Source organism: Dromiciops gliroides, chromosome 3 (genome assembly GCF_019393635.1).
Source record: "Dromiciops gliroides isolate mDroGli1 chromosome 3, mDroGli1.pri, whole genome shotgun sequence".
Lineage (NCBI taxonomy): Eukaryota > Metazoa > Chordata > Mammalia > Microbiotheria > Microbiotheriidae > Dromiciops > Dromiciops gliroides.
In genome coordinates this window covers 581,293,598-581,365,686 of record NC_057863.1, presented here as the reverse complement: position 1 = coordinate 581,365,686, position 72,089 = coordinate 581,293,598, and the positions used below count along the sequence as shown (strand labels likewise).

General features: G+C 40.6%; 3 protein-coding genes and 2 pseudogenes across 3 annotated transcripts; 3 read left to right on the top strand and 2 right to left on the bottom strand.

Moving 5' to 3' along the window:
- The first annotated feature begins 13,960 nt into the window (after nucleotides 1-13,960).
- On the top strand, nucleotides 13,961-14,740 carry LOC122748000 (F-box only protein 44-like). Its single transcript, XM_043993746.1, has one exon. It carries the CDS (start codon nucleotides 13,961-13,963, stop codon nucleotides 14,738-14,740), a length of 780 nt encoding a protein of 259 aa, XP_043849681.1.
- An 11,433-nt stretch (nucleotides 14,741-26,173) lies between these two features.
- On the bottom strand, nucleotides 26,174-26,953 carry LOC122747999 (F-box only protein 44-like). Its single transcript, XM_043993745.1, has one exon. It carries the CDS (start codon nucleotides 26,951-26,953, stop codon nucleotides 26,174-26,176), a length of 780 nt encoding a protein of 259 aa, XP_043849680.1.
- Nucleotides 26,954-37,568: 10,615 nt separating this feature from the next.
- Nucleotides 37,569-41,230, top strand: LOC122747998 (annotated as a pseudogene).
- A 5,336-nt stretch (nucleotides 41,231-46,566) lies between these two features.
- Nucleotides 46,567-67,308, top strand: LOC122747997 (ribose-phosphate pyrophosphokinase 2-like). Its single transcript, XM_043993744.1, is given in 6 exon segments — nucleotides 46,567-46,795; nucleotides 50,521-50,619; nucleotides 65,347-65,822; nucleotides 65,824-65,888; nucleotides 65,890-65,936; nucleotides 67,214-67,308. Coding segments are annotated over 6 exon segments (1,011 nt in total).
- Nucleotides 67,309-69,265: 1,957 nt separating this feature from the next.
- Nucleotides 69,266-70,078, bottom strand: LOC122750012 (annotated as a pseudogene).
- Nucleotides 70,079-72,089: the final 2,011 nt, after the last annotated feature.

Here is a 72,089-nt window from a genome sequence, read left to right as displayed (position 1 = left end):
AATAATTCTAGAGAATAAGAGTAATTTTTCAACCTTTCAGCCTTGACCTGTCAGAACTTGTTCTAGGCCTAGACAGAGCAAAATTTGTATAGCTGAGTCTCTCGACCCCCGGGAATCCAGGCCTTGACCACAAAGTCTCCTAGGAGACTTGCTGCTTTGGTGACTTCAGCCCAAGCCTGGGGAGGGGGAACTCAGTCAGAGGAGTGACAGAGAGCCCCCTGGGTTCTCCAACATGAGGGTTCTTTTGAGGATTATATGAGATAATATATGTGCAGTTCCTGTCTCAGAACCAAGCATGTAATAGGTTTTAATAAATGCATGTTTCTTTCCTACTTTTATTCCATCTTTCCTTCCTTCTTTTCTTCTTTCTTTCCCTCTTTTCTTCCTTCCTCCCTTTCTTCCTTTTTCTCTTGAGACATCAGGATATAAGAAGCCCTGGCTTACTTTAATTTTCAAACAGTTGGCAGTAGCCAATTTATGAGTAGAGAAGTTCGTAGAAAGCTCTTCCCTTGAGTGAAGAATGAGTTAAAAGAAGCCAAGTTTCCACTAAGGGAGAAGGAAGGCACTTCTGCCCTTGAGATATAGAAAGTTTTTATCATGAGCACAACTTCCTGCTTATAAGTCCTTTCTTTTTTTCTTTTCTTTTTCCTTCTGTGCTTTTATATGTTATAGATGATACAATCACTACTACCAAGCACAAATCCCTGGGGCACTCCACTAGAGATATTCTTCCAATTGCACAGCCCATTAATGACTCCTACTGGAATCTGACCATTCAACCCATTCCAAGCACCAATTGGCAGATATATATATATATATATATATATATATATATATATATATATATATATATATATAGTCTTCCTTTCATCTTTATTCAGAAAAATATCACATGAAACTTTATAAAGTTCTTTGTACAATATAGATAAAATAGGTCTACTGCATTTTCTTGCTCTCTACCAGTCTAGTAATCCTATTAAAAAAGAAATTGAGATAACTAGTGTGGTTTGCTCTGGATTAAGGCATATTTCTCATGGAAGGTTTATCAATGAAATGTAGGATAGGAAGTGGCCTAAAAAGTGGCAAAATTTTTCTAGGAATTACAATCAAGGTAACTGGCTTATAGCTTTTATATTCCTGCTATCTCATTTAAAAATTAGGACATTTGTTCTAGAGCACTTCTTTTCTCTATGACCATTGTCATGAAAATAATTATTTCTTTTGTTTTTTACATCACCATTCCTTTCCTCTCTTCAAGACTGGAGGTCAGATGAGAGGTTAGGTCTAAATAAATATATATATCTATGGATTCTCAGCATCCAGATGGTAATTTAATCCATGGCAACTAATGGGATCACCAATTAAAATAATATAGAGGGACAAGAGAAGAGGGCCCAGTGATGGAGGTAGACAGAAGGGTTAACAGATCAACTAAAGCTTGAGTTCTTATCAACAGTAGCTAAAAGGGTTAACAGAGAAACTAAAGACCTGAGTCCTTATCAACCAGAGGGTTCCAGTCCCTATCAACAAAAACTATCAACAGAAGTTTAAACAGTAGCCAGAGATTAATAATCCCATAAACTGTACCTAGAAACCAGATCTTAAAGAAAAGAGATATCCTAAATATAGAGACCCTTGGGGTCTGACAAGTTTAAACATATTTTAAGAACATAGACAGAAGGACCAAATGTGTCAAGTTTCCCTTATGACCTTTAAACCCCAAAAACACACCCCAGAGGACATCTTAGGACCCCAGGAATTCCAAAATAAGATGTGAACCTCCCACAAGGAGGAAATTAAGATAATGAGGAAGTAACCTGCATTTTTCACCATAAATATAAGTTTTTTCATCTCCCTATTCGATACAGCTTTCTCCTTTTTGGTGTTCTCCCTGTGGTCATCACAGTCTTTTAATAAAATTGGAAACTAAGTCACTGAGTCTTGTAATTCTTTGGGATGCCTCATGATCAATTTGATCAATTAAATCTATCACCAAATCACCAGGACAGAGCCTCAGTGGACACCCATAGCTAAAGAGCTAGAAAATGAATCTGAGGGATTATCAGTCAGGTAAGAGAATAACCAGGAGAGAGCAATATCAGGAAATCCTAGAGAGGATACAGCATCAAAAAGAGAGTGATTGACATTGTTAATGTGAATGTATGGATCACCTGGATTTGATGGAAGTGCCTTATTATCCAAAAGTAATTTTTATGAAACCCTAGGTTAATAGGAGCAAAATGCTCTTCAACTGAACTCCAAACTGAACCCAGGTAGGTAGCAGATTAGTCCCTACCTGGTGACTTCTTTTCCCTCAGGATAGTACATCCCTATCTTATGGGGAAATCCGGGCATCCTCATCCTTGCCAAAACCCTTTTTTGGAATCCTGTAATCTTATCATGATGCTTCTGTATTTCCTCCGTACTTGTTATAACTGAAAGTGTTAAAACTTCTTTGCATTACATCCATTCTTGTTACAGTATTTGCTTTTGGATCTGTAACTGACAATGCCCTGTAACCAGTAAGCAAAAACACCTTATATACCCTCAGAAAGAGGGAGTCTCTGAGCTCCTTTCTTAGGAGGGTGTCTCTACATGATCATGGTTTCTTTCTTCTTGGGACAAAAGAAATTGGCATTATGTTTTTCCTGTCTATCTCTGATCTGTTTTATCCTGTAGGAGACATTATGTTCTCTGATCTGGTTTTGTTCTGTGGGAGACATGTCTCTTTATTATTATTAATTTTTGTAGGAGATATTATAAAACTAATTTCTCTGATCCGTTTATAGGAGACAGGCAGATAAAACTATATTTAACTAGTTAAGAGTGACCTTCTGGTGAATAGAGGTTTTTTTTCAGTGTGGTATTGTCAAGGTTCTCAGTTGAAAGGATTAAAGAAGAAATGGGAAGTGTGATAACAGAGGAAAAGGTTGAGAAATGCCACTGTATTCACTGGGATTGTGAATCAATAGAAATAGAAAAATAATGCCCTTGGAGGGTTTGCTGGAGATTGTGTAACTGTTCTGTAGCCCACCCAGTCTACATGGTTTCAGGATTTTCTCCATCTTTATTCAGCAGCTTGGTAAGGGTGAAAAAAGATTATTAATAACCAATATCTTGGGAGGTTCAAAGGCTCTCCCCTTTTTCTAAATTCCTCATTTTAAAAAGTCCCTTTTTCCTGGAGAAATGAAATGCAATAACTCTTCTCATCTTGGTCTGCCCCATGTAACCTTTTTTTTTTTTCTTTTTTTTTTGTGAGGCAATTGGGGTTAAGTGACTTGCCTAGGGTCACACAGCTAGTAAGGGCAAAGTGTCTGAGGTCGGATTTGAACTCAGGTCCTCCTGAATCCAGGGCCGGTGCTCTATCCACTGTGCCACCTAGCTGCCCCAAGCCCTACCTAACCTTGAAAGGAATTTAATCTAAGGTGGGCAAGCCCATTGTGTTCTAATAAAGCTTGGGTGGAGGACAGATGCTTTTGTCTAGATAGCCCAAGGCTGGAAGTGGTCTGATAAAGCTGGGGGTGTTCTGTGTAGAGATAACTTCTCTGTGGGTCACTCTCAGTGCATATACCACCTCCTGTTTAGAAGGGTATTTAAACTGTGAGCACCTTCCATGATTGCTTTTGGTTTAATTGAGATGACCAAATGACTATCCTTTTATTAATAATCTGCTGGCCTTATTAATAAAATGATTACATTACCCAGAAATTATGTCTCTTGAACTTTTTAAATCTTTTTTTTTTGTTTGGTTGGTTTTTTAGTGAGGCAATTGGGGTTAAGTGACTTGCCCAGGGTCACACAGCTAGTAAGTGTTAAGTGTCTGAGGCCAGATTTGAACTCAGGTACTCCTGACTCCAGGGCCAGTGCTTTTTAAAATCTTAACATGAGAAGGAGATGGTGGGAGTAATCTAAAGCCGAGGGTTGGCAGGCCAAGTCTGCGACAGGACAGAGCACTTTGCAGAGCTGAACTGATTCCCTTTGAGGTCTGGATGAGGAAGGAGAGTGTTGGCAGTGGAAGGGATAATAGCCTGATAAAGAGTTAAGCACTGGAGGGATTGGACAACATTGTTAAGACAAAGAATAGATTAGGGGTTGAAAGTCAAAGAGAGGGTGAAGGGGAATGACAATAGATCATGTGCAGTGTGAGAACCAGGGTGCCACCCCCTGCTGAGAAAGACATTGTGAGAACCAGGGTGCCAGCCCCTGACAAGAAAGCATGTGACCTTCCTTAGGTTTCTAAAGGTCAGAATTGCCTGTAAGTTAATCAATGGACCAGGCAATTAAATTGGAGCTGTGTGTGGGGACTGCCCTGCTTCCAGTTCCACAAGGGGCTTTTGTGAGAATTGACTGGGACTGTTTCTTTTTGGAAGCATAAGCTGCTAGGTAAAGGCACGTTTTTCCTCTCTATCTATTCTGCATAGATCTCAGCTAGGTTTTTCCATTCTTTCCGAGATCTGTGCTCACTCTCTCTCTTCGCTAACTTCTTTTTTTTTTTTTTTTGGTGAGGCAATTGGGGTTAAGTGACTTGCCCAGGGTCACACAGCTAGTAAGTGTCAAGTGTCTGAGGCTGGATTCAAACTCAGGTCCTCCTGAATCCAGGGCCGGCGCTCTATCCACTGTGCCACCTAGCTGCCCCTCTTCACTAACTTGTAATATACTTTGATAAATACTTAAAAGCCTAAACTGTTGCCGAGTTTATCAGTAAATCTTAGCTAGTCCCCCCATGCACACACATTGGAGGTGGGAAGGAGCAGATAAGGTGAACAAACATTAGATTTTTAAATATCACAGCAGATAAAGGAAATTCAGAGTACCTGAAGAGGCAAGTAGAACACTTTTGTTGTTGTTCAGTCATTCAGTCACATCCAACTCTTCCTGACCCCATAAACCAATGTCCATGGGGTTTTCTTGGCAAAGATATTGAAGTGGTTGCCATTTCCTTCTCCACTTTTTGTCAGAGCTTTCCACTATGACCTGTCCATCTTGGGTAACCCTGCCCAGCATATCTCATAGTTTCATTGAGCTATGTATACCTCTCTGCCACAAGACAGTGATCCAGAAGAGGTGAATACACTTTTAGGTGTCGGCAAAAATCAAGGATATTACCATTGCTTTATGTGGCTGAGTAGCTCTGGAGGAGTAGGTGTTGGGAAATGAGTAAATTCAGGAACTAGGAAGCTGATATTTCTGGAGCATCAAAATGAATTTTTTTGAGAAGACAAACCATGACCCCAGGAAGCAAATTTGTTGAGGAAAGGAGAGTGCCTGGAGGTCAGTAAATACTTCCACACCAATAAATACTAGAATCTTGGTTGGGTGATAAATGTGGATGAAATGAAACCTCGAAGGAGAAGTTATCCAGTAGTGCTATTAGAAGAAAAGGGAAACCAGTGTCATCAGGAGGGAGCCAGACCTCACTCAATGAGTGCAAGAAGATAGAAGGAAGGAGTATGGAAAAAGTTTAAGAAAAAAAGCTAGTTTATAAAGCAGACATTCCAGAGAGTAGATTGGAAGAGTGGTTAGCTTCAGTCAGAATGGGACATTAGCCAGTAAGGTTGAAAGGATGTTAATAAGGGAGCACTTCCTAGTCAGTGCGGGGATGGAAAATGAGATTCACAGGAGCAAGGCTGAGGGGGTTGGGGGAAGGGTTCCACTTTGGGGCATTGTGAGACTGGCCTTGGGGGAGGACTAGAACCATAATGGATTCAATGGGGCACTGGATCTGGAGAAGGAGCAGATGATTGCCCCAGCGTGGGTGACTTTTCCCATGACTTCCCCAGGACTCTGTCAAGTGCTGTCATTTGGGCTCAGCCCTTTAGAGGCTGGGGCACTCAGAGGACCCCAGAGGCTGCTTGTTGTCCCTGATTTGATGCTGTAGTTGGATGTTTATAGAGCATTATCATGGATGTAGAGTTTGTGAAAAAGTACTGGCCTGTGGCTCTTCAAGGCACTGATCCATGGTCATCCGCGACTGGTGGAAGCCTATTACTACTGAGAATTCGAAGACACAGAAGAAAACAGACTCATCCATACTCCTGTTTTTAACTAATATGGCTCTTTGGTCAAAAAATACATCAAACATCTGCTTGAGAGGATTCCTGGGTTTAACATGGACCACTTTCACTACAACATTACAACATCCAAAAGACGGTGTGATAGATTTGACATGCTGCTCCACAGTTATGGATTTTCTGACCTTCAGAGAAATGTTTTGGACTAGGGAGCTGAAAAAGAAAGCCAAAATGTTGACATTGATATGCAAGTCATCTTTCATACCTGCTTCCCAAAACGATTTGTCACATTCTCTGGATGAGAGTTTATTATCTTGGACATTTCAAACTTGAAAGATGAGTGAGCACAGTGTGATGAACAACATGAGTCAGTGATTGGGGGATACAGCTGGAATAGACTGACCTTGTTCTAGTGCTTTTTTTTTTTTTTTGCAGGGCAATGGGGGTTAAGTGACTTGCCCAGGGTCACACAGCTAGTAAGTGTCAAGTGTCTGAGGCCAGATTTGAACTCAGGTACTCCTGAATCCAGGGCCAGTGCTCTATCCACTGCAGCATCTAGCTGCCCCCCTAGTGCTTTTAATGAATGTTAAGTGTAGAGTGATCATGGAGAACCCTGCTGGAATATCAGCTTCTTATGAAATATCCCCATTAGTCCTGGTACACCAGTCAAAGAGACCTCAACTCCCAGGTGCTTATGACAGAGTTAGGGAAAGAGTATTCTCTTTTTTTCCTACACTTTGGGATAAAATTACATTTCCAATTTCAACTGATTCTACTTTTAAATATATGGGGGGAGAGGGGAATGAAGGGGAGGAAATGAGGATGAGTGTGTGCTTGGAACCAGTGTTATTACAAAAGAATAGATGGAAAAAGATAAGGATGCATAACAAGTGGTACTCATAACAGAGTATCAGTGTTGGGGGGCAGAAGTGTCTGCCTTCTCTCTTAATGGAAGCTTGGCTTTCTTACAAGTCATTCTTCAAGAAAAGAGATTTAACTGTTCTTCTTCTTCTTTTTTTTTTTTTTGTGAGGCAATTGGGGTTAAGTAACTTGCCCAGGGTCACACAGCTAGTAAGTGTTAAGTGTCCGAGGCCGGATTTGAACTCAGGTACTCCTGACTCCAGGGCCGGTGCTCCATCCACTGTGCCACCCAGTTGCCCCGAACTGTTCTTCTTATTATTACCTACAGTGTGTCTGGCAGATAGAAGTTAAGAGACATGTCAAGGGTCAACTAGTAAATATGAGACCCTGAATAGTAGTATTCTTTTTCCTTCTGAGTCCCTGTACTCCAAATTAAAATGACTGCAACTGCCAATCCATTGTATGGGCAAATGCTCTTGTTTTCTACATATTTCTTTTCTCCATTCCCAAATTAATCCTAGCATTCAGGTAATCAGAACTGTCACAAAATTGAATGAACATCTATATTTTAAAATATTATGTGATAGTTACAGAAAAAAATGAACAAAATTATTTACAGGGATGGTAGTCTTTTTAAATTAAATTTTTTATTGATTTGTATTTTCCATTATCAGAATTTCTCATATTATTCTTCCACCATCATGTAAAACAGAGCCATTCTATAAAACAAATAATATTTATTGCAAAGAGAAAAAATAGGAAGAGGGAAAATATCAGCCAAACTGATCAACACATTGCAGAAAGGCAATGCACCACACAAGTTGAAAGGAGTAGGGTGGGACTGCTTGTCTTCTCACATTTCTTCTTTGGTTCCATGCTTTTTCTTATGAAATTGTAAGTGGTGTCCTGAGAAATTCTTCCTCTAGGAAGAAGACTGAGTGAAGATATCAGATAATAGGAGCTGCTTCAGGCTTCAACAGACTTGATGGCCAGGCAGATCTAGAGACAGGCATTCTTCACAAGCCACTGGCAAAGCTTGTCAGGGCCTTAGTCTGAGATGGTCATGGAGGAGATTTGTACTGAAAATGAAAGCTCATGTACCTTTCAGCAGGCAGAAAAGATTGAGTGGTTGGAGCTACTCTAATTTCATTTAAGAAGTAAGAGCAGAAGCAGGATCCAGAAGCCAGTCTCTGCCAGTCTATAATTTGTACCAAGTCAGGGGATACAATCATGGATTTCATGGTGTTGGTGCTGAGTCTTTAGAGGATGGCAGGAAGACTATCCATACCACTAAAATGATGAAAGTCAAGAGAGCTGATAAAACTCCTAAAAAAGTTCTGCTGGAGAAGCCAGAGCAGCAGGAGCAGCAATGTCTTGGCTGGGGCTCTGAGGCTGCTGTGATTACATTGACCACCTCAGGGGGCTTGAGTCCTTGTAAATCTTCATATACAAAAGCCATGGCCCATGGGCATTTCCTTTCTGGCTGAAGGGTATCCATCAAAATGTCCCAGTTTGGGGCTCCTTTTGTACAAGTCCCAGGAGATGCCTGGTCCTAAGGCAATGATTTCTCTTTCACCTCTTGCATCTGCAGAAAGAAGGATTAATGTCAAAGTAGATTTGATTGGCCAAAATGTCAATATGTACTCAGTCAATTCCTGCTCACCCCAGAGCTGTTTTGGCTGTTGGACTGAAATTTTCTGACTTATCAGGAGTCTCAGCTAATGATTTCCCCTTTATCAGGCAACCAAACTCTTTACTCCATCTCCACCTTTGGAGGCTCAATCACTGAGATGGAGATTACTTTTTTCATCAGTTTTTTTTTTTTTTTGTGGGTGAGTTCAAACACAGCTTACAGATGAGAAAGAGGAAGCAAACATTGTACATTCCCTTTTCTAGGAGCTGGTCTGTGAAACAAGAATTTGTGGATAGAGTATTTGAGGAGGGGGCAGAGTTAATTGGTCTCAAAATCCTAAGAAAATTATGTGGAAAATGTCACGGTGTTAAACCATCCACATAGTTTTATACTTTGTCAATGTATTAATCATTTGAAATGAACTTTTATTTTTCTTTTGAAAAATACTATTTGCCATATAGAATGGCTCTGTGGGAGGGAGCAGGGGAAGGATATTTGGAATAACTGTGCTAATATTAGAAACAGAAAATATCAATAAAACTTCTTTTATATATTATATAATAATGTTATACTTCATTATATAATATTATAAAGTAATATATAATATTGTTAGAATAAAACCTTTTTATTTTCATAAAAACAATAAAAACTATACACATAATATTTGATTCATACAACAACCCTAGGAGGTAATGCTAACAGTTATCTCCATTTTATAGTTATGGAAACTAAGGTAGGTAGAGGTTAAGGGACATGCCAAGGGTCATAGGGGCAGTAAATATCTGAGACCCTGAATAGTATTCTTTCTCCTTCTTAGGCTATGTACTCTAAATTAAATATATGATTGCAACTGCCAATCAGTTGTATGCAGACATCTAAATGAGACTAAGAAAATCTCACAACTTTAAATCCTTTTCCTTCTTAGACATATCTTCTCTCCATTCCCAGTTTCATCCTAGCATTCAAGTAAACTGAACTGCCACAGAATTGAATGACCATTCATATTTTAAACCCATATCTGACATTTACACAGAAAAGGACAAAATTATTTACAAGGATAGCAGTCTGTTTAAAGTAAAATTTTTATTGATATCTTTTGTTTCTTCCATGGCAAGAATTCCTCCTAGTATTCTTCCCTATCTTCTACAACACAGCCACTCCATATAACAAACAATATTTTTATTACAGAGGAAAAAAATAGGAAAGGGAAAAAACAATCCAAACTGGTCAACACATTGAAAAAAATCTGCAGAAATATTCAATGTACCACACCAGTTTCCCTCCCAACTCTCTAAAGCAGTAGGGTGGAAGTGTCTTCTCATATGTCTTCTTTGAGTCCATGCTTGCTCATAGATATTGACAGTGGTTTCTTAAAAATTCCTGCTCTATGAAAAGTATTGAGTGAACTTGGAAGCAGATAAGAGACTTCTCTAGAATTGACCTGGAGACAGGAATTGTTCAGTGCCACTAGCTAAGTTTGTCAGAGCCTTGGATGGTGTCTGAGTTGGTTGTAAATGAAATTGGTGTTGGAAGATGGCACCTTATGTTTTTGGGTTTTTTTGTTTTTTGCGAGGGGCAATGGGGGTTAAGTGACTTGCCCAGGGTCACACAACTAGTTAAGTGTTAAGTGTCTATGGTCAGATTTGAACTCAGGTCCTCAACTCCAGGGCTGGTGCTCTATCCACTGTGCCACCTAGCTGCCCCAAGATTGCACCTTATGTACCTTGCAGGAAGAAGGAAACATGGCACTATGGTGGGTGGCTGGAGCTACTCTAACTATTGGTGTCATTAGTAATTAAGAGCAGGAGCAGGGTCCAGAAACCAGTCCTTGCTAGGCTATACCTTGTATGAAGGCTGGGGATACATACATGCATTTCATGGTGTTAGGGCTGAGCCTCTAGAGAATGCTGAGAGGAGTTACCATAGCCTCAAGGTTATGAAAACCAAGAGAAGAGTCAGAATAGCACAGAGAAAATGTCTGGGTTGGGGTTCTGGAAGTGATGGTGTTGAGTTTATTGCCACAAAAGAGTTCGGTGTTTGCTTTTCTTCATATACTAATGTCAGAGAATCAAAGGATATTAGGTCTCTGGCTGTAGGGTATCCATTGAAATAACTTAGGTTTGGGCTCTTCTTATACAATTCACCAAAATGATGTATCTGTTGTCTGGAACAAGGATCAGAAAAAGTGGAGCTTGGACCTGGGTTGGCTTACTCAGACACTGGGATACTTTTGTAACCCTTGAGTAACATGTAGGATCACTTGGCAATGCCTTGTGTTCTCTGCACAGAAGATTAGAGACTTCCTTTGTCTAAGTACCTTATCCTTAGTAGGTACTCAGGAGACTGGTGTGATTAATGCATCCAGGGGGTCCACTGCCTCTTCATTGTTTCTGAGGAGTGATACATTCAAAAGGATTTCAGAGTTTAATGTTCAATAAATGGAGTGCTAAGGAGAGAAGTGAGAAGGTGAACAAGAGCTGAGGGGTGGTGATTGAGGGGGAACAAAGAGATTTTTCTACTTTGCCACTCCTTGACGATGGAGTACACACCTTCATCATTATGTAAATGAGAAAGGGGAGGAGAACCCAGGGAGTGAAAGTAGTATAAAAGGCCAGTAGTGGCTGAGTTTTAGAAGTCTCTGCTCAGAGTCTCCATTCCAGGTGCAGCTGTGTTCCTGACCTAGAAGCCTCCTAGCAGTACATCCAAGGTAGGTTTTTCCCTGGGGGAATACTTTTTTTTTTCTTTTCAGATCTGTGAAAACTGAGAGGTGGCCTTTTGAGGGGACTTGAAGTCAGTAGGGATTTAGGATTTTCATTGGGTGCTTATGACATGGTCAGAGTTCCTTGACCATGGTCAAGGTTCTTGTCCCACCCAAACTTCAATTTCCTTATCTATAAAATAGGGATGTTAATACCTACAATGTCTTTACTCACAGAAGCTGTTATATCAAATAGACAGAGACAGACAATAAGTCAGATGTGAGTCTAGCTTGGTGCTATCATTTAGATCAGGCCCACTCAGAAGGGGAACAGTATCTTGTTTCTGATCCATGATTATGTTAGTCTAGACTATCTCAGCTAAGGGGAATGGATGTAGGTCAATCCTTGCAGAAGTCCTGAGCTAGAAACCAAAACATACTGGAGTGATCCAGCACTGATTGCTATCCCTTAGTAGAACCTACCATTGCATTCAGTAGGCAGGCAGGCAGGCAGCCAAGGAGAGTCATTTTGCAAATTTACTTTGCTCCAGTGCCAGGTGTAGGGCACTGTGATGAAAAGCCAATCAAGGACTTTCTCCAGCTTCATTTATCAGTACAAGAAGTGGAGCAAAATTGGGAGCCTTGATGAGAGAAACCCTCAGTTGGGATTTGACAAGGCATGATCTACAATGGGACAAGGGGGCAAGGCCTTCAAACCAAATGATTAGATACTGAATGTACATTGAACTTCTGATATCCTTGAAGTGAATTGGGAGTCTCTGATCATTCAGTTCTCTACTAGGCCTCCTTGTAGCCAAGCAGAAGGCTTTTCTCCATCAGCGATTTGGTATCTTCCAGTGTTGAAGTCTAGTGGCCATGAAGATCATCTTAGCTTGCTGGGGCTTCTTCTTCTCCCAGTTGGGCAGATCCAGACACTTGAGATCCAGTAACTTGATCTAGGAAACTGGGAAACTCAGCTGGAAAAGTTCCATATATGTACAAGGGGTCACTTGACCATAAAAGCAAGAGATTTGTTGTGTTAGTGACTCTAAAATCAAAAGAAAATCACAGGCTTGGAGTTCCAAGATCAATAACATTAAGATTTTGACAGATGAAGAGATGACTTATTCAATTGCACATAGTAATAAATGGTAGAGCTAGATTCACATCTAGTTTTTATCTCCAAAGCTCTTTTGCATTGTACTACACTGCTTCCATTCATAGGCTTGATGAATTAATAGGTAGGCAAGCATTCTACAAATAAGGGTATTCTCCACTGCTAACTGAATTTGGCGGGGTTGGGGGGGGTGATAGAGGGAGGAAAGACTCTCCAACCTTTTCTTATATTGACCTCTCTGAACTGTTTTTTAAGCAACATAGAAAGCAGCAAGGAAAATATAATTAAGGGCCTTTTTAATGAATAAAGAACTTGATGTTTCTGATAAAGGCCTCATTTTTCAAATACAGAGAACCTGAAGCAAGTTTATAAGCTTACAAGCCATTCCCCAAATGACAAATGGTCAAAGGATATGAAGAGGCAGTTTTCAAATGAAGACATTAAAACTATCTATAGACATAAGAAAAAAAATGCTCTCAATCACTTGATCAGAGAAAATGTAAATTAAAAACTGAGGTACCGGGGCAGCTAGGTGGCGCAGTGGGTAGAGCACCGGCCCTGGATTCAGGAGGACCTGAGTTCAAATCCGGCCTCAGACACTTAATACTTACTAGCTGTGTGACTCTGGGCAAGTCACTTAACCCCAATTGCCTCACCAAAAAAAAAAAAAAAAAAAAAAAAACTGAGGTACCACCTCATATGTATCAGATTGGTTAATATGACAGAAAAGGAAAATGATAAATGTTCAAGAAGAGGGAAAATTGCAACACTAATGCATTTTTGGTGGTATTGTGAACTGATTCAATCATTCTGGAGAACAATTTGGAACTCTGTCCAAAGGGTTATAAAACTATGCATATAACCCTTGATCCAGGAATACCATTATTAGATCTGTATTCCAAAGAGAGCATAAAAAAGGGAATAGGATCTATATGCACAAAAATATTTAGAGCTACTCTTTTTGTGGTGGCAAAAAACTGGAAATTGAGGGGATGTCCATCAAATTGGAGAATGGCTGTGGTATATGAATATAATGGTATATTCCTGTGCTATAAGAAATGCTGAACATGCAGATTTCAGAAAAACCTGGAAATACCTGAGCTGATGCTGATTGAAGTGAGTAGAACCTGGAGAACATTATAACTATAGAGTCTAAATGCAATTGGAGGCACCCTATTTTCACTTTTTGTTTATTTTTTTTCTTGTTAGTGATTTTCCACTTTTGTTTTGAATTTGATTTCATAACAAGTCATCTACAAATATGGTTAATATGGTTATACTGTATAACCTATATCAGACTGCATGCTGTCTTGGAGCAGGGAGGGAGAAAAATCACATAACAATGAATATTGAAAACTATTTTACATGTAATTGGGAAAAATTAAAGTTGGGAGAGGGAAAGAATAAGGAAGTTGAAAGTAATTGACAGAGAGACACCTCCATGATTATCTCCCTGTGGTCAATATGATCAATTAAACCCACCCCACATCTGTTCTACACAGGAAGTCCTACTTCTCACACCCATCAGCTCCATCCTATTCCTGAGAAACTGAGGCAAGTTTGAGAACAGATCCTAATTCCTCAGGAGAGGAAGAAGAGCTTCTGCAGACTAGAGAGGAATGCCCAGGTAAAACAGGACCATGGCCAGCATCAATGATCTACCTGAGGAAGTCCTCCTGGAGTTGTTCTCCCTGGTGCCAGCCTTGGAGCTGCTGAGGCACTGCCGGCCAGTCTGCAGCCTCTGGAGGGACCTCATTGACCAGGTGTGCCTGTGGAAACGCAAGTGCCAACGAGAGGGCTTCATCTCCAAGGACTGGAGCCATCCTGTAGCTGACTGGAAGGCCTTCTACCTCTGTTGCAGCCATCCAAAGAACCTGATCCACAATGCCTGTGGTCAAGATGGGTTGAATTTTTGGACAACTCAAGAGAAAATGAAAGAATATTGGACTGTAAAATACAGCCCTGCATGCCCTGTCCAGAAATGCTTTTTCTCATGCTATGGTCATACTCTCAAGTCTCAGATGGTGGACCTGAAAGCTGAGGGCTATGGTGAAGAAATAATGGACATAGTGAGGCCAGACATTGTGGTCAAGGACTTCTTTGTTGTCAGATTCGACATTTTCTGCGCCTACAACTGCTGTGTGCGCTTCCTAGATTATAACTTTAAACTCCTGCATGTGCTCAGACTGTCAGATGGAGAGTTTAGATGGATGGACAATAAGTGGATACAATTCTCCTACACGTTGTCCAACTATAGCCCAGGAATCCGTTACATCCACTTCCAGCATGGCGCCTTGGGGTTTCAGGGCTTTCAGGACTTTTCTCGTCCATATATGTTCAAAGTCACTAGCAGCAGCATCACCATTGGTCCTGTGAGATTTGCCAACACCCAAAGGCAAATGGAGAATGATTTAAATTGATTGAATTAAGTGAGACTGACTTGACTCTGCTGATTTACCCACTCCAATTTGACTTGATCAAAACCACACCTGCCTGACTCCCAAGAGTGAGTGTTCTCAGAGGCTGTGGGCTATGACATCAACATGAGACCAGCCTTAACCAATCTGCTTGAAGGACTGCCTCTTCTCAGGAAGGAGGGAAGGGGTTGTTTGCTCTCTCAATTTTTTCATTGGTTGCTGCAACCTGCTGTTGGTGGCAGAAGGAGGCCAGACTGAACTCTGGATCTCTCCTCTAGGGTGGATAGGTTTCCTATTTTTCTGAAGTCCATGAGTTCTCTCTTTGCTAACTTCTAAAATATTTTAATAAATGCTTAATGCCTAAACTGTTACTGAAACTTCTAATTTATAAGTAAATCCTGGCTAGCTTTCCCCACACTTGGGGACAGGAAAAAGGGGAACACACAGATTTTTGTTGTTGTTGTTTGCTTTTTTGTTTTTTGGTGAGGCAATTGAGGTTAAGTGACTTGCCCAGGGTCACACAGCTAGTACGTGTCAAGTATCTGAGGCCAGATTTGAACTCAGGTCCTCCTGAATCCAGGGTCAGTGCCCTATGCACTGCACCACACACATTAGATTTTAAATGTCCCAGTCCTGAGTTCAGCAGGACACCCATTTGTGCAGAAGTAGCCAGATGCAACAACGAGATCCAGACCCAGATGAACTAATGGTTTCAGTATCTTCCTACTTTTAGCAGCTTGGGGTTTCCATAAACACTGCTCTAGATTACTCCCACCTCCTACTACTACTCGAAATTCATGGGCAGCTGAAACTAAAGGAAATCACAAAACCAAGCTGAGTGAGCCACTGCACATGTATGAAGTTTTAAAAAAAATCTGGACCCTGGTCATAGCAAATAATTATAAGAATATGTGAAAAACTAGCACTCATAGGGTTTTTTAAAAATTGCAAAGTGCTAATAAGTATCTCATTTGATCTGCATGACAACCCTGAGAGGTGGGTGCTATTCTTATGCCCATTTGGCAGATGGGGAGGCTGAGGCAGACAGGTTGAGTGCCTTTCCTGGTGTCACAGGGCTGGTGGGTGTCTGGGGCTGGCTTTGACTTCAGGTCCTCCTGGCTCCAGATCCAACAATCTTTCCCCTACACCACCTAGCTGCTTCTTTGCATTCCCCTATCCCACCTCTCACAGCAGCTAGGTGTCACCATCGTGCATAGAGTGCTGGTTCTGGAGCCAGGACGACTCATTCTTGCTGAGTTCAGATCCAGCCTCAGACATTTGGTAGCTGTGTGATTCTGGGCAAGTCACTTCACCCTGTTTACCTCAGTTTCCTCTTCTGTAAAATGAGATGGAGAAGGGAAAGGCAAACCACTCCAGTGTCTCTGCCAAGAAAACCCCAAATGGGGTCAAAAAGAGTTGGACATGACTGAAACATCTGAATGACAGCAATAATCCCATCTTCCACCATAGATGTTTCCAACCTTCTCATCTCTCCTCTAGCTTCTGACAGCGCCCCTCCCCCACAGTCCTCACGGAGGACTTCACCTCCTACTTCATCAGAAAGAAAAGAAAATCCAGACCAGTTGTTGAGAGTTCCCTCTTCATCTCACATTAGTCAGACATCCATCCATCTTCCCCCACTACCTTCTCCACTGGGATCTCAGAGGAAGAGGTGGCCCTTCTCTTTGCCAAGCCAACCACTCCTTAAGAAGCACTCTCATCTTCTATGTCTCCTCTTCATTTATAAACCTGAGAAAGCCATCCACACTTAGAGCCTCTCCTCCTTCTCTCACTGAACAATTAATTCCAATACTATACAAGTTATTTGGAAAAATAGGTGTAGAACCCACACTCTATTAAAGAAGACAAAGGAGAACAGTTAGGTGCATACCCAATATATATATATATGCCATCATTGGGAGATAATGATGGAGAAAAAGCACTAAAGACAGAGGAAATGTGGAAGAACCTCTTAGGGAAGGTGGTGCTTGAGGTGAACTTTGAAGGAAGCCAAGGAGGCAGGGGTGAGTAGGGAGGGGACTCAAGGCAAGGATGACAGCCAGTGAAATAACTGAGTTTCTAGGTGATCTATGGTAGCTGAGAAAAAGTGCCCAGGACAGAGCTCTGGGGTACACAAACATCTAGGGGCTGTGACCAAGAAAACAGAAAAGGAGTGGCAGGAGATGTCCCCCAGGAGAAGGGTGGCCATTAGCATCAAAGCCTGCTCCTTTGGACAGGAGTCCAAAAAAGGCCAAATCAGAGATTTGGCAACTGAGAGATCATGGCTCATGGCAGATCAGCCTAGTGATGAGATGATGGGCTCAAGAAAACAGGGTGAAGTGAGAACATGGAACAAGCAGTCGTGGCTGTCATGGTGCAGACTATATTATTTGTCCTTGGGGACTGGAGCCTGGTGTAGTCATAAGAGAGGGGAAGAAGAAAACCAACAGGCAATATGGAAGGATGCTGAGCAATGGATCCAGGATTCTTTGGACTGGATGAAGACAATAGGCATCAGCCCCTTTGTCCCTATCCCCTTCCATGGGAAGCCCCTATTGGAGAATCAAATGGTGCTCTCCAGCTTGGGATTCATTCTTGTCTAAAGGCATGGATGTGATCAGGGTGGAAGTTCTCTATGTCTCCAGCACTGACCCAGTCTGATGTTTGAGGATGGCTGTGTTATAGTTTTACATTTATGCAGGACCTAGCACATCATTGAGTTCTCCACCCAACAAAGAAACTTGTTTGCATTATGTCCCTATGAGCTCATAGGGACCCAAAACATCTCTTCTGGATGTTGTGTGAGCAAGTGTATTTGTGGCTATTTCTGGTCTCAGAAATGGTGCTGTCAAGCTGACCTTTGAAGCAGATGCAAATTTACCATAATGAAAAGCTCTCCCTGCCATATATGGGCTCAGCTGTGTGGAATTCCAGCCTCAATTGGAGCAGTAAGAGAATTCTGGAGAGCATCACTTAAAAGATCCAGCTCAATTAGTTAGAATATGGATTATGCTGAGCTGTTTTTGGTTAGCAGTGGGAGGCTCTTTGGGTGAGGTGGGATGAATTTGGAAATGAAGGTGATCAGTCCACTCACATTTGTAAGCACTTCTTCTACAGTCGGACAAGACTGTAGACCCCTCCAACCACATTCCAATGGCCAATGGGGCCAGGACACTCACACATTCACTCTTCTCTGTCTGTCTCTGTCTCTGTTTCTCTCTCTCTCTCTGTTTCTCTCTCTCTCTCTCTCTCTCTCTCTCTCTCTCTCACATACACACACACACACACACACACACACACACACACGATAGAAACAAAAAGCCCCAAAGTCCTTGGCCTCAAAAAGGTTTTATTCTCCCCCAGAACAGGGAGATGAGGGCAATGTGTGAGAGAAGAAGTTGGCTACTCTTGCTGGATGGATGGCAGAAGGTAATGGGGGGAGCAGGAAATTATTGGAAAGGTAGGAAAGGGTTCATTTTGTAGCTTTAAGTGGCCAACAGAAGACTTTCTAGTCTCTCAGATCCTGATTGTATTCAGGAGTTTCTGCAGAGCATGGAAATGAAACCAGTTAATAGAAGTTTCTTTAGCAAACAGCCTTCCAATCACATTCCAAATACTCCTGAGAATTCTGTGCAAAAGAGTGCCTGACTTGAATGTGGTTGGAGGGGTCTGAAGCAATGAGTTCTGATGAATCAATGCCCATGTGTCCATTTCCAGGATGTTCCAAAAAAGGCATCCCTCTCTCTTCAGTCCCTCATTGTTCTGCCATCTTTTGTTTTAGGTCTTCTTGGTGTGAGGTAGGTAGAGGGGTTGGGCAAGGAAGTTTTCTCCAGGGAAGACATAAGCCATATCCCCTGCCTTCCTGAAGCAGGATGGAAATTGAGTGGGGGTCTCCAGGTTATGGGGGACAGAACTTCACCTGTAATGTCCTCATGAGAGGTCCTCTTTATAGACAGAGATGAGAGAGTATGCCCACAGGATGTATGAAAGTATGAGAAACTCCAACCAGACATCATGGAGGGGAGTTATGGGCTAGTCTGAATTACCTGAGCAATGCTCTAGAAGTTCTAAAGATTGCCATCTGGGGAAGCTTTGCTCTTCTCTCTGATGACTCTGTCCAATTATTCTTTAAATGCTTCCCTATCAGGGGTAGCTAGGTGGTATAGTGGATAGAGCCAATGCCCTGGATTTAGGAAGACCTAAGTTCAAATCCAACTTCAGATGGTAACAAGCTGTGTGACCCTGGACAAGTCACTTAACAGTTTGCCTCAGTTCTTTATCTGCAAAATGTGGACACATTGGAAAAGGAAATGACAAACCACTCCAGTCTCTTTCCTGAGACACAACTGAACAACACAACAACCAACAGGAGTTATTATTACCAAAGAATCCGAAGAATTACTAGAACTGGAAAGGATCTCAGAACCCATGCAGTTCTCCTGGTATCTTGAATTCAACATATCTGAAGTAGTAAATATGATTGTTCATATTTACATATTGACAATGACTCCTCTTTCTTTTTTTTCAAATAATAAACATGTTTATTTATAGTTTTGAGTTCCAAATTTTATCCCTCCTTCCTTCCCTCCCTCCCCCCAAGGTGGTAAACAATCAGATGTGCATTATACATGTGTAATTACGTAAAACATTACCATATTAAGTCATTTTGTATAAGAAAACTAGAATAAAAGAAAAAAATGAAAGAGTGAAACATAGGATGTTTCAGTTTGTGTTCAATCAATGTAAGTTCTTTCTTTGGAGGCGGATAGTATGTTTCATCAATAGTCCTTTGGGATTGTCTTGGATCATTGTATTGCTGAGAATAGTTGTCATTCACAATTCTTCATCAAAGAATATTGCTGTCTCTGTGCACAATGTTTTCCTGGTTCTGTTCACTTCACTATACTTCAGTTCATACAAGTCTTTTCCAGTCTTTCTGAAATCATCTTGCTTGTCATTTCTTATGGCACAATAACATTCCATCAGCATCATATACCACAGCTTCTTCACTCATTCCCCAATTGATGGGCATTAGTTTGATTTCCAATTTGTAGCCACCACAAAAAGAGCTGCTATAAATATTTTTGTACAAATAGGTCCTTTTCTCTTTTTGGGTATGAATGACTCCTCTTTCAAACCTTCCCATTTCTATCAAGGATTTTCTGTTGTTGTTCAGATATTTTTTGGTCCTGTCAGATTCTTCATGACCTCATTTGGGGTTTTCTTGCCAAAGATCCTGGAGTGGTTTGCCATTTCCTTCTCTAGCTCATGTTAAAAATGAGGAAAGTGAGGCATCCTTAACCAGTGACTTGTCCTGGGTCACACAACTAATCAGTGTCTGAGGCTAGATTTGAAGTGAGGAAGAGGAGTCTTCCTGACCCCAGGCACTATACCCTGTGCACTATGGTGCCCCCTAGGCACCCTCAAAGGTAACACCAACCTTCTAATTAACCGGGCTCACCACACTGCACCACCAGACCAAACATTGTGCCTGGTACACAGCTGGTCAAAAAGTCAACAAGCATTGGCTATACCCTTGCTGTCTGCTTTCTTGAATTACAGCTGCTAGATATGCCTGTTTTAGAACTAGGGGGAAAGAGTGAAATGGGTTTGAGTCCATGTAGTAGAAACATTTTGCCATGTGGACCTTTGTTTCTCAAACTCCTACTTGGCACTTGGGGCCCTTTTTGTAACTCCCTTGTGAAAGGTAAATGAATATTAGAAGATTATCCAGGTATAGGCCTAGCTCACAAGCCTGTGTTTGCCCCCTCTTATGAACTCCCAGATGTTTTCTGCTAACTCTAGCTATAGCTTAACATGGGAAATTGCCCCTGTTTTGACCAAGAGTGGGAACGTGAAGGAGGATACCCTGCTGGGATCCTGGCCAGGTCCCTTCTAGGCATATCTCACTGATTTAACTGCCTAAGGTTCCCAGGAACTAGCCATTCCTAGGGACTATAAACAAATCCAGGGGTAGTCCTGGGGGGTTGGCTCCCCCTCAAGAATATGTCCCGAGAAACTAAAAGTTTATTCCAACTTCTCTGGCAGTGATCCTGCGCAAACTCACTTGGTGTCAATCATAAAATTAGCTCATCATACAAGCCGCTACTGGTGGCTTCAAGCCACTTTTGTTTAAGGTACTATATAAGTCAAAGTAAGCCCCCACCTCTTTGGAGTCTCACCCGTGGAGAGGACGCTCTGCCCAGGATGTTCCCAATTGGGACTCTGGGAAGCCGTACCAGGACCCCCAGCCAATTGGACCCAGTAGTTGGTGCTTCCCTGATTTGGTGATGTATTTCCCTTTAAATTACTATAATACTCATTAAATTTAATTTTCTTCACCTGGTGTTGGAATGTCATTTTTGTAGGAGTGAATCTGAACATTATCCTTAACCATACAAATTGGCATCACGAATAGGATTTGCTGTACAAAATGCCTCTGTTAAGGGAAAACGACCCACATGTACAAAAATATTTATAGCTGCTCTTTTTGTGGTGGCAAGGAATTGGAAATTGAGGGGTTGCCCATCAATTGGGGAATGGCTGAACAAGTTGTGGTATATGAATGTAATGGAATTCTATTGTGCTGTAAGAAACGATGAGCAGGAGTTTAGAGAAACCTGGAAGGACTTGCATGAGCTGATGATGAGTGAGATGAGCAGAACCAGAAGAACATTGTGTGTTGATCTACTGTGATGGACTAGATTCTTCTCACCAATGCAATGGTACAGAAGAGTTCCAGGGAACTCCTGATAGAAGAGAATCTCCAAATCCAAGAAAAAAAAAAAGAACTGTGGAGTAGAGATGCTGATTGAACCATACTATTTCTTTTGCTTTTGGTGCTGTTGTTTTTCTATTTTGAGGTTTTTCCTCATTGCTGATTTTTCTCTTATAACGTGACTAATGCAGAAATATGTTTGATGTTATTAAGTATATAAAACCTATATCAGATTACCTGCTGTCTAGGGGAGGGAGGGAGAAAAATCTGAAATTTGAAAGCTTGTATAAACAAATGTTGAGAACTATTTTTACATGTAACTGGAAAAAATAAAATACTTTTATCAGAGAAAAAATGCCTCTATTTCAGAAATATGAGGAAAAAGGAAAAGAAATTATTGGAGTTTGTAGAAGAGGTTGGGCATTTTTGACTGCGTATAGGATAGTTTGTGAGGATAGGAATAAGAAGATAAAAGAAAAAGCAGATTTGGAAAAAGTTACCTGAATTACAGGGAAAATCACCTATGTTACAATGTCCGAATTTTATACTTGGGAGGACAAGCTCAGAATTATCAGAGTATAGCTCAGAAAGCTGCTGTAAGAGTGGCTCAGTATAAGTAAAAGAAAAGAAAGAGGAAAAGTGATGGGACATGGAGGGTGACTGTTGATTGTAGACAATTAAACAAGGTAACTCCTCCACTTTATGCATCAGTCCCGTACACAGTGTCTTTAATCAAGACTATTCAAACTTACCCTGGGCAGTGGTGTGCAGTTATAGATCTTGCAAATGCCTTTTTTTACAAAACCAGCAGATTCTAGTCAGTGGGACCAGTTTACCTTTATTTGGCAAGAGAAACAATATGCTTTCACACGACTTCCTCAAGGATATTTGCATAGCCCTACTATTTGTCATAGAACTGTGGCTGAACACTTGAATGAATTAAAACTTTCTGGAGAACAAATTATTCATTGTATTGATGACATTATGGTTCAGGGAGAGAACAAAGAGATAGTGGAAAAGGCACTACACGTTTTGATTGATCACATGAAGGAGAAGGGGTGGGAGATAAATCCTGCTAAAACATAAAATCTTTAGGGATTATGTGGAATGCAGGCCATAGAGAAATCTTACTGAAAGCTAAACAGAAAATAGCTGGCTCTGCTCCCCCTACCTCTGAACAAGAGGCACAGAAATTTATTGGACTTTTTGGATACTGGAGGAATCACATTCCTCATTTGGGGCAAATTTTAAGTCCCCTTTATAAAGTAACTCGAAAGAAATATGAATTTGAATGGGGACCTAAGGAACAAAAAGCCTTTGAAGAAGCTAAGGCTGCAACCCAAACTGCTTTAGACCTATGGCCTATAAAAGAAGGTCCAGTAAAATTACAAGTCTCTGTAGAACAAGAATATGCCAATTGGAGCTTATGGCAAAAGCAAGAAGGAAAGAACATGCCCATGGGTTTTTGATCCCATAAATTACCTAGTTCTGGTTTGCAATACACCCCATTTGAACAACAACTATTAGCTGTCTATTGGGCACTGGTGGAGACTGAGCACCTGACGCTTAATCATGAAATAACTATAAGACCACAATAAGTTTGGTTTGGGATGTGTTGAGCTTGATATACCCAATGAACATTCTCTTTAAGAGGTCCAGTTGATGATGTGGGATTGGAACTCAAAGACAGCTACCATGAACAGTGCTGGAAAAAATAGATCTAGGAATCCTTTACATAGAGAAGATGATTTAGGCCATGGAAACTGATGAGATCAAAGAGGGAAAGGGAAGAGGGCCCAGGACATAGCCATTGGGGGCACCCAAGGTGTGTGACATGGATGGAAACCCAGCAGAAAAAGTTAGGAGAAGTCAGACAGGAGGAGAGTTAGGAGAGAGCAACAGGCTGAAAATGAAAGCCTAGAGAATGTCCAGGAGAAGTGACTAGCAGCACCAAATAATGCAGAGACATCAAGAGAGATGAAAACTGAGAAGAGTCCATTAGATGTAGAATTCAAGAGAACACTGGTAACTGGAGAGCAAAGTTTCAGCTGAATGAAGAGGTCAGGCCAGACTGTGAACAATTTAGAAGACAGTGAGAGAAGGAGGAGAGGCTCTAAGTGTGGATGGCTTTCTCAGGTTTATAAATGAAGAGGAGACATAGAAGATGAGAGTGCTTCTTAAGGAGGGGTTGGCTTGGCAAAGAGAAGGGCCACCTCTTCCTCTGAGATCCCAGTGGAGAAGGTAGTGGGGGAAGATGGATGGATGTCTGACTAATGTGAGATGAAGAGGGAACTCTCAGCAACTGGTCTGGATTTTCTTTTCTTTCTGATGAAGTAGGAGGTGAAGTCCTCCGTGAGGACTGTGGGGGAGGGGCGCTGTCAGAAGCTAGAGGAGAGATGAGAAGGTTGGAAACATCTATGGTGGAAGATGGGATTATTGCTGTCATTCAGATGTTTCAGTCATGTCCAACTCTTTTTGACCCCATTTGGGGTTTTCTTGGCAGGGACACTGGAGTGGTTTGCCTTTCCCTTCTCCATCTCATTTTACAGATGAGGAAACTGAGGTAAACAGGGTGAAGTGACTTGCCCAGAATCACACAGCTACCAAATGTCTGAGGCTGGATCTGAACTCAGCAAGAATGAGTCTTCCTGGCTCCAGAACCAGCACTCTATGCACGATGGTGACACCTAGCTGCTGTGAGAGGTGGGATAGGGGAATGCAAAGAAGCAGCTAGGTGGTGTAGGGGAAAGATTGTTGGATCTGGAGCCAGGGGGACCTGAAGTCAAAGCCAGCCCCAGATACCCACCAGCCCTGTGACACCAGGAAAGGCACTCAACCTGTCTGCCTCAGCCTCCCCATCTGCCAAATGGGCATAAGAATAGCACCCACCTCTCAGGGTTGTCATGCAGATCAAATGAGATACTTATTAGCACTTTGCAATTTTTTTAAAACCCTATGAGTGCTAGTTGGTTTTCACATTTTTTTTTTTTTTTTTGCGGGGCAATGGGGGTTAAGTGACTTGCCCAGGGTCACACAGCTAGTAAGTGTCAAGTGTCTGAGGCTGGATTTGAACTCAGGAACTCCTGAATCCAGGGCCGGTGTTTTATCCACTGCGCCACCTAGCTGCCCCCTACATATTCTTATAATTATTTGCTGTGGCCAGGGTCCAGATTTTTTAAAAAGCCTCATACATGTGCAGTGGCTCACTCAGCTTGGTTTTGTGATTTCCTTTAGTTTCAGCTGCCCACGAATTTCGAGTAGTAGTAGGAGGCGGGAGTAATCTAGAGCAGTGTTGATGGAAACCCCAAGCTGCTAAAAGTAGGAAGATACTGAAACCATTAGTTCATCTGGGTCTGGATCTCGTTGTTGCATCTAGCTACTTCTCCACAAATGGGTGTCCTGGTGATCTCAGGACTGGGACATTTAAAATCTAATGTGTGTGGTGCAGTGCATAGGGCACCGGCCCTGCATTCAGGAGGACCTGTATCTGTGTAACCCTGAGCAAGTCACTTAACCTCAATTGCCTCACCAATGTGAGAATTTATTTTGATTTGGGGACCCTGCCTTTGGGCTGAGTTGAAAAAGCCTTAGGCCCTCAGGGGTTTTAAACTGTAAGAGGGGATGGTGCCCCTCCACCTTCACTTCAGCTGAGCCAAAAAGCCCCGTGGGCTTTATGGGAAGCCAGGTCAGATGGCTGGGGGATAAAGTCCCAGCTCCCTCCGCCCTGGGGGATCTATCCCAGAGATCCCAGGCTCATCCAGGCCGGGCTATGGTGTAGACTGTGCAGAGGTCCCGGGCACACAGCAGGGGGCACGGGCCCATGAAGCCCTGGGTGTGGTACATATAGGACATTTGAGCACTAGCTCAGCAGACAAATTAACTTGGCATGTGTGGGAGTGCAGGGAGCCTGAGGTTTTGAGGGGAGAGAAGGAACATATATAGAGTTGAGAAGACAGTGAAAGAGGAGGCTGGGAGATTTCGAGAACAGAAGGAGGGAGATAGTACAGTGGATGGAAAAAGCAAGAAAGGGCTAGGATACAGAGACACTAGAGATGCTGAAGGGGGGCGGTCAGCACAGAGGAGGTGGAGAAAAAGCTACACTGGGGGAATGCAGGTGGATGCCAGAGGACTAAGAGAACGCAAGGAGAAGGAGGTCTGTGAGAGAGAGATGCAGGGGTTCAGCGAGGCAGTAGAGAGATGAAAGTTAGACGGTGAGGGGGTCGACAAAGTGAAAGGGGCTCCAGAGGATAGAGAAAGGAGAGACACTGAAGGGGGCAGAAAAGAGAAGGGGAACGATAGAAGGTCCATTGGTACACAGGAGGCTAAAAAAGTTCCGGGCGCGGCAGCTGGAGAGAGATACACCGGAAAGCATTCAGGTTGTACATTTTATTTTCCTGTATTCTTATTTTTAAATTGTATCGCATAAGTAAACTCTCTGCTGTTAAAATAGAAGAGGCTTCTTAATCTTTTGCTTATCAATTTGGGAGGAGCAAGTGTGGTGGAACTTTATAAACGGCCCATATGAAATTAATAGCAGTCAGATAGCCAGCAAATCAATAGTCCCCAGATTAGCCCCACCCCCACCCCCCACCGGGTCAGATTAGGCACACAGTCAGTAAAATATTCTTACACCAAAAAACAAAAAAAAGCAAACGAAAAAAATCTGTGTGGTCAAATTGGAGTGGGTAAATCAGCAGAGTCAGTCTCACTTAATTCAATCAATTTAAATCATTCTCCATTTGCCTTTGGGTGTTGGCAAATCTCACAGGACCAATGGTGATGCTGCTGCTAGTGACTTTGAACACATATGGCCAAGACAAGCCCTTAAAGCCCTGAAACCCCATGCCGCCATGCTGGAAGTAGATGTAACGGATTCCCGGGCTATAGTTGGACAATGTGCAGGAGACCACTATCCACTCATTGTTGATCCATCTATACTCTGCCTCTGAGAGTCTGAGCATATGCAGGATTTTAAAATTATAATCTAGGAATAACACGGAGCAGTAGTAGGTGCAGAAAATGTTGTATCTGATAGCAAACATGTCCTTGACCACAATGTCTGGCCTTACTATGTCCATCATTTCTTCACCATAGCCCTCAGCTTTCAGGTTCACCATCTGAGACTTGAGAGTATGACCATAGCATGAGAAAAAGCATTTCTGGACAGGGAGTCCAGGGATGTCTTTTGCAGTCCAATAATCTTTCTTTATATCTGGAGTTATCCAAAAATTCAACCCATCTTGACCACAGGCATTGTGGATCAGGTTCTTTGGGTGGCTGCAACAGAGGTAGAAGGCCTTCCAGTCAGCTACAGGATGGTTCCAATCCTTGGAGATGAAGCCCTCTTGTTGGCATTTGCGTTTCCACAGGCACACCTGGTCAATGAGGTCCCTCCAGAGGCTGCAGACTGGCCGGCAGTGCCTCAGCAGCTCCAAGGCTGGCACCAGGGAGAACAACTCCAGGAGGACTTCCTCAGGTAGATCATTGATGCTGGCCATGGTCCTGTTTTACCTGGGCATTCCCCTCTAGTCTGCAGAAGCTCTTCTTCCTCTCCTGAGGAATTAGGATCTGTTCTCAAACTTGCCTCAGTTTCTCAGGAATAGGATGGAGCTGATGGGTGTGAGAAGTAGGACTTCCTGTGTAGAACAGATGTGGGGTGGGTTTAATTGATCATATTGACCACAGGGAGATAATCATGGAGGTGTCTCTCTGTCAATTACTTTTAACTTCCTTATTCTTTCCCTCTCCCAACTTTAATTTCTTTCCCAATTACATGTAAAATAGTTTTCAATATTCATTGTTATGTGATTTTTCTCCCTCCCTGCTCCAAGACAGCATGCAGTCTGATATAGGTTATACAGTATAACCATATTAAACATATTTCCACATGACTTCTGTTACGAAATCAAATTCAAAACAAAAGTGGAAAACCACTAAAAAGAAAAAAAATAAACAAAAAGTGAAAATAGGGTGCCTCCAATTGCATTCAGACCCCATAGTTCTTTTTTTCTGGAAGTGGAGAGTATTTTCCATTATGAGTCCTTTGGAATTGTCTTGGATCACTGTATTGCTAAGAAGAGCTAAGTCTTTCATAGTTGATCACTGTACAATGTTGCTGTTAGTATGTAAAATGTTCTCCTGGTTGTGCTCACTTCAATCAGCATTAGTCCAGGTAAGTATTTCCAGGTTTTTCTGAAATCTGCATGTTCATCATTTCTTATAGCACAGTAATATACCACTATATTCATATACCACAGCCATTCTCCTATTTGATGGACATCCCCTCAATTTCCAGTTTCTTGCCACCACAAAAAGAGTAGCTCTAAATATTTTTGTGCATATAGATCCTATTCCTTTTTTTATGCTCTTTGGAATACAGATCTAGTAGTGGTATTCCTAGAACAAGGGGCATAGTTTTATAACCCTTTGGACAGAGTTCCAAATTGTTCTCCAGAATGATTGAATCAGTTCACAATACCACCAACAAGGCACTTGTGTTGTGATTTTCCCACAACTTCTTCCAACATTTATCATTTTTCTTTTCTGTCACGTTAACCAATCTGATACATATGAGGTGGTACCTCAGTTTTAATTTACATTTTCTCTGAGAGCATTTTTTTCTTATATCTATAGATAGTTTTAATTTCTTCATTTGAAAACTGCCTCTTCATATCCTTTGACCATTTGTCATTTGGGGAATGGCTTGTATGCTTATAAACTTGCTTCAGTTCTCTGTATTTGAAAAATGAGGCCTTTATCAGAAACATCAAGTTCTTTATTCTTTAAAAAGGCCCTTAATTATATTTTCCTTGCTGCTTTCTATGTTGCTTAAAAAACAGTTCAGAGAGGTCAATATAACAAAAGGTTGGAGAGTCTTTCCTCCCTCTATCACCCCCCCCAACCCCGCCAAATTCAGTTAGCAGTGGAGAATACCCTTATTTGTAGAATGCTTGCCTACCTATTAATTCATCAAGCCTATGAATGGAAGCAGTGTAGTACAATGCAAAAGAGCTTTGGAGATAAAAACTAGATGTGAATCTAGCTCTACCATTTATTACTATGTGCAATTGAATAAGTCATCTCTTCATCTGTCAAAATCTTAATGGTTTTGATCTTGGAGCTCCAAGGCTGTGATTTTCTTTTGATCTTAGAGTCACTATCACAATAAATCTCTTCCTTTTATGGTCATGACCCTTTGTACATATATGGAACTTTTTCAGCTGAGTTTCCCAGTTTCCTAGCTCAAGTTACTGGATCTCAAGTGTCTGGATCTGCCCAACTGGGAGAAGAAGAAGCCCCAGCAAGCTAAGATGATCTTCATGGCCACTAGACTTCAACACTGGAAGATACCAAATCGCTGATGGAGAAAAGCCTTCTGCTTGGCTACAAGGAGGCCTAGTAGAGAACTGAATGATCAGAGACTCCCAATTCACTTCAAGGATATCAGAAGTTCAATGTACATTCAGTATCTAATCATTTGGTTTGAAGGCCTTGCCCCCTTATCCCATTGTAGATCATGCCTTGTCAAATCCCAACTGAGGGTTTCTCTCATCAAGGCTCCCAATTTTGCTCCACTTCTTGTACTGATAAATGAAGCTGGAGAAAGTCCTTGATTGGTTTTTCATCACAGTGCCTTACACCTGGCACTGGAGCAAAGTAAATTTGCAAAATGACTCTCCTTGGCTGCCTGCCTGCCTGCTGAATGCAATGGTAGGTTCTACTAAGGGATAGCAATCAGTGCTGGATCACTCCAGTATGTTTTGGTTTCTAGCTCAGGACTTCTGCAAGGATTGACCTACATCCATTCCCCTTAGCTGAGATAGTCTAGACTAACATAATCATGGATCAGAAACAAGATACTGTTCCCCTTCTGAGTGGGTCTTATCTAAATGATATCACCAAGCTAGCCTCACATCTGACTTATTGTCTGTCCCTGTCTATTTGATATAACAGCTTCTGTGAGTAAAGACATTGTAGGTATTAACATCCCTATTTTATAGATAAGGAAATTGAAGTTTGGGTGGGACAAGAACCTTGACCATGGTCAAGGAACTCTGACCATGTCATAAGCACCCATGAAAATCCTAAATCCCTACTGACTTCAAGTCCCCTCAAAAGGCCACCTCTCAGTTTTCACAGATCTGAAAAGAAAAAAAAAAGTATTCCCCCAGGGAAAAACCTACCTTGGATGTACTGCTAGGAGGCTTCTAGGTCAGGAACACAGCTGCACCTGGAATGGAGACTCTGAGCAGAGACTTCTAAAACTCAGCCACTACTGGCCTTTTATACTACTTTCACTCCCTGGGTTCTCCTCCCCTTTCTCATTTACATAATGATGAAGGTGTGTACTCCATCCTCAAGGAGTGGCAAAGTAGAAAAATCTCTTTGTTCCCCCTCAATCACCACCCCTCAGCTCTTGGTCACCTTCTCACTTCTCTACTTAGTACTCCATTTATTGAACATTAAACTCTGAAATCCTTTTCAATGTATCACTCCTCAGAAACAATGAAGAGGCAGTGGACCCACTGGATGCATTAATCACACCAGTCTCCTGAGTACCTACTAAGGATAACGTACTTAGAAAAAGGAAGTCTCCAATCTTCTGTGCAGTGAACACAGCTGATTGCCACCTGATCCTTTTTTTTTTTTTTTAGTGAGGCAATTGGGGCTAAGTGACTTGCCCAGGGTCACACAGCTAGTAAGTGTTAAATGTCTGAGGCCAGATTTGAACTCAGGTACTCCTGACTCCAGGGCCATTGCTCTATCCACTGAGCCACCTAGCTGCCCCATTGCCACCTGATCCTACATGTTACTCAAGGGTTACAAAGGGATCCCAGTGTCTGAGTAAGCCAACCCAAGTCCAAGCTTCACTTTTTCTGAACTTTGGTCCAGACATCTATTATCTACAAGGAGGGAGTCAAAGCCTCCTCACCATCCCCAGTTCCTGGACCAGGGAAGCCACATGGGCCATTTAGGGCAACCATGGCATCAAGAAGGAACTAACTGCTGGGGGACCATCAGATGGACAAAAGACATCAACAGAAATGTACTTTAGAATAGACTACTCTTGTAAAGAGGGTTTATCATTTGTCTTGGTGGGAGGTCCCAGTGTTTCCCCCTTTTACTTCCTTGCTTTTCCCATCCCCTTAGAAGAACTTGATGGAAGGGAATTAGCCACACTGTGAATATCAGTCTCACTTCTCCTACCTAACCCTCTGCCCTCTTGCACAAACAGACTGACAACTTTCTTACTATTCCCACTTCAAGGAAACAAATAGACAAAAACCATGTTTTTTAAAAATGGGTGTCAGAAAGTTACAAAGAACAAGCATGGACCCAAAGTAGAGATATTTTGGTAGATACTCTTACCCCACACCTTTGCAGAGGTTGGAGGTTCATGGTTGAGCTCATGTTTTTTGTAGATTTTTTATCAGGTATTAATCAATTTTGTTCATTTTTTTCTATTATTTTTCTCTTTAAAAAATCATTATATGGCATGGGTCTCTGTGAGGTGATAAGGGGCAGTTACTTGGTGAAATTGCACCCACAGAAAAACTGAAAAAAAAAGTGATCCCCCTCTCAGTAATTGAGCATCTTAGGGTAGAGATAAAGTCTGGACACCAGGTAAAGGAAAAGTCATTAGCTGAGACCCCTGATAGGACCAGAAAGTTGAGTCCAACATTCAAAACATCTCTGAGGTGAGCTGCTACTGACTTGGCCCATATTGACATTTTGGCCAATCCAAGCTACTTTGAAAATAGCCTTTCTCTATGCAGGGACAAGTGTTGAAATAGGAATAATTAGCCCAGGACAAGACACATCATTTTGGTGACTTGCACAAGAAGAGCCTAAACCTAAGTCATTTCAATGAATAACCTACAGCCAGAAACTTAGTATCCAGACTCTACCCTTTGATTCTCTGACATTAGTATATGAAGAAAAGCAAGCACTGAACTCTTCTGTGGTAATAAATTCAACCGCATCACTTCCAGAACCCCAACCCAGACATTCTCTCTGTTCTATTCTGGCTCTTCTCTTGGTTTTCATAGCCTTGATGCAATGGTAACTCCTCTCAGCATTCTCTAGAGGCTCAACACTAACATCATGAAATCCATGCATGCATCCCCAGCCTTCATACAAGTTATAGTCTGGCAAGGACTAGTTTCTGGACCCTGCTGCTGCTCTTAATTACTAATGACACCAGTAGTTAGAGTAGCTCCAGCCACCCACCACAGTGCCATGTCTCCTGCCTGCTGCAAGGTACATAAGGTGCCATCTTCCAACACCAAGTTCCTTTACAACAAACTCAGACACCATCCAAGGCTCTGACAAACTTAGCCAGTGGCTTTGAACAATTCCGGTCTCCAGGTCAATTCTAGAGAAGTCTCTTATCTGCTTCCAAGTTCACTCAGTCCTTTTCCTAGAGCAGGAATTTTTAAGAAACCAATGTCAATATCTATGAGAAAGCATGGACTCAAAGAAGACATATGAGAAGACACTTCCACCCTACTGCTTTAGAGAGTTGGGAGGGAAACTGGTGTGGTACATTGAATATTTCTGCAGATTTTTTCAATGTGTTGACCAATTTGGATTGTTTTTTCCCTTTCCTATTTTTTTCCTCTGTAATAAAAATATTGTTTGTTATATGGAGTGGCTGTGTTGTAGAAGATATGGAAGAATACTAGGAGGAATTCTAGCCATGGAAGAAACAAAAGATATCAATAAAATTTTACTTTAAACAAACTGCTATCCTTGTAAATAATTTTGTCCTTTTCTGTGTAAATGTCAGATATGAATTTAAAATATGGATGGTCATTCAATTCTGTGCCAGTTCTGTTTATTTGAATGCTAGGATAAAATTGGGAATGAAGAGAAGATATGTCTAGAAAGGGAAAGGATTTAAAGTTGTGAGATTTTCTTAGTCTCATTTAGATGTCTGCATACAACTGATTGGCAGTTGCAATCATATATTTAATTTGGAGTACATAGCTTAAGAAAGAGTAAGAATACTATTCAGGGTCTCAGATATTTGCTGCCCCTATGACCCTTGGCATGTCCCTTAACCTCTACCTGCCTTAGTTCCCTTAACTATAAAATGGAGATAGCTGTTAGCATTACCTCCTAGGGTTGTTGTATGAATCAAATATTATGTGTATAGTTTTTATTGTTTTTATGAAAATAAAAAGGTTTTATTCTAACAATATTATATATTACTTTATAATATTATATAATGAAGTATAACATTATTATATAATATATGAAAGAAGTTTTATTGATATTTTCTGTTTCTAATATTAGCACAGTTATTCCAAATATCCTTCCCCCACTCCCTCCCACAGAGCCATGCTATATGGCAAATAGTATTTTTCAAAAGAAAAATAAAAGTTCATTTCAAATGATCAATACATTGACAAAGTATAAAAATATGTGGATGGTTTAACAAATGTGGACTTCCCACCAAGACAAATGATAAACAATACTGTTTATGAGAGTAATAGTCCTTTCTAAAGCAAATTATCCTTGATATCTTTTCCTTCGTCCTTCTGATGAACCCCCCCCCCCAAAACCAGCAGCAGTTAGTTGGTTCTTGATGCCATGGCTGCCCCACATGGCCCATGTGACTTCCCTGGCCCAGGGACTGGGGACTCCCTCCTTGCAGATAATAGTCATCTAGAACAAAAATGAGAAAAAGTGGAGCTTGGGCTTTGGTTGTCTTACTCAAACCCTGGAATCCATGGTCAGACCTTCAGTAACACCTGTGTTCATTTGGTAAAAAAGCTGGGTTGGGGCAGCTAGGTGGTGCAGTGGATAAAAGCACTGGCCCTGGAGTCAGGAGTACCTGAGTTCAAATCCAGCCTCAGACACTTAACACTTACTAGCTGTGTGACCCTGGGCAAGTCACTTAGCCCCAGTTGCCTCACTTTAAAAAAAAAAAAAGACTGAAAAGCTGAGTTCACTGCAAAGAAGATTGGAGCCTTCCTTTATCTAAATAGCTTATAGGTGCTTAGGAGACTGGTGTGATTAATTAATTCATTCAGTGGCTAAACTGTTTCTGAGGAGTGATTCATTCAAAAGGGATTCAGAGTTAAATGTTCTATGTAATGGCTCTCTGAGAGGGTGGAGGAAGAATGCTGGGATAAATTCTGGTGATGGAAAAAACAAAGGTAAAGAAAACATGCTTTAAAGGGGGTTACTGTCCTTGTAAATGGTATGTTTGAAATATTTTTCTATGTGTGACAATGATTTAAAATATAGATGGTCATTCTAATCTTTGCTAATTCTGCTTACTTGAATGATAGGATAAAATTGGGAATGAACAGAAGATATGTCTGGGAGGGAAGAAAATTTAAAGTTGTAAGGTCAAACCCAACTTGGATGTGCAACTTCAACTGACATGGAGCTGCAGCTACAGATTTAATTTGGAGTACAGTGCCTTAGAGGGAAAATGATCCCCTCTATTTCCATCTACACTCTGATGAGACTCATGCTCTGGTAGTCATCTTCAGAGACTGAAACCCTAAGGACTATGATAAGGTATTTTAGCACATTCCTCAGTGTTTGCCATATTTTCATCCCGTTATACCTTTCCCATTTCCATGATTCTCAACCCAGAGCTATCACTGATGAAACCAAATTCTTTATCCCTCACTGACCAGGGATTACTCCCTTAATAACACCATTCCCATAGGGGGCAGCTAGGTGGTGCAGTGGATAAAGCACCAGCCTTGGATTCAGAAGTTCCCTAGTTCAAATCTGGCCTCAGACACTTGACACTCACTAGCTGTCCAAGTCACTTAACCCCCATTGCCCTGCAAAAAAACAAAGAAAACAAACAAACAAAAAATAACACCATCCCCCTCAACCTAAGTTCTCCCAGTGTCCCATTTTACCCACTATTCCACTGTACTCTCTGGAATATCTGCTTCATAGACAACACACTAGCTTTTAACTTAAACCCTCTTCCTACTCTCTAATTGATTGCACTCCCAGAGACATGTCTGAGTTTCACTCAATCCATCTCTATCAGTCTATCAAGATTCTAGTCCACTGACCTCCAGAGCAGTCTTATTCTTTCCTCAACAATTCAGTGCCTGGGTCATGGTTTTTCTCTTCTCCTCACTGTTCTTCTCATACTACAGGCCTTCAACATAAATATGATATTGAGTCTTCCTTAAACTCCCTAACCTCTCAAGTGGCTAACTTACTCTTTTCCCATGACCTACTCTTACTCAGAGGTGGTCCATACCCTTAATTTTTTCCATCACCTATAAGTGTTCTACTTCATGTTCAAGAACTCTGAATTTTTTAGATGAATATAATATGTTGTCATCCCACTTTTCCTATTGATCTGCAACCCCTAATCCTGTTCATCATTATCCTGCGCTTCAAACCCTCAAACCTTCATTTCTTTCCCAGGCCATCACCCCATGCACTGGCTACACTTTTATCTCTTCCCCAACTTGAACCCTTAGTTCCCCTTAGTCAACTACTTCAATTCTCTGCAGTCCTATTCTATTGGTTTTCTTGATCTCTTTTCCTGCCCCAGGTTTTGCCTGCCAAGCCTCAACCATGAATGACTCCCACTATCTCCACCATCTCCTGCCATTGATCTTCCTCACCATACTGCTGAATGAAGGTGGAGAATCATGAAACTGGGTTGACCAGGTACACCTCAGAATTGTTACATAATTTCACCTGGACCCTCACAAGACAATCCTTTTTATATCTATTTGATTCACAATCCCATTCATGACAGCAGCTTTTTCTAAACCTTTTCATCCATCCTCACATCTCCCACTGCTCCTCCAATCTTCTCAGTTAAATACCTTGACTTATATTTTGATGAAAAAATTGAAGCTATTCACTAAAAGCACCATCTCATATCATGCTATTATCCTTCTTTGTTTTCATGAGTAAACTCCTTGAGAAAGCCATCTACAGTCAATAATGCCTTCATGTTGTTTCCTGTCACTCTCTTCTTCAGTCTTAGTCTTGACTCTTAGGGCTTTCTACTTCATCATTCTAGTGGAAATGCTCTGCCCAAAGTTACTAAAGTTAATCTCTTTTCTCTAGGATATCATGAAAATGCTCTCTTAGTTCTCTTACCTGTGTGATCACTCCTCAGTCTCACTTTCTGGATCTTCAGCTGTGGATATCCACTGAGGTTCTGACCTGAGTCCTCTCCTCTTCTCCCTCCATGCCATTTTACTTGGTGAGCTCATGAGCTCCTGTGGATTCAATTGTCATCTTTAGGTTGAGGATTTAGAGATATATTTAGCCAGCACTCATCTCTTACCTGACCTCCAGTCTTGATATGGAGAAGAGAATGGAAAAAGCAACAGTGCCAGGCAGTGTACTGAGTGCTTTTGTAAATATTGGATCATTTTATTTCTGCAACAACCCTGTATAGTCAAGTTATTATTGTTGTTGTTTACATTATAATTGAAGAAACTAAGGTAAACAGAAGTTGTGACTTGCCCAGGACTACAGAGCTAATATTAGAGGTTCGATTGGAAACTCAGGTTTTCCTAACTCCAGGTCCAGGACTCTATCTATTTCACTACCTAGCTAACTCTAGGCAGAAAGCAAGGGTCAGGGCACTTGACATCTTGCTTTACTGGTAGAGAATTCTTTCCTTCTTAGATCTCCAAGTCAATTACCTTGGCACCTGCACATATATTTGCAGAATGGCCTGCCTTCACAGAACAGAGCAAGGGCTGAGGGTCTGAATCACCTACCTCAGTAAAGGGCAATTCCCTCCCTATCCTGACCCTTGATCCATCCATGAGCCTCTGACCCAGGCGCAGAGCAGGATTCTTGCATCTGACACCTATGCTCTATAGGAAGGGAGTTCCTTCCCTACTGTGGTCAAGGCTAAGGTTGCACAGCAGGAGTTCTTAAACCACTTTTTGTACATGGACCTTTTTGGCAGTCTGGTGAAGCCAATGGTCCCCTTCTTGGAAGAATAGTTGTAAATGTATTAAAGAAAATACACAGGAAAAGGAAACCTCTTCTATTGAAATTCAATGATCAGAATATTCTTAAAAACTTCAAAAACCCCAGGTTAATAATTTCTGAATTGTGGAGGTTTAATATGGAGAACCTTGTCAAGATGAGGAGGATACTGAGATATTAGCTCTGTTTGGAACTTTGATTCCACTTCCCCAAATGAATGTGAATGTAGTTACTGTTACATTATTGTGAGGAGGAAGGGAAAGGAACTTCTAGGGTTTCTGTGATTGTTGACCCAATCTCATTTATTCCAAATCCATTATTTAGCACGGTGCCTTATGCAGAGTAGACACAAGAAATACGTATTGAGTTGACTTATTAAGAATTATTAGGTGTCAGAGATTGGTGATGATTGGCTCAAGCAATTCTTGGAGCATACTAATGGAAGGAGGATAGAGCGGAGAAACTCTGAATGAAGGCTCAGGTTATAGAAGCCAAAGACATCACTCAATGGTCTTCTTATGGGAAACCCCTAATATTAAAATCATAAAAATATATATATTTTGGGGGCAGCTAGGTGGCACAGTGGATGGAGCACCGGCCCTGGAGTCAGGAGTACCTGAGTTCAAACCCGGCCTCAGACACTTAACACTTACTAGCTGTGTGATCCGGGGCAAGTCACTTAACCCCAATTGCCTCACTAAAAAAAAAATATATATATATATATATATATATATACACATATATACATATATATTTTTAAAAACACATGTTCAAAGATACCAGGTTGTAAAATTGGGATTTTAATACCTGCAATATATTTATACAAACAGTCTGTTAATATCAAATATCCAGAGAATGGCAGTAAGTAAGTTGTGAGGTTAGCTTGATGATACTATTTAGATCAGGCCTACTTAGAAGGGGAGCAGTATCTTGTTTCTGATCCATGTTTATGATGATCTGGACTATCTTGGATAGGGAGAATGGGAGAAGCTCAATTCTTGCAGAGGTCTCGATCTAGAAACCAAACATTGGAGTGATCCAGCATTGATTACTTTCCTTAGTAAGGCCTCCCAATAAACTCAGTAGGCAGAGTCAGCCAACAAGATTTATTTTGCATTTACTTTGTGCCAGGCACTGTGTTAAGTGTAGTGTACTTTGATGAAGAACCAGTCAAGGAGACTTTCTCGAGCTTCATTTACTAGCACAAGAATAGGAGCAAAATTGGGAGCCTTTGTGAGAGAAACCCAGGTATGGTATTTACAAGGCATGATCTACAGTGGAATGACGGAGCAAGGCCTTCAAACCTAAAGGATTAGGCAATGAATATACTTGAACTTCTAATGTCATTGAACTTAACTGACAATCTCTGCTTATCCAGTTCTTAAAAGTCTCCCCAATCTCCTCTACTAGGCCTCCTTGTAGCCAAACAGAAGGCTTTTGTCCATCACAGACGTGGTATCTTCTCCCAGTGTTGCAGTCTGGAGACCCTGGGGATCATCTTGCTTTCTTGGGTCCTCTTCTTCTCCCAGTTGAGTAGATTCAGGCACAGAGTAACTTGAGCCAGAAAACTGAGAAACTCAGCTGGCAAAGTTCCTTATGTGTACAAGGGGTCACTTTGCCATATAAGCAGGATGATACTGATTCCAAGATAAAACTGGGAGTTGTAAGAGATAAAACAATAGAGACATTTGAGTGATGAGGTACAGAGAGGGGGTGGGGGGAAGGGAAATTACTTACTTCTTAAATTCACATAGTAATTGGCAGAGCAAGATTCAAATTCAGTTCTTTCATCTCCAAAGCTCTTTCCCAATGTACTACACTGCTTCTATTGATTGGTTTAAATGAATTCATAAATAGGCAAGCATTTCATAGAGCAGCGTATTCTCAACTGCTAACTGGCTTTCTGGAGTGCTGGAGGGAGGAAAGACTCCCTCTAATATAGGTTATATATGTATGGTCGTGTTAAACATATTCCCACATTAGTCATGTTGTGGAATAAGAATCAGAACACAAGGGGAAAACCACAAGAAAGAAAAAAACAAAAAACCAACAAAGTGAAAATAGTATGTATCAATCCACCTTCAGATTCCATAGTTCTTTCTCCCGATGCAGATAGCATTTTACATCATGAGTGTTTTGGAATTGTTTTGGATTATTGCATTTCTGGGAAAAGCTGGCAAATATAACAAAAATGGAAAATATTAGAAGTAGGAGGGGGTGTGGGAAAACTGGGACCCTAATCCACTGTTGGTGGAGTTGTGAAAGATCAAACCATTCTGGAAGGGGCAGCTAGATGGCGCAGTGGATAGAGCAACGGCCCTGGAGTCAGGAATACCTGAGTTCAAACCCGGCCTCAGACACTTAACACTTACTATCTGTGTGACCCTGGGCAAGTCACTTAACCCCAATTGCCTCACTAAAAAAAAAAAGAAAGAAAACCAAACATTCTGGAGAGCAATTTGAAACTATGCCCAAAGGGCTATAGAACTATGCATACCCTTTGATCCAGGAATACCCCTGCTAGGTTTATATCCCAAAGACATCCCTCAAAAGAGAAAAAGACCTATTTGTAGAAAAATATTTGTGGTGACTAAGAATTGGAAATCAAAGGAATGTCCATCAACTGGGGGATGGTTAAATAAGCTGTGGTATATGATGGTGATGGAATATTATTGTGCTATAAGAAATGACAAGCAGGATGACTTCAGAAAGGCCTGGAAAGACATGTATGAAATGATGTATAGTGAAGTGAAGAAAATTGGGAGAACATAGTGCACAGAGATAGCAATGTTGTTTGATGAAGAACTGTGAATGACTTTACTATTCTCAGTAATACAATGATCCAAGACAATCCCAAAGGACTAATGATGAAGTATACTATCCACCTCTAAAGAAAGAACTGATGTTGAGGGGCAGCTAGGTGGCACAGTGGATAGAGCACTAGCCCTGGAGTCAGGAGGACCTGAGTTCAAATCTGGCCTCAGACACTTGACACTTACTAGCTGTGTGACCCTGGGCAAGTCACTTAACCCTCATTGCCCTGAAAAAAAAAAAAGAAAGAAAGAAAGAACTGATGTTGATGAAACAGACTGAAGCATGCTATTTTTCACTTTTTTCTTTTTTTTCTTTTAATCACGTTTTCTTGTACAAAATAACAAATATGGTAATGTTTTATATAATCATACATGTATAAACCCATATCTGATTGTTTGCTGCCCCCACCAAATTCCCCATGACAACATCTTCCACATTTCTAAACTGAACTTGAATGAAATTGGGCTGGCAAAAGTTTAATGAAACTAGGAACTTCATTGGTATGCACTACTATACGTGTTACTTGAACGTGATATGGCAAGATCTTGGGCAAGAGGAAAGCTGACGGCATTGCTTCATTATATTTAGTTTGGTTTCTTGATTCATTCTCTGCCTGCACTTCTTCCTCTTTCTTTCCCCTGTCCAAAACTTGTTTACTTCTTTCTACAGATTTTCTAGGTGTTAGCTCAAACATATCTCCCAGGCTGAAAAAGTGGAAGCAACTGTGTGTGTTCCTTTTTTTTTTTTGGTGGGGCAATGAGGGTTAAGTGACATGCCCAAGGTCACACAACTAGTAAGTGTCAAGTGTCTGAGGCTGGATTTGAACTCAGGTCCTCCTGAATCCAGGGCCAGTGCTTTATCCACTTCACCACCTAGCTGCCCCTCTGTGTGTTCCTTTTTACCATGAACTGTACTGTGAAAGGGAAGAAAAAGAAGCTGGGCTTCCTGAAAATTCACAAGCACCTGGGTTAGCTATGGCAATGATGGAAGCTAATGGCACCAAGAATGCTGCACTGATGGCCAGAAAGGCCCCTACCGTGCCTAAACCCCAGTGGCATCCACTGTGGAAACTATGGAGTCATCAGTGGACATTTAGGCTGGGTCCAATGTCTTGCAGTAGAACCTGGGAATCACTGGTTTGTGACAGGTGCTGCTGATAGCACTTTTAATGATCTGGGACCTGGCTACTGGAAAATTAAAACTCTCCCTGACTGGACATATCAGTACTGCAACAGGGGTGACAGTAAGTGCAAGGAGTCCATACCTTTTCTCCTGTGCTGAAGATAAGCAGCTGAAATGCAGGGATCTGGAATACAATAAGGTTATCAGGCACTATCATGCACATCTAAGTGCAGTCTATGACTTGGATATGCACCCAACACTTGATTGTTGGGGACTTGTAGTAGGGATTCAACTGCAAGGATATGGGAACTGGGGACACAGGCCAGTGTTGGCACAATGAGGGGGCATACAAGCTGCAGGACCCCAGATCATTACTGGAAGATGTGACACAAACATAAGATTCTGGGACTTAGTGGCTGGAGGATCACAGGTCACATTAAAACATCACAAAATGTCCGTGAGAGCAGCAGTTTTGCATCCAAGACATTACACCTTTGCATCTGCTTCTCCAGATCATATTAACTAATGGAAATTCCCTGAGGGAAACTTCCTTCAAGATCTCTCTGGTCATAATGCTATAATTAATATACTGGCTGTGAACTCGGATGGAGCGTTGGTATCTGGAGCAGATGATGGCACTATGCATCTTTGGGACTGGAGGACGGAATACACTTTCCAAAGAGTGCATGCAGCTGTGCAGCCTGGATCTTTGGACAGTGAATCAGGAATATCTGCATGTGCTTTTTTGACCAGTCTAGAAGTCGATTACTCATTGCAGAAGTGGATAAAACCATTAAAGTGTACAGAGAAGATGAGTCAGCTCAGCTCAGGGATGAAGAAACTCACACCCAGTCAGTTGGAAAACAGAAAGGATCAAGAGATGACCTTAAAGTGGCAAAGTCTACATGATTGTGCCACTGTTTTATTTTGGCTTTTAAAAGTTCGTTCAGGAACATTTTGCTCTATGTAGAACTATGAAACAGAAACTCAGCAGAAGTCATTATTGCTTCATCACATTTTACAATAAAATCCCTTGGGGGGGGGCAATGAGGGTTAAGTGACTTGCCCAGGGTCACACAGCTATTAAGTGTCAAGTGTCTGAAACTGGATTTAAATTCAGGTCCTCCTGAAGCCAGGGCCGGTGCTTTATCCACTGTGCCACCTAGCTATCCCCTTAAAAATCCCCTTTTATTTAAAAAAAAGCCAAAATTATTGTACCTATTTTTTTTATTCTGGATCACCAGGACCCTGATCTTCTACTTACGATACTTTGAAGAAGAGAGAGGAGAAAACATCCCAACCCCACTCTTTTGCTAAGGTAAGAAGTCCATAGGTGTGGTACACTACATACTTTGCAGATGTTTTCAATGAACTTATGAATTTCACAATTTTTTTTCATTTTTCCCTCTGTGATGAATATTGTTTGTTGTATGGTATGACTCTCTTATAGAGGATAGAAGAGAAATACTGGGGAAAACTCTGGTAATGGAAAAAAACAAACAAAAGATATTAATAAATATATTTTTTACAATAGGCCACTATCTTTTTAAATACTGTTACATTAAGTTCTTTTTCTTATTGGTCTGATAATGTTTTAAAGTATTGATAGCAATTTGAATATGTGTCAATTCTAGGTCCAGGCAGTTCTCATTTTACATAAGTGGATCATTGTGCAGATCTCTGCATAAAGTGATTAATATATAATGCAAATTTGCTTCTATCTACCCCTTAGCCTATATAACAAAGTAATATACAAAATGATACCTTTATGCAAGTAACAGAATATTGTGACAAATGAAAACCCTGAGAGACAGAGATTCTTGGTAGTTAATAATCAATTTATTAATTGGCTAGGCAGAAATCAATAAATGAGATTAAAAAGGAAACCAATTATATTGAAATAAAATTATCAGCTTCTTTTAAAAGTTCACAGACAGGTTAAGAATGCCTTCAGTGTACCATAAGAAACCTTTCTTGGCGGTGGGAAGTTAGGGACTCAGACACTGAATGGAAGTTAAGTCTCTTAAGATAGTAGAACCTCTCTCCAAGGTAAAATCAATGGACTTATCCAGTTGTTGTATGCAATACAGGCTGAAGATCAGTCTCCACTTCCATAATCTCATAACTGTTTTTTCTGACTTTAAGGTTCCATTTTGGGGGTAGATAGTGTTTTCACCAATCTCACAGAAGTTTCTGTTTTAATTAGGAAAAAGTATAAGTTTCCAATTAATTGGCATTATATAAGAAAAATGTGCTAATTTGAAAAGAAAAGATTCCAGGGAATGAAGAAAATTAGTTTTGCAAATAGACTGGGATATGACTGGGAGATAAAAATGTGATAAATGAAGGAAGAAGTGAAGGTAAGTTAAGGGTTGAACCAGAGTGAGAGAAGAAAAGTGAAACTTTGAAGGTTAGTAGAAGCCTATAGGAATCAAGAGAAAGAAAAACTTAAGGAAGTTTTAGATCATACTGAAGAATAAGAGAATGGGAAGATTTTTAGGCCTGTAAATTTGAGGTTTCTATTTGGAGGAATATTTGTTAGAATTAGTTTTGAGATTTCAAATTATCTCTGAGTTTTCTTTTAATAGAATTCTATCTTTTTATAACAGTTACTTAGTGGAGGATATAGAAATAAATTTGCAACCTAAAATCATTTGAGTTTAGCATGCTAAAATTCTGTTCTCCAAGGACCTACAGAAGGGTGCATTTTAATCTTTGTGAGGAATATACATTCCAAATTTTGTTACTATGTGACATCATACACTTGCAATTCCCATGTTTCAGAAAAGCTGAGAATATTCCTGATAGTAGGAACAGAAAGGGAAGATATCCATGTTAACCTCCATCTTCTGATTTATTGAAAGCTCTTGCTATTGTTATTGAGTCATTTAAAGTCACGTCCAACTCTTTGTGACCCCATTTGGGGTTTTCTTGGTATTGGTTTGTCATTTCCTTTTCTGGCTCATTTTACGCATGAGGAAATTCAGGCAAACAGAGGCAAGTGATTTGCCTAGGGTCACACATCTTGTAATTATGTGAGGTCAGATTTGAATCCAGGGAGATAGGTCTTTCTGACTCCAGACCTGGTGCTCTATCCACTGAGTCACCTAGCTGCTCCTTACTGAAGGTAGTTGGGTGGATAATGGAAAGGCTGGCCATTAGTAAATTTGAGGTTCTCTATAGAATCATTTATAACTGCAAATCCAGATTTGATTTGATTAAGTTTATCCTAACTAAAATTGGAATGCAGTCTCTTTTAAAATGGAATGTGTTTTTCTTATTAGGATAATTGTAATTTGACCCTCTATAAATAAGATATACCTTGACTGAAAATATCCTTAAAGTTTAACATTAAGATAAAAAAGTTTAGGGGGGCGGCTAGGTGGCACAGTGGATAAAGCACCGGCCCTGGATTCAGGAGTACCTGAGTTCAAATCTGGCCTCAGACACTTGACACTTAACTGGCTGCGTGACCCTGGGCAAGTCACTTAACCCCTAATGCCCCGCAAAAAAAAAAAAAAAAAGATAAAAAAGTTTATAAACTGTAAGAATAAGAAATCTATGTGTAACCTTTCTATTGAAACTGTCACATTAGATCACCAGAGATGATTAATATACTAAATACCTTGAACTTCAAAAAAGTAATTATATTGGATTTTGATAAATTAAGTGGGAAAATTATTATTCCCATTATAATTTACCTGTGCTTGATTGGCATTGATTTTGGCTACTTTATAACGTTAAGTGTAAAAATCAGTCTATTCTGGTCTCTGTATGCAATTAGCATAGAATGAAAAAATGGAAGATGAATGAAATGATGTTTTGTAAGATAATTCAAAAGTACATTCACTTGGATTAATGTCATCTGACTGGTAATAAAAGTTTGTTTTACACATTTTCAGTCTATAATATTGTTTTATATTAGTGTTATGCTTATAATTTCTGATATTGTAATTTGAGAAAAAACATTGTATAAGAAAAAGTTAATTTGAAAAATTATACCTTGTGAGATTTAAAATTGGAATTCAATACAATTGTATCATTTGAAGATTAACTCCTCTTTTGATCTGAATGCTGTGGAATTATGAATTTCAGCTATCACTTATCAGAGATTTTTGTTCTAGTTAAAAGAATTTTCTTAAAAACTTAATTGGGTATGCTTTTCTTTAAAATGAATAATAATGGTAATTACTTAGTGTTTCAGAAAAGTACAAAAGACATTACAAGTTCTCATTCTGTGAAATTCTTTTTTTAAAAATAATGAACATTTTATTTAAAGATTTGAGTTCTAAATTTTATGCCTATTTTCCTCCCTCCCTTCCCCCTCCTTGAGATGGTAAGCACTCAGATATAGGTTAGACTGTGCAATTATGTAAAACATTGCCATATTAGTCATTTTGTATAAGAAAAAATGATTAAAAGAAAAAATGAAAGGAAGTGAAAAATAGTATGCTTCATTCTGTATTCAATCAATATCAGTCTTTCTTTGGAGGTGGTCAGTATACTTTATCCTTGGTACTTTGGGATTGTCTTGGATCATTGCATTGCTCTCACAACTTTTCATCAAAAAATATTGCAGTCTCTGTGTACAATGTTATTTTGGTTATGCTCACTTCACCATACATCAGTTCATACAAGTCTTTCCAAGACTTTCTGAAGTCATCCTATTTGTCATTTCTTATAGCACAATAATATTCCATCATCATCATTTACCACAGCTTGTTTAGCCATTCCTCAATTAATGGGCATTCCTTTAATTTCCAATTCTTAGCCACCACGAAAAGAGCTGCTAGAATTATTTTTTTTTTCAAATAGGTCTTTTTCTCTTTCAGGCATGTCTTTGGGATACAAACCTAGCAGTGGCAATCTGTGAAATTCTTTGGAGGCTTACCTAGTCCTCTGGATTCTCAACATTGGCAAGATCATAGCATCTTCTTATCTCTATAAAAGAAGGGCCTGAATGAATGCATGTGACTGAGACCCTTAGACATTCTAAATTAGTAAATTGGTTTCCTCAGGAACTAAAATCCCTTCTTTCCGCACAAATACTCATAGTGAGAATGGAGACTGGCTTACAAGTTTACTTTATCATATAAAAGAGATTTATATAATGAATTGTCTGACATTATAAAAATTGTGAGATTATACCTAGAATAATATATTAGAGGATTTTTTTCTTTGAAGAAGCTTAAGATCAATAAACCATAGTTTTAAAATTTTTAGTTTTGTCTTAGGTATTAATATGCAACACCTTAAGATAATCAGGTGAAGTGTAGCAAGTTGTTTTTTTCTGAATTCCAACTGAACTCTTGTATTAAAAGTATGTGTGAACCTTCAGAATATTATTTTTTCTACATTTAATGATTAAATTTTTACTTAAGAAAATGTTTAAACTAAAAAAGGAAAATGATGAATTAATGCTTTCTAGAAAGACCTTGTATTTACTTAATAACTACTGAAGATAAATGTTTTTATTTATTATTAACCAACCAATTCTCCAACATGGAAAATAACTATAACCTTCTCTAAACTGTAAAGAGTATAATTTATTATGATTGGTAAAACTGTAATTTGACTTACTCTAAGTTTTGAACTGAGGTATAACTCTTTGAATGTTGTTAAGTCAGTGTTCCAGCATTCCATGTAAGTGTCAAGAGTTGCTTGAAGGAGGTATGATCTGAGAAACACTGCAGGTAAGATGTAGATGATTGGGGAGGTTGAGAAAATGTCCTTACCAAGGGAATGGCAGGAGCCTCTTGACTCAGTTTCCCCACTGTGCTTTTTTTATGATTAAGAAGAATTCAGACCTTGCTAAATCTGAGCCTGGCTCTGAAACCCTGTGAATAATGTAGCATGATTGGCTGTTCCATAGAACATCTATGACTTTTACCTGAAATCAAACAGAACTAAGGGAGTTTCTATCCTGATACACCTACAATAGGCCAATCTGTGATTTCAGGGTTAAGCCTGAGGGAATAGCCCTGATATTGTTACAACTGTGTCCTTCCACTTTATAGCAGTTTTCTCTTATAATAGTGGAAGAACTACAAATGTTTTATGAAGAAACTATGGATAAAGTGCTGGTCCAGGAATCAGGGAGACTCATTTTTCTGAGTTCAAATTTGGCCTTAGGCACTTACTAGCTATGTGACCCTGAACAAGTAAGTCACTTCACCCTGTTTGCCTCACTTTACTTATCTATAAAATGAGCTGGAGAAGGATGGTAAACACTTCCAGTATCTTGGACAAGAAATTTGCCTGCTGCTCTGCTAGCCCTTTGCCCTTCCCCCCTCAGCTCTGGTTCCTGCCACTTTCACATGCACCTGCTGCCACTCCAAGTGTCCCTCCACCTGGTCCTCACCTTTCAGCAAGTCAGGTGGAGCCACCTAGCACTGTGGCCATTCCACCCAAACACACTTCCATGGCTTCTACAGCCAACAGGCAGTCCTGTAATTTTGATTCTTCCTGTTCCTGGCCTTCTAAATTAACCTCAACTGAAATTCTAGCTTTAGAGAGAAAAGAGAACCCTGACTCCATCCTACCTCTACAGGAGATAATTACTCATGATGGAAGTCATAGTCATATTTTTTATCTGTTTTTACTAGTGATTAAATGCTTTTCTTAAAAAAATATTTATTTAGAATTTCCCCCTACTTTACATGTAAAAACAAATTGTAACATCAGTTTTTAAAACTTTGTGTTCCAATTTCTCATCCTTCCTCCCTATCCCTCCCTTAAGAACTCAAACAATTCAATATAAGTTATACATGTTGAGTTGTGCAAAACATAGCAGACAAAAATAATCTTTAGAAAAAGAACTAACAATAACAAAATATAATTCCACCTGTATTCAGATACCATCAGCTCTTTGCATTTTTCATAAGACCTTCAGAGTGGTCTTGGCTCATTGCACTGTTAAAAATAACTAAGTCATTTACAGCAGCTTACAATACTACTGTTTTTTGTATACAGTACATTTCACTTTGCATCAGCTCATGTAAGTCTTCCAGGTTTTTCTGATGGAATCTCACTCATCTTTTTTTTAAATAGTAAACTATACTTATATAGTACTTTATAGGGAGATATCCTTACAAAACCCCCATGAGGTTGATTATTGCAACAACAATAATAGCTAACATTAAATAGTACCTTATACCTGACGAAGAATTTTCTTCACAATAGCCCAACAAAGTGCCATCACCATCACCATCACCATCACTGTCATCTTACATTGCTCTTGCCTCTGCTTCAAATTTTTTTCCATTACTATTGCTGTGTTTCCCTTCATCCTATTTGCTCCCCATGATATTTACTCTATTTTCTATCTTCTTTTACACTATCCCTTCTCAAAAGTGTTTTGTTTCTGACTGTACCTCCCCCAATTTGCTCTCCCTTCCTTCATCCCTCCACCCTCATCCCCTTCTCCTCCCACTTCCCTGCAGGGCAAGATTATTACTATACTCACTTGAGTGTATATGTGAATCCCTCTTTGAGCCAATCCACATGAGAGTAAGGGTCATTCACTCCCCCACTCCTCCCCCATCTTCCCCACCACTCCATAAGCTTTTTCTTGCTTCTTTTATGTGAGATACTTTACCCCATTCCACCTCTCCCTTTCCCTTTCTCCCAGTCTAATCCTCTCATCCCTTAATTTTATGGTAAAGATGTCATCATGGGGCAGCTAGGTGACACAGTGGACAAAGCATCCACCCTGGACCCAGGAGGACCCATGCCCAAATCTGGCCTCAGACATAAGACACTGCCCAACTGCATGACCCTGGGCATGCTACCCAACCCAGACTGACCTAGAAAAAAACAATAAATAAAAAACCAAATTCTTTACAGATATCATCCCTTTATAATCAATTCACACCTGTGGCCTCTGTCTAAATTTATTTCTTTCAGCTGCCCTAGTACTGTTCTTATGAGTTAGAAGTATCCTCTTCCCATGTAGAAATGCAAACAATGAGTAAGCGTTTTTGGAAAGGAATAGCACATAAAGACACTGAGAGGGAAAACAGAGGGAGAAAAGAAAAAGAAAAAGAGAAAAAAACAAGAAAAACCTACTCAAGTACCAGAGAAAGAAAAGGTAGAAGAGATCAGAGAGGAGAAACTTAAGCTGAATAAAGAGGTGCAAGGCAAGTATCAGGTACTAGACACCAGCACCCCTGAGGACACAAACACAATCCACAGTATTTAACTTCCATACAGGAAATTTCTAGTAAGCTGAACCAAGTGGCAGACAGTCATCATCAGCCTTTGAGAACCTGTTTCTATTGCCATAAACAGGGTCATATTTTGCAAGAGTGTAGAATAAGACAGCAAGATCTTATGAGGTTTGGGGACCTTAGAAGCTCCCAAAGGGGGTACAACCAGAAAAATTCCATATTCCCTCAGAGGAATAAGGTCAGTTCAAATGCTACATAAAGATAATTTTTGGATGGTGCATCCACATTTGGAATTAGTTGTATGGGTTTTTATTATCATAGAGATTGTCATTCTTTTTAAATTGTGTTTTAACCTGTATTAGAATATATTCTGATTTTTCACAAAGGGAAAAGCATCTAGATACTACATACTACATTCATGCTACAGATAAAGAATATGTTGGTGATTATATAGTTAGCTTAAAGAAAAATATGGGATTCATGGACAGCTTCCATTGATTCCCAAGGTGATGTGATTTTAATTATTTTGTTTTGTTTTGTTTTTGTGGGGCAATGAGGGTTAAATGACTTTCCCAGGGTCACATAGCTAGTGTCAAGTGTCTGAAGCCGGATTTGAACTCAGGTCCTTCTGAATCCAGGGCCAGCGCTTTATCCACTGCTCCACCTAGCTGCCCCCAATTTTAATTATTAATACACTGATGGAAATTATGTAATAATGAATAATGTCAGTCATTTATATTTATCATATCCTATCTATGTGATTGTAATTATATACTTGTAGTATTATTTGGAATTATCGTATATTACAACTATATCCTGAGTCAAAAAGCAAATTCACACTTTTTGCTATCATCAATTTCCTCAATTGTTACAATTCATTTGAGCCTTGGATTACAGGAACTTATCATTTGAGGCATTAATTGATTTTATTCGGAGTCTATTCCTGAGTAGCCCTGGTGCCAGTGACCCTGAAGGGCTTCTTCTACACACACATGAAAAACAGGTGGTAAACTAACCTGGGAAAGGCTGGGAGAACAACATTTCAGATGTCATATGATGACCAAAGTATTGGATTTGGCCTTGATATCTGTTACCAGTTATGTTAGCTTCTTTAATTTCTCATAATGGCATGAGGATAATTAGGCACATGATGCAAAGAGTGATGAAGCCAGGATATAAATCCTTTTCTTAATTAATACTACAATTGTCTCAGTCCTGTATTAAAGAAGGGTATATCAGCATAACTTGTGGACTCTTGCAAATGCCTTCAAGAGACATCAACTTTTGTTAGAAGTTATTATAACTGAAAATAATCTGATAACTTTCATATGACATTTTCTCAATTCATCCTCCACATGGGGGATTACAATAATATTAAGTTTTTTTAAATGTTCTAATTTTTTTATTATATCTTGAGTTTTATATGTAACAACTGGACAATACATAATTGTAAAATCTCTAAAAGAGTCTGAATTTCCTTAGATATTTGCTTTTGTGAACTCTCATTATTTGATTTGGTTATTGGCAAAGTTATTTAAAGTTGTGTTAAGATCAATTTTGTAGGAAACTTTCCAGGTGAGGAGACTTTCCAGCTGAGCATCAACACCTAAAGACCCTGAGAAAGACTTCTTTGCAACCACACCTGAAACCACACCCAGAACGAGAGCTGCATCCAGATGACATCTCAGTTATCATATGGGATTTCCAGAGACTTAAATGGACATTTTTCTTTTATTTCACTTTTTTCTGTTGCATATGCTATTTGTAATCTCTACCTCCTAAAGGGGACTATCCCCTTTAGTTTTTGTCAGTGCCTCCCTCAAATTTTTTCTCTTCTTTTATTCCCCCTCACATTGTTAATCATCATTAGTCCCATAGTTAAGAACCTTTTGTAAAGTATTTGTAATACTAGTTATTGCTTCATATAAGGCAACTATTTTAGTTTTTAAAGAAGCACATGGGGGATTGTGAGAAAATAATTAATAATGGACTTTTTGGGGACCCAGGGACCCCTCTACTCAAAGGATTAGCTCAGGAACCTTACCTGATCTCTTTCAAAGCCAGCCCAGAGTCAATAGAAATGGAAGTCAAACTCTCAGTAAAGGGTCTGTCTTTCATTAGGCCTTGAGCTCAGCACAGTACAGCTCATTTTGATATGGACCACCCTCATATCCTATAAACCAATAGAATCAAATGATGCTGCCCAATTAGCTTTGAACAGTGTGTAAGAGCACCCTCTCCTCTGGGCCTTGGGAGGCTTATTATCTCTGGTCCTGGAACCCCAGGGGAACCAGCCACACATTCTCTCTCCAGGCCCCTGGCTGGGATTTTCTCTATCCAGATAATGGAGGACTTCTGAACTCTACTTTGGAGCCATGTGCTCACTCTCTGTCTCTATGGTGCAGGGAGCTTTCAGCTTGCCTTAAATGCAGTCAACTCTTTACTAATATTTAATATGGTTTAATAATAAATGCTTGCTGCCAAAACTGGTGCAATGGCCTCTAATTTATAAGTAGCATTATCTTAGAAACCCCAGCTAACTTCCCCCAATAACTTAGAACAGCCAAAGGCTTCCCCTCAATATTTCAAATGACACAGGACCCAGAGACCCAGTTTTAGACCATTTCTTCACCACCACCCCTACATCTCCACCCCTACCCCACACATACACATACACACACACTCCAGAAAGCCCAAGGGAACAAAACAAATGGAGATAGATTCTTTTGTGTGGCTCACTGAAGGACTGATGGGATTGTAGGACACCTAGGCTTTGTCCTTTGGGAGAGTCTGTTGCATACTTCCCCCTTATATCTTCTGTAGAGCTCATTTTCATTTGGACCACCCTCAGATCATGTCAACTAATGGAATTGAATGATGCTAACCAATTAGCTTTGATCAATGTATAATGACTCACCTCTTTCAAAAGAGGATCAAAAGCCTTGACCACAGGATCACAATAAGTTGCTTGGTGATCACTCTTCCATGTAGCCCTTGAGATCACATGCTGTCTCTCTGAGAGACAAAATGGGTCTGGGGCTTTTGTGCTGCCTGTGCTAAGTGCCATGGGTCAATTCTTTACTAGTATATAAGGTATTAATTAATAATAAATGCTTGCTGCACAAACAGGTGCAATAGCCATTAATTTATAAGTAGCAATTAATTTAGAAAACAATTTAGCCACAATAATTTAAAAAAGCCCACAAAGGACAGAGCCCTTTTGATTCCAGACAATATCTCTATATAAAGTAATCAGTTTAAAGGATGTGGATCACACTCAGACTGAGCCAGCTGGCTTGCTTCTAGCTGGGTATAGTCTTGAGACGGACATGGAGTTTGAATTGCAGCATTTAATAAAAGGGGAGATCTGAAGTTTCCCATTATATTGTTCATTCATAATTATTTCCCACAACATACATACACACATCTGTATATGTGTATCATGTATTCAGAAATGAGTTGTTGTTTTTTTGTTTGTATGAGAAGTGTAATGTGACTCACTTGGCCAGAACATCAATTCAAATGTTAAAGATTATTATTTTTTTAAAAAAGAAAGAAAAAGATGAGATATCATTGGGAAAGTAAGTAAAAGCCAGGATTTGCAGTTGTTCAGTTACGTCTGACTCTTCATGATCCAATTTGGGGATTTTCTTGTTTGGAGTATCATGTTATTTCCTTCTCCAATTCATTTTACAGAGGAGGAACTGAGGCAAACAGGGTAAAGTGACTTGCTCAGGGTCACAAGTTAAGAAGTGTCTGAGACCAGATTTGAACTCAGAAAAAAGGAGTCTTCCTGATTCCAAGCCCAGTGCTCTATTCACTGGGCCACCCAACTGTCCCAGGATGACCAGATGGCAGTATGTTAATCCTTAAGAAATGAGTTCAGTAGGTTCTCATTATTCCTAGGTGTTCATCCTCCCATTGGGTCCTCCCTGGACATCAGGCAGCAGAGGGAAGCTTTAAAAAAGGTGGAGGAGAACTTGGCAGAATAGCAAATGGGCAGAGAGGTGAGTTTGGAAGTGGGGCAAAAAAATGGCTTTCCAGTTGTAGGAGTTTCTTGTGGGAAGGAAGGATAATTGCTGACCCACAGAGGCTACAACATTCTCTTCCTTCCCCTACAGGCCCAAGAGGGGGAACTGGTGTGGAGTTCTGGGGGATGCCTACCTTCTAGCAAAGCTAAAGTTGGGTGGGTGATTTTCATCATTGTGAAAGAGGATTGATGGCTTGTTGTATAGGAGGGAGAGTAGGATTAAATTTGCAAAGAAGGTCACTTAAAAATAAATCATTTTTCCAGAGAATGAGCATAAGAAAAGGAGAGATCCTCTAAAACTATTGAACAACAAACATGTATTTAAAAAAAAGTTAATGAGAATACACAAGGTACAAATTAAGAAAAAGTAACATTTGGGATCGCATTTTCTTTGACAAGGCTGCTAGACTGATGGATTAAGGAAATACAGAAGACTTAATTTACTTAAATTTTAACAAAGCGTTTGAGAAAATTTCATGAGCTATTTGTCTGGATGAGCCAAAGAGAGGAATGCAAGACAGTATCTAGCTAATTGCAGTTGGAATTGGTTGAATGGTTAAACTCCAGAGTTGATGTCAACTTGGAAGAACTGCCTTAGTGATTTGTGCATGGGACTAGTGTTACTATGAAAGAATAGATGGAAAAAGAAAACTATGCATAGCAAGAAGCGGTACTCATGAGAGAGTCTCGGTGTTGGGAGGCAGAAGTGTCTGCCCTCTCTCTTAAAGGAAGCTTAACTTTTTTTTTCTTTTTGGGGTTTTGTTTTGTTTTGTTTTTTTGGTGAGGCAATAGGGGTTAAGTGACTTGACCAGAGTCACACAGCTAGTAAGTGTCAAGTGTCTGAGGCTGCATTTGAACTCAGTTCCACCTGAATCCAGGGCTGGTGCTTTATCCACTGAGCCACCTAGCTGCCCTGAAAGCTTGACTTTCTTACAAGTCATCCTTTCTTCAAGAGAAGAGATTTAACTGTTCTTCCAAAATGGCTACTGACAAACATATGAAAATTAAAATGAGCTGGCATCTTAGGACAATGTAAGGAACCAAAGAAGGAAAGAAACATACATTTATTAATTACCTACAGTGTACCTGGTTCTGTGCTAAGCTCTGTACATGTATAATATCATTTTATTCACAAAACAACCCTAGGAGGTAGGTGCTGTTATCTCCATTTTTTAATCAAGGGAACTGAGGCAATTAGAAGTTAAGGGATAAGCCAAGGATCAGCTAGTAAATATTAGACCCTGAATAGTAGTAGTCTCTTTCCTTCTGAGTCTCTGTACTCATAATTAAAATCACTGCAACTACCAATCCCTTCTATGGGCACATTCAAATTGGCCTTATAAAACTTCATACCTTGAAATGCTTTTGTTTTCTAGATATTTCTTTTATCCATTCCCAATTTAATCCTAGCATTCAACTAAACAGAACTGCCACAGAATTGAATAAATATCCATATTTTAAAATATCTGACATTTACAGAGAAAATGACAAAAAATTGTTTGCAGGCATAATAGTCTTTTAAAATAAATTTTTATTGATTTGTTTTTTCCCTAACCAGAATTTCTCATATTATTCTTCCACCATCATGTAAAACAGAGCCATTCCATATAACAAATAATATTTATTACAGAGGGAAAAAATGGGAAGAGGAAAAAATCAGCCAAACTGATCAACACATTGCAGAAAAGCAAGGTGCCACACCAGTTGCCCTCCCACCTCTCTAAAGGTGTAGGGTGGGATTGATTGTCTTCTCACATTTCTTCTTTGGGTCCATACTTATTCCTATGAAATTGTAAGTGTTGTCCTGAGAAATTCCTCCTCTAGGAAGAGGACTGAGGGAAGGTAGCAGATAACCGAGTTATTTCAGGCTTCACCAGACTTGAAGGACAGGCAGATCTAGAGACAGGCATTCTTCACAAGCCACAGGCAAAGCTTGTCAGGGCCTTAGTCTGAGTTGGTCATGGAGATTTGTACTGAAAGATGAAACCTCATGTACCTTACAGCAGGCAGAAAATAGGACAGTATACTGAGTGATTGGAGCTGCCCTAACTTCATTTAAGTGGTAAGAGCAGAAGCAGGATCCAGAAGCCAGTCTTTGCCAGTCTGTAATTTGTGCCAAGTCTGGGGATACATGCAAGGATGTCATGGTTTTGATGTAGAGTCTGTAGAGGGTTTCAGGAAGAATATATATATAGTATCAAGATAATTATAAGAAGTAATATAGCCAGGGAAAATCCGAAAATAATTATGCAAGTGAAACCCCAACAGCAGGAACAGTCAGAGCTGCAGGGGCAGCAATGTCTTGGCTGGGGCTCTGAGGTTGATGTGATTACATTGTCCACCTCAGAGGGGTTCAGTCCTTCTAAATCTTCATATACAAAAGCCAGGGCCCATTGGCATTTGCTTTCTGGCTGAGGGATATCCATCGAAATGTCCTAGCTTTGGGCTCTTCTTGTACAAGACCCCAAAGAGATGCCTGGTCCCGAGGCAATGATTTCTTTCACCACTTGCACCTGCAGAGAGAAGGATTCATGTCAAAGTATATTTGATTGGCCAAAATATCAATATGGACTCAGTCAGTTACTGCTCTCCCCAGAGCTGTTTTGGCTGTTGGACTGTAATTTTCTGACTTATCAGGAGTCTCAGCTAATGACATCCCCTTTATCTGGCAACCAAATTCTTTACTCCATCTCCACCTTTGGAGGCTCAATCACTGATATGGGGATCACTTTGCTTTGTCAGTTTTTTTGTGGGTGAGTTCAAACATCTTACAGGTGAGAAAGAGGAAGCAAACATTGTACATTCCTTTGGTCTGTGAAACAAGAATTTGTGGATAGGGCATTTGAGGAGGGGGCAGAGTTAATTGGTCTCAAAATCTGAAGAAAATGATGTGGAAAATGTCACTGTGAAAAGGAATGAAATATAGTTATTATTAATGTTTAATTACTTTAATGTTTGAAGCATTAAGAAAGCCTGTCATTATATTGTCCTTTTGTAACCTCTCTCCCAAAGCCCATTGCGCTGTGGGACTCTGTTGGTGGAGGTGAATGACCTCTGCCATCTGTGTGTGGGGCTGAGTGAGGTTGGCAAGATCAGAGAGAGCTCCAGATTTTGGGGGAGTCCTTTTTGAAGCTTTGAGTTGCTTCAGGAACTTCTGGCTTCCAGCCTCAAGAGAAAAGATGGAGGCCAGCCTTACTTGAAGTTGCTGAAGGAAAAGACTCTAGGAAGACAAGGGGAGAAACTGATAGGGCAGCTAGGTGGCTCAATGGTTAGAGCTCTGCATCTGGAGTCTGGAAGACCTGGATACAAATGCCACTTCAGACACTTACCAGCTCTGTGACCCTGGGAAAGACACTTAACCCTGTTTGCCTCAGTTTTCTCATTTGCCAAGATAACCCCAAATGGGATCAGGAAGAGTTGCACATGACTGAACAATGATAGTCTCAGTCATGTCCCTAACCCCAGCTTGCTATATTAGGAACTTTGGGGACTTTCCCCCTGGCTGAGACCCAAGACTCTCTTTGAGATGAGTTACTTCACTGACAATGGGAAGTATGACTCTGTATGACTTTTACCTCTATTTCCTTTACTCTGGCTTCTCTATTCTCTGTATATCTTCTCTCATTTTTGTTTGGCTACTAATTTGGATAAAGGAGTTTTCTTGGTTAAGTGCTATGGGTGTCCATTGTGGAACTGGTAGTTGATGGGAAAGGAGTCAAAGATAGCTTGGAATTCTCCTTCCCATGCCTCTAATTAGACAGAAGAAGTTAGATGGAAACTTTGTATCCCCAGTTACTTGCATACAGTAAATGCTTACTAGATGCTTCCTGACTGACTGAGTGCCTGCCTGCCTGCTGAGTCTATAGGTAGGACCTGCCAAGGAAAGCAATTGGTGATGGATCACTCCAGTGCTTTTGAATGCTGGCTCAGGACCTCCCCAATAATACAACTATACCCATTGACCCTAAGCCAAGACAGTTCATAACAATGTACCACTGAATGCAAATTAGGACACTCCTGCCCTTCTGACTTTTTCTGATCCACTGTTAGCATCAGGTCAACCTCAAGACCTCTATTCAGTCTCCATGTAGTTGCACATTTGATCCTGACAGCCTGCCTCAGTTAGGGGATCATGGAGCTATGGCCAGGTCATCGGCTCTGAGGCAAACCCCCTCTGTCTACTGACTCCAAGTCTCCTCAACAGCCCAGCTCTCTCCCAGATATGCAAGAAAAAGGGCATTTCTCCAGGAGGAAACCTACTTTGGATGTCCTGCTAGGTAGTGCAGGCAGGAACACAGCTCCTACTGGGGTCTAGGCTCTGATCAGGGATTTCTCAACCAGAGCCACAACTGGGCTTTTATAGATGGTTTCCCAGTTATCTCCACCCCTTTTCCATTCACTGAAGAAGGTGTGAATTACTATCCTCATAATGAGTGGTAAAGTAGAAAAATCCCTTTATCCCCTCTCACCCAGGACCACCCCTCAGTGGTTAGTTACATTCCCAACTCAGCACCTCATTCACTTACATTAAACTCTGAGCCACTTTCTGAGTGCATCAAAGTGTTCACTCCTCAGAAACAATAAAGAAGGTGTTTATTCCCTTGATCATTTCATCATAGCAGTCTTTTAATTATTTACTAAGTGTAAGGTACTTAGTAAGTGTAGGTATTTTACTAAGTGTAAAGTACAGGGCAGATAGATTGCACAGTGGATAGAGTCCTGGGCCTGGAGTCAGGAAGAGTCACCCTCCTGAGTTCAGATGTGGCTTCAGACATTTTTTGAATGTTAGCCAAAAGACTTCAAAGTGGAATAGGAGATGGGGGCTTACCTGTGTAAGGGACAGACTTCATTCTCTTCAACATTCTGAAAAAATTTCAGAGCAGACTTTACCTGAGGGCAATATATTCACAATGCCTTTGACCTAATGGCAGATATCCTAGAGCCTGCTTGAGTTACCTTTTGTAAGAATCTATTGAGGTTTGGGACCCCCATCTTTGGCTAAAATTAGAAAGTTTCAGGTGCGCCCTACTGGGCTCCCTCCAACATATATCCCTTGCTGAATATTCAATCCGTTTTCTCCCTGATATTATACCATTGAGGACATGACTTTTTAAGAAAGAGACAATATGGATGTGAGAAAATAATTAATAATGGATTTCTTGGGGGGATTCAGAGATCAATTTCAGTCCTTTCTCCTCCATCCCCCTCCCCTCTACTCCTGAAAGACCAGTTCTTGGGGAACTTCAGCAAATCTTGTCTGGGACAAGCCCAAGGGAACAAAAGAAATGCAGATAGACTCTTTGTCTAGTTCACCTAACCTGAATGACAGTCATCTATAGAGTTCATTTTAAGGTAAACCACTCTCAAGTCATATTAACCAGTGGAATTGAATGACGCTAACCAATTAGCTTTGAACAATGTATAATGATGCCTGTATCAAAAGAGGACAAAACTCTTGGCCTAAACAGGGTCATTCATTCTTTGCCCTCTTTACCCCCTCTCTTGGCCCTGAACCATCTCTCTTGGTGTGTTCTCTTCCTCTTAGGATAGGGTAGGTCTGAAGGTCTGAGACCATGAGAAGTTAGGGAAACACATGGTCAATAGTTTATGGATATATAATATTAACTAATAATAAATGCTCACTGCCAAAACTGGTGTAATAGACATTAATATGTAAATAGCAATTTAATTTATAAAATACAGTAGTAGCAATTATTTTAGACAACACATGGTACACATTCAAAAGGACAACAAGGATGATTAGAAGATTGGAAAATCTGCCACTTGAGGTAGGAATAGTGAATTTGTAACTTGCAAAAGAAGACTTGGCAAGGGCATCACCTAGAGTCCAGTAACTTACCCCTGCCTGGGGCTTACCGTTAGGGATATTAGAAGGTCCACTATGTAGTAGCAACCTGGTAGGCCTGGGTCCAGTTAGGGATGCTCTGGCCCTGAAGGTGACACTCTGATGATGGAGAAATATGGTTGATCAGCTTGCTAGGGTTACTTAGAAATTACTCTTTCTTTGGAAAAGCAAAGTAGTTAATTAACCAGGTAGTGGTTATTCAAACAGGTGATAAAACAGACATGTCAGGGACACCCAAAAACCTGGGCACCTTGAAATTTATAGCATGAGCTTAGTTGGGAGCCAGTCATGTGTGCTATGTGATTAAGACAATAATCTCAATATAGGAATGTGGCTTATTTACTACTTTATGTATACCACTCCCTAGATAGCTAGCATCATCATTTCCCAAACTGCCTTAGCTTTTCAGTCATAAGTCTCTCCCCCCACTCCCTTCTCTCCTCAATAAAACTATCACCTTCTCCTTTGTTCAAGGAGTTGAAGTTTAGACTACTCTCAGCCATACCTCTATATGCTGACTGATGAAGAACATGCCATAAATCTGTTCCTCCACGGGAGTTAAAGTTTAGACTTCTTCTCCCAGCCATACCTCTGTGTGACAAATAATAAAACGTTTACTTAAATTTGGATTGGATTGTGTGGGCAAGTAATTCTTTGAAAGAGGAATATTTTCAGACACAATTTTGCAGTAATAACTAGATAATGAAAAAAAATGATCTCTGAAGTACCTTGGATTGTGTGAAATTGACCTGTAAGCAAGTAGACCAGTAGACACATGTATTCCTCAGGAAAATGGTGAGCCAGTTTGTCTTGCTAAATGAAAACAGATGGACTGCCCAAGTGCTTCACTGCTATCTATCCTTCCCTCTAAACCCCAGCAGCCCAAGCTATTAAGAGAACCAGAGCATGTTGAGTTTTTCCCTCTATGGAAGGTTCACAGAGAGGCATGCATCAAGAATGGTAGAATAAGATAGTATAAGTGTTGGGGTGGGGATGAGGATGGATATTCAACGGTGAAGAAAATAGTTATAGAGATGATGTAACAGATCCAAAGCAGGGTAAAATGAAAATTCACACTTTAAAAATGATTACAAAATCATTTGGTTTCCAGTCCTGAATTTTCACATCGATTTTTTCATAACTTGACTCTAACTCTGTCTACCCCAAATGCCTACCACCTGTTTGTGTGGCATTTTACATCCATCTCATGCAGTCCTCATGACAACTCTATTTGGTCACAGCTCACATTTCTCTAGCATCGGAAGATTTGGAGAGCCCTTGCTGGAGCTTAGTACAGCGCCTATCACATAGTAGGTGCTTCATCAGTGTTGATGGACTGACTTAACTCCCAGCAGTCATGTACAGGAGACAACACAGGTCCATCATACAAGGAAAGAAATAGAAGTAAGGGAGGGCTCATACTGAATGCTCCTTTGGACTAGCTCTTCTTTAAGATACTTTCCAGATCTAAATGGAGCATTGTCTCTAATTTGTGGCCTTGAGTTTCAGAAATACTTATGTAAGGGTGGGAATGGGAATCCCCAACCTAATAAATATGAAACAAATAGCCAACACTTTTATATTGAACCAATCAGTGAGGGCTATAAACTCAGAATGGACTTGGTCATTTCAGATAATGTTTCATCACTGAATAAAATCAGAGGTTGGCTGCACAAGGAATGCATTTTAATTGGTTGAAAGAATCAGACATATCTCTGGTCTTGTGTACATTGTGCCAGCAGATTCTAATAGGACCGTGCTTGTTGCAAACCAGTCTGGTGACAAGGGAATAATAGCCTTTATCCTCCCATCTCACACCTCATTATAGCCCCTCCTCCACCTTGATCAGAGAAGACCTGGACTTCCCTTCTACAGCAGTAGCTGAATCCCCAGAGCACCAGAAGCTATTGGCAATGTCTGCACTGGAAGCTGAAAGACAGAATAAGATATTAGTCATACTCAAAAAAGGCAACTTTAGTATACTACAAGGACAGTGATCCTCAAAGCCCAGTAGAGTCATACCCAAGGGGAACTTCATGAGGATTCCACAAAGGGAGAAAAGGACTTGGAACAGCCCAAGTCATGAGTTACCCTCTGGTGATGTGTACTCTCTAGATTGAATCCACTGTCCCCAGGGACCTTGTGTGTGGGAGAGAGTGCTCTTGCTTAGGAATTCTATCAACTCTTCTTCATAGACTACTTCATTAAGTGTTCTCTGTCAAAGCTAACTCTAGGTGGCTGATTGATAATCAGTGGGGAACACCTAAGATCAGGGCTCATGAGCCTTGGCATTAGAAGCCACAACCTTGCCTCACAATTACCTCTCAGACCTCAAAGGGAGAAGTAGTCAGCTGCCCTCTGGGATTCCAGCCTACCAAAATGTATGAGACATGGGGGGGAAGACTACATTTCACTATGTTTGTGTTGTTTCCTCTGATAGAATGTAAACTCCTTGAGGACAAGGATTCCTTCATTTTTGCTGTTGCATTTCTAATGGCTACTATATTTCCAGATATAATATTCATTTAACAAATGCTTCTTGCATGATTCACTTTCTGAGTCTCAAATTTCTTATCTATAAAATAGGATCTAGCCAGGGGTTGCAGGTGAGAGTAGTGGAAAAATTAATTAGTCCCAAATGTTGGTTGAATTTAAGGTGAAATTTCACTTCAGAAATTCATCTATAAGTTATCACTATTATTAAGTTATTGTTAAATTATCTTACTATTTTCTGAATGTCATACTTCATTTCCATGATAGCACTAGCAATATCATAACCCCCAGGAAGAACACTAGTTGACTTCTGGGCATTCAACCTGCAAAGGGGGAGAATAAGCCTAGGGAGTGAGTGGACACAGAGGGGGTGCTACTGTTTTGGGGGGGGGGATTTTCAACCTGGATGTGTGACTAACTCACCCAAAGTATTGAAGGCTCATCATGAATCTTGTAAAATAAAAAGAGATTTATTAGGAGAGTGTAAGTAGCTAAAATTCTAGCTAGTCTGTCTAAAATATCTAATGAGTGGTCGCCAATAAATTATAAGCTTTATCAAGAGTTAAACTTTTAAGCATTTATTGAGGAGAATAAGAATTTGGTGAAGAGAAAGAGAAAGAGGCCTAGATTCAGCTGTCTATCTCGGGGAGCTACAGTTCTGTTCCACTCTCCATGAGAGTCTTGGTGAAAAGGAATGAGAGCGCCAGCCTCGCCCCCTCTTCCTCCCACAAGCAAATGTCACTTCCTGATGCCAGAGAAAAGCCACATGTCTTGCCCTCAGGCGCCTTCTCATGGCGGAGCTTTCCTACAGTAAGTCTTCGGCAGGTGGCGTCATTCCAATCGTTACAAGAGGAATATGGCCAGGTACAGATCACCATGGTGACTGTCCCATTGGAGTAAGAGAAGACCTGGGCTTTTTTATCTTTACAAAGCAAAGGAAGGGAAGGCAATTACAAGGCAAGGGGAAAATGCAAAAACTAGGGCCTGATAACTAAATTGGGGATCTTTGATAACAGGGTATCTGAAGAATATGCAGCATCCATCCATATCCTGCGTATCTACTTTCAGACCTTAGTATTACTTATCAGCATGCTGGGGTCATCTGAGGTGGGAGAGAGAGCTGCTTTGCCCTCAGTCCTGGGGGTTGGGGTCTTTAGGTTTCTTGTGGTCCCACTGAATACCCACAACACTACATTTGTACAGATTATGACTAAAGCTGAGTCCAGATTGTTTTCTTCCCCAGCTATAAGGAACCTCAGAGTCTAACACCTTCACAACCTGAGTCAGGAATCCCCTATATCACACTCCCAAGGCTTATGTAAATTAAGGAGTATGAGAGGTGGCAACTCAAAGGTATGAAGGCCTCATGCTGGCCCCTAAGCCCATCTCTGCCCTTCAATGCCAAGTGGGCTTCAGTGCCAGGCAGGTCATAGCTCATTCTCCTCCATGAAATCCCTTCCAACCCTTGACAATAAGACAAACTCTAAATATGAAGACATACCCTATACCCATAACTAGGCCTTAAAATATTGTCTTGAATTGAGAACACCTATAGTTCCTGCCCCTGAAAAAATGTAGATAAAATTGAAGAAGCGGCAGTAACATAATGCAATAACAATGGTGGGGGGGGGCAAATGTTATTATCCTCATTTTATATGTAAGGAAAGAGGCTGAGGTGGTTGAGTGATTTACCTAGGACCACACAGCTATTCAATGTTTGAGTCTTCTCTTCATGATTACAAGTCTATTTTTCACTCCCCTCCCCCAGCCCATTTCTCTTTTGTTTGGGGCAAACTGCCTCAGTTTACCCAAATAACTCAAGGAGACCACCAAGTCAAGCAGAGACAGATTTATTACATTCTTGCAAGAATGGGCAAACTCAATAAATGAGTCGCAATAGCTAATACATGCCTTGAGCTTTTATAGTAATGTTGGTCAGAGGGAAGTCCCCACACACACTAGGGCAAGCTCACAATCTAATATCCAATCCTGTCTCACCCAGGGTGTGTGCTTAGCTCGTGATCAATGTATGGAGACAAGCATACGTGTTCCAGGAACAAGGGGGAAAAGGGAAGGGGGAACAAGGTCAAACTGAAGGAAGAGGGAACAGGGGAGTGACAGTGAGAGGAATCACAGTTCCCACTGACTCCCCCCTCCCCTTTCCCAGCCCCTAGTTCTAAAGATATTCAACTTGAATAATAGGAAGAGTCACTCAGGTGTTTCAGCATTGTTTTGTAGTCATGTTAATTTTAGAAGGATGAAGGGTTAAAATTCATCTTGGGCTATGTTGGGAAATCAAAGAAATAGAATAAAGAATAAATGAATAATCCATTGTTGGGACCCTAGGGTCAAGGGGATTCTGTTCTGAGAAAAGGAAACATGTCACTTAACATCTGGTCTCAACTTAATGCCACATCCTGTGCTGAGCCCCGTGATCGCCTGCCCTTTCTTCTTGAGTCCCAAGTATTGAATTGGTGGGCAACCTCCCCGACCCACTCAACAGGGACTGGGGTTCTGACACATGATGGATTCTAGATAAAACTAAGATGTAGCTGACAAGTGGGAAGACTGAGCAGAAATAAAAATACTGTTAATTGGCAATAAAACTTAAAGGAGACAGTGAGAATTTGACAAGCAAGAAACTTTTAAACTAACTATACTGGGGCGGGGCTGGGTATCTTCCAGACCCCATCCTCAGAGTTTAATCTGACTCAAATCCATAATCATCTCATACATTTTCTTATGCTACAGTGAAGGAATTCTTAACCTGAAGTCTGTGAGCTTTTAAAATAAAATTGATAATTTTATTTCACTATAATTGGTTTCCTTTTTAATCTCATTTATTTTATATGTTTAAAAACATTTTGAGAAGGGATCTATAGGCTTCACTAGACTTCCAATTGGATCTGTGACCCAAAAAAGATTAAGAACCTCTGCTCTGTAGGGTTTACTTGTAACCCTGGGGGAATGATGTATGGAGTAACATTTTTGTGTTTGTGAGGAAATAGAAAAACAATGTGATCCTTTCCTACTTATATCCCCTCCCCTATGTCAGGTAAAAAAACAAGTGGGGAATGTAATTGATCAATTGATTCTGTAGTAACCTGGGTGAAGCCTCCCATGTCATCAAAGCACTTCCTAATTAGATCAGGAGCCTGGTGATACAGAGTAAAAAAACAGCTATAATGATTTCGTTTTTTTCTTTTTTAAGAAAAAGGGATTTTATTGTAAAATGTGATAAAGCAATAATGCCTTCTGCTGAGCTTCTGCTTCATCGTCCTAAGTAAAAAATAATGTGACTGGGGGTAGCTCAGGAGGACCTGAGTTCAAATCTGACCTCAAACACTTGACACTTAATAGCTGTGTGACCCTGGGCAAGTCACTTAACCCCCATTGCCCTGCAAAATAAAATAAAATAAAATAAAAATAATGTTACTGAATTTCTTAAAAAGCCAAAATAAAACAACGGCCCAATCATGTAGACTTTGCCACTTTAAGGTCCTCTCTCTTTTTTTTTAAGGTCTTCTTCTCTTGATCCTTTCTGGTTTCCAACTGATTGCGTGTGAGTTTCTTCATCCCTGGGTTGAGCTGACTCATCTTCTCTATAAACTTTTTTCTTCTTTTTTTCTTTTATATTTAGAATTTTATTTTCTAAAAATTACATGTAAAATTCAAATTTTGACATAATTTTTTTTAAACTTTGTGTTCCAAATTCTTTTCCTCCCTCCCTCCCCACCCCCAAGAATTCAAGCAATTCAATATGTTATACATTTCCACATTAGCCAGGTTGTGAAAGAAAACAGGCAAAACCAAAACTTCAGATAAAGGAACTACCAAAAAAAATTATGCTTCAATCTGTATTCAAATACCATCAGTACTCTCTCTGTAGATGGATTGCATTTTTCATAAGACCTTAAGAGTTATCTTGGATCATTGCATTGCTGAAAATAACTGAGTCATTCACAGCAGATCATCTCACAATATTGTTGTTATTTTGTATATATTACATTTCACTTTGCATCAGCTCATGCAGGTCCTTTCACATCTTTCTGAGAGCATCCTGCTCATTTTTTAAAATAGTAAACTACATTAGGGCCACTAGGTGGCACAGTGGATTCAGGATTCAGTGGATTCCTGGATTCAGGAAGACCTGAGTTCAAATTTGATTTCAGACACTTGACATTTACTAGCTGTGTGGCCCTGGCCAAGTCATCTAACCCTCATTGTCCCCCCAAAATAATAATACAGTTATTTTTTTTTAATTGGGGGAGGGGGCAGCTAGGTGGTGCAGTGGAAAAAGCACTGGCCCTGGATTGAAGAGGACCTAAGTTCAAATCTGGCCTCAGACACTTAACACTTACTACCTGTGTGACCCTGGGCAAGTCACTTAACCCTCATTGCCCTCAACCTCCCCCTTCCCCCAAATTTACTGGCCACCGGCAGAAGCAGCAGCCACCACTGAAGCCTCAGCCACCGCCACCGCCACCGCCACCCCACGCCGAGTGCCCGCCGTGCCTAACATCGTGCTGTTCAGCAGTAGCTCGCACCAGGACCTGTCCCAGAAAGTGGCGGACAGGCTGGGGCTGGAACTGGGCAAGGTGGTCACCAAGAAATTCAGTTACCAGGAGACCAGTGTAGAAATTGGTGAAAGTGTGAGAGGGGAAGATGTCTACATCATCCAGAGCGGCTGTGGGGAAATTAATGATAACTTGATGGAACTTCTCATTATGATCAATGCTTGCAAGATTGCATCATCATCTAGAGTGACTGCAGTGATCCCATGTTTTCCCTATGTCCGACAAGATAAAAAAGACAAGAGTCATGCTCCAATTTCTGCAAAACTTGTGGCCAATATGCTTTCAGTGGCTGGGGCTGATCATATCATTACAATGGATCCCCATGCTTCTCAGATACAGGGTTTTTTTTGCTATTCTGGTGGATAACTTGTATGCAGAACCTGCTGTCTTACAGTGGATTCGAGAAAACATCGGAATGGAGGAACTGTATCATTGTGTCTCCAGAGGAGCTAAAAGGTACTATGGAAGGGGCATGCACAACTTCTTGGAGTTTAATTATGATCTTCAGCAAACTTTTACAAGTTTTTCAAATTAAGTTGTCACAGTGATGTAAATAGAATTCTAGAGATTACAATACTTATAATAAAAGTTCTTATTGATGCCAAAAACAAAACCAAAACAAACAAAATTTACTAAACTACATTTATATAGTAGTACCCAGCAAAGTAAGTACCATCCTTTTGCCATCATCAATCAATCAATCACCATCCATCAATCCTTATCATCGTCCTCATCTTCTTCATTCAATCATTACTATCACCATGATTATCATCAAGGTAAAAGAAGATAGAAAATAGAGTAAATATCACGGGAAGGGGATAGGATGGATTTAACAGTAGTAACTGTGAAAAAAATTTGAAGCAGAAGCAAGAGTAATGTAAGGTGATGATGATGCTGGATTGATTGATGATTAGAGGAAGATGAGGATTGAGTGATAAGGATTGATTAAGGAGGAGGACGGATTGAACAAGAGGAGGGCTGATTGACAGTGATGAGGATTGACTGAGGATGATGAGGACTGATGGGTGATGATTGATGATTGACAATGATGGCAAAGCATATGCTACTTATTTTGCTGGGCTATTGTGAAGAAAATTCTTTGTCAGGAATAAAGTACTATATAAATGTTATCTATTACTGTTGTCATGATAATCAACCTCATGGGTTTATTGTAAGGAAATCTCTCTTTAAAGTACTATACAAATGTATGTAAATGTAGTTTACTACAAAAAAAAATGACCAGCAAAAATCCCTGATCAATTTGTGGTCAATGAATGAGGAGGTAGGTTGAGAGCTCTCAATTTGATCTGGATTACTTCCTGGATTTGAGGTGGGGTGGTAGGCAGAAATGGGGAGAAAGAAGGGAAGTCAAGTGAGAAGTGAAAAGTGACTGAATGACTCAAAACAAGGTCCTCATCTCTAATCAATAGAATGCCCTCCCATCACCAAAGAAAGGTCTCCTTCCTTTGCCTCTCCCTTGCCCACTACCCTGGAGGTTCCTAACTTTCTGAGGCTAGAGGACACCTTTCCTTCTTTGCTAGGTCTTGACTTGACCCTGCCACTTCATACCTCCTCTCTATCCCTACTACCTTCCTCTCCTTTTACCTTCCTTCCCAAGTTGTAATGTGCTTCTACAAAATACCCTGATTCACCTGTAGGCTCTGGCCCTAATCCTGACCCTTCACTATAACAGACTTACTGGTATCTCAGCTCTCACTCTTATGCTGTTGCAGTCTTTGCCTGCATCACTCCTCCGTATCTCTTCTTTGAGGTGTTCCAGAAGCAACTGAGGGCTTCAGTTCTGGTTGCAATAGGATTCAGGCAATGACCAGTAAGAGGAGAACAGGGAAAAGTTGGCAGAGGAAGCCCCAGCATCTCAGGAGGGGGTCAGGGAGTCATGGGAATGACTTGGACTACCACAGAGAAATTAGATCCTTGGTGAACTTTGTGGTAAAAATAATGGAATTTTGCAGACTGATTGAGATGGGCCACTCCTGGCCTGTCCTGAGTGACATGTGCTGATGATGTCAGCAGGAGAAACCAGTCTCCACAGGCAGTTTGAAGGACCTCCCCTTTTGGGGGAGGGAGAGTAAATGCTCACTGAGGGGAGCTCACTCTCTTTCCAGAGTCACTTTCTTTCTGGTGGTGTGAGCTGCAGGAGTGGGTAGAAAGACGTTTTTTTCCCCTGGCAGTTTGTCCTGTGGGCCCTGACTGCAAAGCTGTTTCCCATTAAAGCTATGGACCCCAGGTGGTGAGTTAACATAAGAGCCTTCCTTGCTCTTTTGTTTTGTTTTGTTTTGTTTTAGTGAGGCAGTTGGGGTTAAGTGACTTGCCCAGGGTCACATAGCTAGTAAGTGTTAAGTGTCTGAGGCCAGTTTTGAACTCAGGTCCTCCTGACTCCAGGGCTGGTGCTCTATCCACTGCTCCACCTAGCTGCCCCCATTCCTTGCTCTTTTGAATTAGCTGAACTGGAAGTGAATTTGGGGATTGTATAGACTTAGGTTAGAGTTTGGGGAATTATCCATTTTTCTTTTTCCCCATTCTCTTGTCTTTGATTTTATTAATTTCACCTTTGCTGTTTATTTTATTACCATTAATAAAACCTGATTTGTTTGTGGAAAAGAGGCTGTTAGGCTCCTTTCTTATTGGCCTGGGAGAAATATCGAAAAAGGCAGTTCGGAGGGAAGGGAGCTTTGGGCCTAGAGGTCCCTCATTATTTCCTGGATCCCAATATTACAGCAAGCCACTCAATTAACTCTCCCTATATTAAATTTGGCCCCAACAACTTCATAGGCCAAAGTTACCACAGACAAGTCTTCAACTTCAGGGCCTGAGGGTATCTACTGAAATAAGTTGAGACTGGGTTCTTGTGCAAATCTCCAAAGTGATGGGCCTCAAAGGGAGCAATGATTTTTTTTTTCTTTTATAGAGATAGCCTTTATTTTAAGCATTCTGCATTGTAAATTTAAAAAGTCAAATGTCAGATTTCATCAGGTCAATACTTGTTTAAAAGAAAAATGCTTTTGACTAGTGAGGACAGAAAGGAAATAATCTGTAAGAGTGGGACAGAGGCAGGTCAGTGAACTTTTTATTTATATAATTTTTTGTTTTTCTATTGACCATCTCAAATGAACACTTTGCTTCTGTTTCAATTCATCCCTAGCAACAACAACCAAAGGTCTTGAAATCAGAATATAATTCTTAGAGATAGATAAGGGTATCAGAAAATAATCAAGCTTCTTGTATTCTGAACAGAAATGGAATAGATGTTGAAACTGAATTAACTATTCAGTTCTCTGCATTTTCCTCAATATACATAATTAAATTACCCATTTTAAAAAGTCAGTGTACCCCTTTTAAACATCTCTTGCATGTATAATACTTTAACTCTTGTAGGGCAAATGAAAGAGCCATTAGAACTGCTCCAAGTGTTTGACATTCTTCCAATATAAAATAGACAAGATAGATACACTACTCTATGCAGAAAGCTCTAATGAACAGATGGTCCCAGGGCTGAAACAATGGACACATTGAGCTAGGGGTCCAGAGGTGAAGTTGATGGGTTTCCCCCAAGTGTTTCAAAGCTTCTCTGCCCACCAAGTTGATCTCATACTTTATTTTTTTGTTTGTTTTGTTTGTTTTTTTTAAGTGAGGCAATTGGGGTTAAGTGACTTGCCCAGGGTCACACAGCTAGTAGTTAAGTGTCTGAGGCTGGATTTGAACTCAGGTACTCCTGACTCCAGGACCGGTGCTCTATCCACTGCGCCATCTAGCTGCCCCTGATCTCATACTTTGTACTTGTCTTTACCATTCTCACCAATGACACAGACATGGTTTAAGTCCCTGAAGTATTCATTGTAGTCCAGGGCATATCCAACAACAAATTGGTCTGGAATTTCAAATCCAACAAAGTAAGGTCTGTATCCCACACTTCAAGGGATCCTTTTCACCAGCAAGCTGGCTACTTTCACCATCTTTGGATTATACTGCTCGATCAGGGAAAGCAAAGTCTGCATTGTTTTCCCTGTGTCCACTATTTTTTTTTTTTTGGTGAGACAATTGGGGTTAGGTGACTTGCCCAGGGTCACATAGCTAGTAAGTATTAAGTGTCTGGGGCCAGATTTGAACTCAAGTCCTCTGAATCCAGGGCTGGTGCTCTATCCACTGTGCCACCTAGCTGCCCCTTGTCCACTATATCTTCAACAATCAGGACATTCTTTCCAGTTAAGGTTGAGAGATCATCTCCCCCAACTACTTTTATGTCCCCTGTTGACTGGTCATTACAGTAGCTCTTCAATCTGATAAAATCTACAGTCACAGGAATTGATTGATCATTATTCCTGCTGAGTGCCTTGATATAATCCAGCAAATCAACAAAGAATTGATAGCCATCCTTGAGGACACAGAGGACAGCCATGGGGTGGCCTCCCATCTTCTTCATCACATCTTGCGCCAAACGTTCAGTCCTGTCCAGGATTAGCCCATGAGGAATCAATACTTTTTCTAGATCTTGGGCATAATGCTTAGGGATACAAAATAAGTCCAGCTCATAGCCTGGGCCATCATCTTCAATCACTGCTGGGGCTGGTGTTCTCCATGATGGTGTGGGGAGCTGGGCTGGGCCAACTGGGTTTCAGCTGGAGAAGAGGAGAGAAGACAAGGAGAGGGAGAAGGAAAAGGGGGAGAAAGATAAGAAGGAAAAGGAGGAGAGGAAAAGGAGAGAGGAAAGAAGATGATTAGGAGGAAGAAGGGGAAGAGGAGGCGATGCCCAGGCAGTACTTCCTTGTCAGCTCCAGCTTCAAGCTGAATCTCAATGGTTTCTGTTTCACCACTGGCACCTACAGAGGGAAGGGTCAGTATGAAAGTCACTGGGCTTAAATAGCAATATGGGCCTGGCCAGTGGCTTTTGCCTTTCTTTGCCTGCACTATCAGGGAGTACTACCTAATGACTCCCCCCTTTATTCCCTCCTCTAGCCTAACCATTTGATGCCTAACCACTGAGAGGAGGAGCACTTCATTAGGGAGCTTTTCTGTGCCTTGGATTCAGCATAGCTTGTAGGTTGAGAAAGTGATGGCAAACATATTCCTCTTTCTGGGAGATGGAGCAAGAAAGAGAAGAAATCAAGGATGGCTCAATCTCTGAGGAGAGGGTAGAGAAAGTGGCCCTCAAATTTGAACAAATCATGTGGAAAATGTCAAGGCAAAAAGGAACAAAATATAATTATCATGACTTTTGGATTACTTTAAATTTGTTAAGAGCAGCTAGGTTGGAGGAGTGGATAAAACACCGAGCTTGGAATCAAGAAGACTCATCTTTCTGAGTTCAAATCTGGGCTCAGACACTTATTAGCATGTCATTTAACCCTGTTTCCTTCAGTTCCTTATCTGTAAATGAGGTAGAGAAGGAAATGGCAAACCACTCCACTATGTTTGCCAAAAAAAAAAAAAAAGCTAAATGGCACCTGGGTCAGTTGGACACCACTGAAAATGACTCAACAAAATTTTTAGATTTGATTTTAGTTTCTTTCTCTGTTGCCCTTATTTTTTTAAGCCAACTATTTAGCTACTCTTAGTTCAACAAGAATGATCCTATAGGAAACTGCTCTTCACCATGAGGGGAAAAAAATGTCTTTTTTTGGGGGGGGGGGTCAAGTGACTTGCCCAGGGTCACACAGCTAGTAAGTGTCAAATGTCTGAAGCCGGATTTGAACTCAGGTACTCCTGAATCCAGGGCCGGTGCTTTAACCACTGCGCCATCTAGCTGCCCCCCCCCCCCAAAAAAATGTCTTTTGAGACCTGATAATACCCTGCCCTATGGAATGCTTGCCTACCTGTGAATTCACTTGGGCCAACAAAAGGAGGTAGTATACTCCAATTGAAAGACCCTTGGAGAAAGTTCAAACTGAGGAGGTGGGTTTGAATCTTGCTCTGCCTGGGATCTTCAGTAAGTCATCTATACTATAACTCTCAGTGTCCTCATCATTAAAATGAGGGAGGTTGGACTAGGTGGCCTCTAAACATTTTCTGAGCTGTAGGACTCCAAGTGTTTGATCTTCTTCTGATCCTGGAGTCAGTTTTACAGAAAACCTCCTACTTTGCCTTGCTAGTTTCCTAGGTCAAGTCAATCTGCTCTTGGACACATGCAACTGGAAGAAGATTTTATACATTTAAGAACATAATTCTGAAAATGGGTCTGTAGGTTTCACCAAATGGCCAAAGGGATCCATGATACTGCAGAGTTTTTGGATTCTATCTCAAGACCTCCCTCAGAATTCAGCTATACCTAACCTCCCCAACCAGGACAGTCTAGAATATCACTCTGTTAGAATCAGGACACTTCTACCTTTCTGAGTGGCCCTAACCTAAATAGTATCAGGCTAACCTTAAGACCTACTCTTCTCCATGTATTATCCCATTTGAACCTGCCATTCTGCCTGAGTTAAGGAGATGTTAAACTTCCAGATTTTACAGATGAGGAAACCAAAGTTTGGCAGAATAAGAAACTTGCCTGGAATGATGGATCAATGAACCAGGCACTTTTTCAAGCCCCATATCTCTAGTGACTCCAAATCCCCCCAACAGGCCAGCTCTCAATTTTCACAGATAGGC

What these genes read in the sequence shown, in the direction of transcription:
- LOC122748000 (XM_043993746.1), top strand. Translation starts at nt 13,961, where the DNA reads ATGGCCAGCATCAATGATCTACCTGAGGAAGTCCTCCTGGAGTTGTTC.
- LOC122747999 (XM_043993745.1), bottom strand. Translation starts at nt 26,953, where the DNA reads ATGGCCAGCATCAATGATCTACCTGAGGAAGTCCTCCTGGAGTTGTTC.